The 54327-nt window shown below is 41.3% G+C and overlaps 1 protein-coding gene across 1 annotated transcript; it reads left to right on the top strand.

Annotated features, from left to right (window-relative positions):
• Nucleotides 1-13275: 13275 nt before the first annotated feature.
• c1ql1l2 (complement component 1, q subcomponent-like 1-like 2) lies at nt 13276-31371 on the top strand. Its single transcript, XM_078269745.1, has 2 exons — nt 13276-13884; nt 31192-31371. Exons 1-2 carry the CDS (start codon nt 13276-13278, stop codon nt 31369-31371), a joined length of 789 nt encoding a protein of 262 aa, XP_078125871.1.
• Nucleotides 31372-54327: the final 22956 nt, after the last annotated feature.

Genomic DNA, 54327 nt, shown 5'->3' with positions numbered 1-54327 from the left:
TATGACTCACATGACTCACAAAACTGTGTGAGCTGTGCTTGCACGTTAACCCAGGGTGATTTTTTTGGAATCCATTCCAAGGTTAGTTTTGTGTCACACACTACTGACGTCAGACAGTTGCAGTTATATGGGGGCTAATTATGGACCAACACAGGGGAATTTCTGCCTCCAGTGAAAGCTGCTCACATAGAGGGGTTAGTCGTGCTGCTGACTCTTTCAAAAACTGTCTGTCTGAGTGAGAACTCATATATACAGTATATATACACACTCTATACACACAAGCTAAGTGTAGCCTATATTTTTTGCTGTGCAGAATGTCTCCAGGTAGAGAGGCGAAAGTTTTCCCTCAGTGCAGGAGCCATTAGTCAGAATGGAGGTGATTTATGGGTTGTCTCCTTGCAGAATTTAAATTAACAGCCATGCTGTATGGAGGGAGGAGGGAGGGTACCACTGCTTTTTGGGTTGCTCCCCTTTTGCACGTCACCTCTCTCTCTCTCTCTCTCTCTCTCTCTCTCTCTCTCTCTCTCTCTCTCTCTCTCTTTCTCTCTCTCTCTCTCTCTCTCTCTCTCTCTCTCTCAATCTCACAGGAGAAATTTGGAACATTTTTGGATCCAGGTGTGTTGTCAGGTGGTCAGCTCACTTATGGATCTCGGAAGATTTCACTAGAAAATATGGTCAGCCAGGCTAAATGAAAATATTTGTTTTTTAAGGAAACAATTAAGCAGAAATCTGAATCATAAAAAGATACATACAAGGTCATGGTCAACAGTTGCAGAAGGTGCTGTGTCTTGTGGACGAGCTTGATATTCCTGATAAAGCTGCCCAGAGACTGCAGTAAAAGCTAAAATACATACATATTTTGATGTAAATGTTAACATATACACGTTTTCCACGCGTATTGTTGAATGATTACACTTTGCTACTAATTTCAGAACCTTGACGTCATTTTTCAAAACTCTAGACACAAAACTCACAATCAATGATCAAAATACACATTTTTCAAAACTCTAACACTTTTTTCAATTGATTGGATACAATACACATAAACCAAAGATCATTTGTTCATTAACAAAGATCACCTGTTCAATATGACACAACTTAACATCAAAGTACTACTATTTCAAAAAGCAATTCACACATTACATCTCAGATGATTGTCTATTCATTTCATTACAATGATCTAACTATCAATCGATACAACTACTCAAAATGATAAGTAACTGTTGCATTACTCTTAATGCATAGTTGTATGGAAACAGACAAACAATATTCCATGTTTAGATCATGAAAGTTTCAAGATAACAAGATTCATTGTCACCAATTAGTGTGGAGCATGAACCAATTAGACTACATTATCTATGGATGTAATATTTCATCATCATTCTTTACTGTAATGTACTACTGTTTATCAGACACTGTTTTTATGGTCCCATGTACCACCTTTGAGACTATTTACAGTATTGACAGTACTGCACTGTATGCATGCAGGCCCTTGGAATTACTTGTCCAATTCAGCCAACACGTTACTGATGATTGAGATATATATATATATATATATATTAGGGCTGGCAAAATAATGCGTTAATTTCGATTAATTAATCTGAGAAAAAATAACGCGTTTTACGCAGATTAATCCATTCCATATTAACGTTTGACCCGGAGCTGTTCTAGCCACCATTCGACTTTAAAATGAAGGAGGGAGAAGAGAATGTTCTGCCTGGATCAATAATTGGAACATTTACTTGTAAAAATCTTCTTCCTGCCAACCCTGGCTACCGAAATCTGGTGCCACTGATATGTCTGCGCTTCTCTCTGATGCTCTGAAACAGACGATACAGGCAACACAAACACCGCTGCACGTGACGCTAGTTAACACTATACTCGACAGCAGCTAACGTTAGCCTACCGCTAGCTAGTAGCTGGATTAAACACGGTTAAAATGCTGACAGCTAACGCTAAACGGTGTAAAGTTTGACTGTTTTACTGTAGAGGATTCAACACCGGGATGTAACAATCTGCAGCTGCCGTCGGAGAAACAACACAGACACAGTTCATTGAAACTGGTAAACTACAGCCTCGTGGTGCATTTGAAGTTATTGTAAATGTCCCTTACAATCTGGTGGTTGTTTTTGTCGTTCAACAGCAATTTACTAGTGAAATAAGTTATTGTTATTGTTATACATTATTATTAAACATTTAATTTTGACCATATGGCCTTAGCAATAAACAAGCCGTTCTTTAATGTCACCAACTGTTGTTTAGTACCCTTTTTTTTCTTTTCTTTTTTTACTTTCTTAAATAGTATCAGTTAGGCACCGTTAATTATGTATGCGATTAATTAATCACAGAGTATGTAATTAATTAGATTACATTTTTTAATCGATTGACAGCCCTATTATATATATATATATATATATATATATATATATATATATATATATATATATATACATATACTTATATATACTCATACCACATTGTTCGCCATGCCCAAAGGTTTTTTCCAAGATGTTTGGCTAATTGCAATGTAGATGAAAACCTGCGGCCAAATCCACAAGACAGAGTTGATGAATATGTAGAAGTACAGTAATCACTTCTTTGTTTTGCTTTTTACAGTACAAGCAAGTTGAGGATCACTGCATTTGATGTTTTACAGTACTGTCTTTTCTTTTCTATTTTGTAGCTAATTATTTTGCTTTGATTCAAATAAACCTATGTTGTGATCATACTGTATTGTTTTTCATCAATACATTTCAGGTTTGTCTGTAGTATTCGCTCTACTACTGCAGTACTTTTACAGGGAAGTCTTTACATCTAGTACCATAATGAAACATGTATCACCTATTTTGTACTACAATATTTAATGATTGTACACACAATAACACAGTGAAACTATGGGTAGCTTGTGTGTGGGTGATCTAAAGTAACGTTTCAATGGTATTTCACAATAAATTAGTTTTTTTAACCAATGATTGTGCAAGTGCAAGATTTATTTAAAGATATGAATGCACAATGCAATGTTTTGAACATTGGATAGCCTGTGTTACAAGTGATGATCGTTTTGAGTTTTGTGTCTAGAGTTTTGAAAAATGACGTCAAGGTTCTGAAATTAGTAGCAAAGTGATTGTAAAAAACTGTAATAATAAATGTGTTCCCAAATGTGGAGATACAGCATTACTAATCATGGGTTTCTCATTATTTCAGGATGTGCTCTCCCTGCTCTCAGATCCATTTTAATGTTTTTCGTATTAATGATGTTTTGTACTGTACTCTCTCCTCCCTGATGGCTTAATGATATATAACTGAGCTGGGAGCCAGGCCTGCAGTGTGACATGGGGGCTTAAGGGACAGAAACTTCATCAGAGTTCATCAGAAATGTTCATTGGCATTCATCATACACATAAATACATATTGCATAATATTTAATGCTGTGTGGATAGTACCATGTGCCATAGTGCCATGGGACGTAGTCTGAAGGGTGAGGAGGGTAGCTGGCAGAGGTCAGAGGTTGGAGGTCTGTGGCCCACGGGTGCCTGGCAGTGAGAGGGGGGTGAGGATTACTCCAAATGGCATCGCACTGTAAAGCCCATACCGAGTTTTACATGACATATTAGTGCTGTGAATATAGATTCATACCCATTTTATTTTTAGTTTATTTTCTGGATAGATATTTAGATAGAGTCAACATTTACTTTTGCTGTACTTATCCCTCTTTGCTAATTAGAAGATGCTTTACCAGTAGCTTTATTGCTTTCTATCTCCAATACACACACATACTGCACTAACACACACATCCTGATTTCCTCCTGCAGGCTCAATGGGCTCACAGTGAAATTTGTGATGAGTTCATTTTGCACCTTTTGTGTACTTGTACAATTTTGTTGCTGTGGAGCTAAAAGAGGTATGCAATTATTACCTTATAACTTAGTGATTTTTTGACAAAACCATAAAGTTAAAAATGACAATTCACCAGTAGTTGCAAGGCGACTGGTTCTAACAAGAAATTGTTTAGTACAAAATCCAAGTAAACAGAGAATGGTCATTTTTTACAAGCAATTGTATGGATTAAACAAACAAGATAACAGGTATTGATCTTTTCATGTAGCTCTCAGTAAGAATAGTGTATTTCCCAAAACACTGAACTATTCCTTAAAGCTTACGACGATCATATTATTGTTATTACCTCCACCAAGGCGGTTATGTTTTCGGTTCGGTTTGTCCATTTGTTTATTGGTTTGTTTGTCTGTCAGCAGGATTACAGAAAAAACTACAGGACCGATTTTCATGAAACTTGGTGGAAGGTTGAGCATGGGGCAAGAAAGAAACTATTTCATTTTGGAGCGGATCCGAATCACGAGGCGGATACACAAATTGTTTTTCACTCCTGTTAACATTCCGAGATAGCACATTTGTGCTGCATTCATTCATTGTCGAAATAATTTGAAAAATGAGTTCCTGACTGTTAAAATTCACACGAGGGCTATCAAAATGAACGCGATAATAACGTGTTAACTCAAATTACATTTAACGCCACACATTTTTTTGACGCGCAATTAATGCACCTGCGTTCTGTAATTTGGACCTCGGGCCGCTCTGTATTTTGGGACATCAGGAAACGATGACGCAGTAACGTAGCTAGCAGAAACAAACCTCCTTGAGCAGAAATGGATAAAGAAAAGGGTGTTTTGAATGGCAAGTTTAGTTTCAAAGCCCTTCCAGATGGTTCTCGCGACAAGACTAAAGTTATTTGCATGCACTGTCAATGTGAATTGGGTTACAACCGGAGTACGTTGAGTCTCAAATACCACTTGCTGGCCAAGCATACGGCTGATGCAGAGAACCCTCCTCCCCCTCCCCAAAGGCAGGCCACGCTGGATAGTTTGTAACAGAGATGTAAAAAGTGTAAGAAGTACAAATGTAAAGTGGGACACTACATTGTGTTAGTATCACCAAGAAATGTTACATTGAGGTCAATATGCCCATCTGTTGTTACCTGATGGGTTTGAGTTTGCCATATTAGGCTTTCAGCATATTTTTTGAGCATACAGTACCTTTGAGGTTATTCTGGAGAATATTCTAGATAGTATTAGTCATTGTTTTGGATTGTTGCAATAATAAACATTTGCATAAAGCAAGCATGTTTGTTCACTCCCATGTTGATAAGAGCATTAAAAACTTGAGAAATATCCCGTTTAAAGTACATTTAGAGCAGTTAAAAAATGTGCGATTAATGTAAGCTTAATCTCTAGTTAACTATGGACAATCATGCGATTAATCGCGATAAAATATTTTAATTGATTGACAGCCCACTGCATTAACATTGTGATTTAGGGCATGCCTTGGTGGAGGTCTGCACTCTCTGAGTGCCCTTCTAGTTATGCTATTAACAGTAATAAACCTTTTATTTCACCTTCTTAAAAACAAGTTATACATGTAAGTATGTTTTTCATATGATAACTGCATAGAACATTGGGGAATTAACACTTCATTCATAATACTTTATATTTTCTCCCTTCATCTCACCTCTGGGGGAGTTGTCTATTTCACATAAACTTGATCCCCTTCCCTGAGGATAGAAAATTCCTCTGTGGTTTCTCTGCGGCAGCCCTGCCATGCTGGGAGCAAGAGCAGGCCACAGAGAGCCTTCACTGGACTCCAGCTGAGGTTTTGACAGGCTCTTGTCTTTTAACGCCTAGATGAAGGAAACCACCCTGGGACTTACCCTGGGTCAGACAAGAAGGAGAAGAAACACAGAGAAAGAGTAAGACAAAAAATCCTCACTTATCTCCACCAAATATCGCTCCAAGACAGAAATATTTACATCACTCAGGTTTCAATACAAATTCTACAGTGATGTGTCTGTTCAGTCACAGTCATTTAGCAAGTTGTTTATTCATAGCTTATCAGAGGGATCATAAAATGTTCAATTAACTCTGATGAGTGTGGAGTTCTTAAAACACATAGCTTTCATACTCTCAGTGTTGACATAATAATGTAATGATGAGATTTGTGTGTTCTACATTTTAATGCTTTAAAACAATTTACTTTCACAACTAAAATGAAAGCACTAGTAACACCTGACCTGACAGATGTTCCTACCTGACACATGTGGGTCCACCTGGGTCATCACTCATAAACACAAACTTTGATTTTCATGACCTTGAAGCAATATGGAGGATCTGGTCGGAGAAGGAAGGGAAAGGTTAGAATCAAAATACATTTATTACTACTTTTTTTAAGCCATTGACACATAGCTACCTTTGTTTCACTCTTTATAAAGCAACAAAATCCTTCACTATAAATAAAATAAATAATAGTAATGGGGAACAAACTAACAACAAACAAACTATTTATTTACACTTCATAGTCGCCTGTATTTTTCAAGTTAGAGAATAAGTAGAATCCTGTTAAGTGTAAAGTAAAATTAAATTCCTAATTATCTTACACTGCTACCTGAAAAATAGTAAAGGCTGTGTATGGTGCTATACATTTTGCAAATATGATATATCCCAAGACTATAGAATTCTGACCTTTCTTGTAAAGCAGGACTCAAATGCAAGTGGAGGAGGAAGGTAGAGTGGAGAGTGATAAGAAGTGTTTAGCGAGGAGATGAGTTTTTAGTTCATGCTGTGAGTGACGCTGCAGTCCTGGCCGAGGTGGAAAGGTCATTCCATCATTTGGGAGCCTGGAGGGAGAGGAGTCAAGACCGAGTGAAGCCACAACTAGGCAAGACAAACTGAGGGGCACACACATGAATCACCCACACACACGCAGACACACACACACACCACATCACCACATTCATTATGATACCTGGATATAGTATTAGCCAGCCCTGAAGCAGGTCAGTCATAGAGCAAGTCTGCAGTTTCTCACTTCTCTTCATTCTGCAGGTTGGAGGACAAAGAGTTAAACAACAATTTCCCTGGAGCTCTGCTGCTCAGTCAAGGGAAAAAAAAAGACAACGTGTAAACAGAGACTAAAGATCAAGTCATGTTCACAGGTGACAAAATGCAACTACCCTGAACATCTTCACTAAATAGTGCGTACAATATCCTACTCTTGGCTGATGCTGATAGCATGTCTGTGTAATCAGCTAATATATATTTCATAATCTTGCATATACAGCATGCAACTGTTATTGGCTCATTGCAGCAAAAGTGCATGCAATAAGGCTGATTTGACTGCACGTAACATGACGTGCAAAGTGGTTGCGTGTTGTAATCGCTTTGGTATCAGGATCTACCGTGCAAAAGTGAACCCCTGACCATGAAGGAACACCAGGCTGAATCACCTTTAAGTGGATGAGCTCTGGTCAGCAAAGTCAGAGTTATTATGTCTTGTAAAAATGCAACGCTGTCACATGCTTTAGTAAACAGGGCAGACGTAAGGCTTGATAGAACCATGGCTGCTGTAGTGGGGAGGAACACATGGCCTCAGGGTATACTGTGTGTGTGTGTGTGTGTGTGTGTGTGTATGTGTGTGTGTGTGTGTGTGTGTGTGTGTGTGTGTGTGTGTGTGTGTGTGTGTGTGTGTGTGTGTGTGTTGCTTGTTTCCTCTGGAGTCATGTCCTTCACTGTTTCTGCATTCACCTGGATATTCTGTGCATTATAGAGCACGTCAGCAGGAAATCACTGAGGTAGAGAAGGCTTAAAGCAAATACATATTCATTTTCTCCACACATATAAAACAACTCCTCCCCAGACTCACAGAATGCCCTTTCTCCGTTTTCTCTCTGTCATGAACAAACACACACACACACACACACACACACACACACACACACACACACACACACACACACACACACACACACACACACACACGCTCATTCCACAGACACTTTGCAGAAGCCATGGGCAATTCCACTCCGAACTCTACCTTTTTCTTTTCCCATTTTCCTTTAAATGCACAAATGCACCATCTCCCCTTCACTCACCATCTTCAATTTTTGACTTCCTCTGCCGTGCCTTCTTTGTTTTGAAGCCCCCCTCCCCCTTCTCCACTCCCCATCCCCAAACCACCTCAGTGGGTGCCAAGCAGTCACAGCAGTGGCTTGATCCTGGCACTTATGAAAGGAGCTCTTTGATAAGCCTCGGCCAGGAGTAACACAAGGGAAGCAATCAGAGACACAAACTCAACTAGAGATGAGGCATCTACTGTGTTTGCTTGTGTGTTTGTGATGTTTTGTTTCTTTGACCTGTTAAACTTTTCTCTTGAAAAAAAAAATCTTTTTTTTCCCTCTTCCATGTTTTGTGGTTTTCCCTTGTGCACTTCTGAAACACTTGAAAAACGCATTTGTTCTGCCTCCCCATCTCTTTGTAACCAGGGAGAACAACAAAGTGATTAAAAGCTTTTGAGGTGTGTTTGGATGTGGCTGATGTCTGGACACAGTGCTACTGAGGTTGGGGTTTCCTATTCTTGCCTTGTTCTCGCATCCGCTCACTTATTGTATCTCAAAAGTGTTCTGTTTTATCACAGTCAGCTGTGCTGTACAGAACCTATCTGATCTCTCTTTTAATAAAAATTAACAGTAAGAGTAAATGCCTAATAAAAATCCTTTGCTTCTTATTTTTGTAGGCATTGCCATCATTTCTATCGGTTACAATAACATTTTAAAGTCATATTTCTACATGATTATATATTTTAACCTAACATGTCTTCACCATACTCTGACCAAGACATGTAGAGATGGATTTTAGAGCCTGACATGTATCAAATAAGCTGCTCTGGTTAATGGTTGAGTTTGAGTGAATGATTAGTTAAAATGGGATTGAAACAATCGTAGAAGAAGACTTAACAAAATCTATTCTACTTCCTTGCATGATTTCCTGAACTATAGTTTTTCTATTATTTCAGATTGGGTTAAAGGTGGCAGAAAGAAGTGAAAATCAGTGGTGTAGTCTATTTCGAGACAGTGGGCATGCTGTATTTGAAAATTTAGTAGTATACTGTTAGTTTACTTAAATAAAATGAACCTATTTAATTATTTGTTTCAAATCATGAACATATATGTGAGAAGAATACTGAACTTTTAGGATTCAATTGTTTTGATTTAACTAGACTGTACTCTACCTGTTCAGTACAAAAACAGCAGACGGACAAAGTTAGCGACTAGCTGGTGGACAAAGTGAAGCATTTAGCAGCTAAAGAGCCAAATGTTTCCCTCAGCATTTGGTGGAGACCAAAAACAGAGCTAAAAGGAGTGTGAACATTACGCTTAGGTTAATCAGGTGGCCAGAAATATGACTCAAAATAAAAGCTAATGTTGCTACGTAAGATTGACAGTTGATGTATAAATAAAAACAATAAAAACATTCACTAAACAGAGGAGCATGTTCAGTGGTAGACTTCTGTCACTGCCATGCTCAACAGAAGGATGGCCCTTTGTCATGCTCAACAGAAGGATGGCCCTTCCAACTCTTCAATACCACACAAAGGGGGAGGGGAGAAATAGACTTTTCAGCATGAGCCTGTCTCTCTCAGCCCTTACCATTATATCAATTTGTCTGCTGTACACCTGACCTGACTGTTTTATAGGCTATATTAGCCCTCCTACACAATCTGGACTGTGGTCATAACATCTACATCTTATAACTTATTCCCTGTTATTGTTATATTGTTCTTAAAGTATATTATTTATTTTCTTGTTTGTCAAGCAATTATATTATGTTTACATTCTTGTCTTTTCATAGTCATAGTTAATATTTAATAATAAGCTATTGCACTGTTTAATCCCTGCACTGTTCACTTTTGCACTACCACCATTGCACACACTCTACCATAGCACTTTATCATGGTCATTGCATCATCAGTGCATGTCAGTCCATACCAGACCTTTGTAATCACTTCACAAATTGTTAACTCTTTAAATTTCTGTGAGTGATTTTTATGTATGTGTGATATATGTGTGTATGTGTGTTTGTTGTGTTATGGTTGTCTAAGCTACTGGATGCCTACAATTTCCCTCTGGATGAATAAAGTATCTATCTATCTATCTATCTATCTATCTATCTATCTATCTATCTATCTATCTATCTATCTATCTATCTATCTATCTATCTCTATCTAAATAAGCAACTCTTTGTTCACCATATCACCTTAAAAGGTGATGATATGTCAATGTTGTGTTCTCAGCTTCTGGCCAAAAATCAGTTTAAAGCATTGAAATAGAATCAATTACCAAAGCAATGACCACACTTGCAAAGTTAACACCATAAAAGCCAACTTATTTATGTATTATAAAATGTCCTTCCTTTGTTTCTTCTTCTTTGTAATGACTAATCCCTGAACACACGATTGTGTCAACTATCGTCCCTGTTCCGAAAACAATGCCAAAGTGTTCGCTGGAGTGCATCATGCCCAAGGTGCCACAACTCTGTGGTGGACAGGAACTTTAATTCTGCAACATTTATGTGACCCCCTAACTGTTTTAAAAAATGTGACATAAGACATCACAGAAAATGCAACTCTCAAGTCTCGACCACATGCAGCAATGCAGGGTTTCATACCATGTCACTTCCATTAAAATATGTGTTACCACGACTGTCACTGACACTCATGGATTCTCTCCCTATGTGCTCCAACAAATCAAGCAAAACAAACCAGCTCCACTGATATGCAGCTCAGCTGTCACAGCAGTTAACTCCCTCTCCATGTTGCACTTCTTGCTCCCTCTCTATTGCTTGTCTCTCCATCTTTCTCATCTCTCTTTCATCTCTATCGCTCTCTGTTTGTCCTCTCGGGTGTGCATTGATCTCTGTGGTTCAGAGATTTAAAGATTTGGGGCACAGTGATCTCCCTGGCAGTTACAGCCGACAGGTGTGAAGAACAAACAACGGCCCCCTAAACAAACCCCAAAACCAATTTAGGACTTGTGTGCTTCCTCATATAGGCAAACTCAATGTTGTAAGGAATAAAACAAAATAGGCAAATACGCATTGCAGGCACACCTGGTGTACCAGTTATTTGGGTATGTCTCACAGACTCTGCTCAGTGATACATTAGACAACCAACTGGTGATGCCAGAAGTTTGCAACTGAAGTTTAATGATGATGAAGAGAGAGAAATGCAGCAAAAATAACTGGTGTTATGTCAAGTGTAGTGGTAACAAATAGTCAGGCATCCTGTTCATTGATCCATCTCAATCTGTCACAAGAGCTCGGTCCACCTCAGGCACAAACAGTCCTATTGAAGCCAAGAATGGGCAACCATGTGAGAGCCAAGAATATGCAGAAATGTATTCTAACCAATGATTACACCAGCTGATTTCACTGATTAGCACATGTTTAAATAAAGAAGTGGAACTGATCAGTGAAAACACCGGGTGGACTAAAAACCTGTCGGCACAACGTTCCATTAATCCAAAAATGTTCTGATGTAAAATCTGGAAAGAGAAACAACACTTTCAAAGTATTCACATGTTGACTTATTGAAACAGCCACATCTTAAATATATATGTTCTAATGCATTTCAAATCTACTATGAAAAACAGCACCAGATACTTAAACAGACTATTTATTGAAACTGATAATTTAGATTTTTGTGACCTTGATCTCTTCATCACTGGATTGTGTGTGGTGTTGAGCTACCAGCTGTATTGGCTTCAGTTGTGGGATTCAAAGTCAGAGATATCAAATCTGCCTCTGCTGTTTTTACTGTTGCCTCTGTGAGGCTGACATAAACACTATTTTTCCACTCGCAGTTCATATTGACATGGACGTGCCATATTCTCTCCATCCATTTATTTGTCCAGTTTGTGTTACAGTATTAAAACCAAAAACACTTATGACCGACTTCTCTGCAAACACAACACATATTTCACATGATGACTATGTCTGTTTGCCATCTACAGACTTTGTCATTTGCTTTCTTACTTTACCATTCATCACTCTAAGGGACGAAAATGTCAAACAAATGACATCACTGCTGCATATAGATTTTTTTTCTCCCAACCAGGACCCTTGATTTGATAAAAACCATGAAATCAATACCTAAAAAAAGACAGCAATAAGAAACGGTGTCAGCGCATTCAGGTGGAGAAATAGGGTTATTGACACGGGGGAAAGGCAAAGAGGGGAGCGTCAATGTCGGTGGCCCTTAGCGGAAGGATAGATTGGCTGCTTTTACCCTTAAAAAGTGTTCCTATGTGACACTACTAAGATCATTTTAAAAAAAGTTTTCTGTGTGTTGTTAATGTTTAAATTGTATTATACAGTTCAAGCTCTTGGCTTTTGGATACTTTCTTGGCACTTCTGTAATTAGCACCTTTTTTTGTGAAGCTGCTAGCATTTCCTGGCAGCAGATTTAAGTGTTGTCTTGTGTCTGTGCACATACTGTATATGCATGAATCTCTAGAACCCACCTCCAGGAAAAGAAAAAAAAGAAAAAGATTGTCTTTCCACAGCTCCATCTTTATTTTTAGAGTCTGGATGCTGATGAGAGAGAGGAGAAAGCAAGGGAGTGAGAAACAGCATCAAAAGTGGGGAGACGGAGGGAGAGGACGGGGAGAAGAAAAGAGAGGGATGAAAGAGGGGGAGCAAGATGGTCAGGGGGGTTGTGCCGGTTCCTCAGTGGTTCAGGAGAGTGGTAGAAAGAAATGCAACGTCCTTCCTCTGAGTGAGCCGGAGAGAGAGAAGGGGACGTAACCACACCAACCTCTCACTCGATGGGGGATTGGAGGGGAAGGGGGAAGGCTCGGCTGCTACTGCCGTATAAAAAGCCAAGCCTGAGAATCCGGCACCACAAACTCACCATACCATACACACACACACATACACACACATATCCAGTGGCTGCTCTGTATCTCTCACGCTCACCCACTCTCATCCTTCTCTCTCTCTCTCTCTCTCTCTCTCTCTCTCTCTCTCTCTGTCTCGCTCCCTCTGTCTCTCACTCCATTCCTCTGGGATCTGCATCCTTCTTGCTTCTTCTCACAAGTCAGATTGTGTTTGTAAGTACGGGCTGAATGTCTCCCTGTGTATGCTTGGGTTTCCTTAGGTCTTTTTAAATGTGTGAGTGACTGGTTGCCTACTTTAGTGTGACTGAGCAGAGCAGTGAGGAGTATCAAGTGTATGTGGCTCTCTGTCTCACCCTCACACACTCGCCGGTACTCTTGCAACTCTTCTCGGGATCTCTGGATCCCTTTCGAAGGTGACAGGCTCCCCACACCAAGCAGTCACCATTTCTGCCCCCGGGAGACCCACGCTGGCAGCGCAACCCCTTCCCCGACTCAGCATCGGGAGGAAGACCCTGGTGGCGGCTGCCGTAGGGGTTATGCTGGTCCTGGTGCTGGTGGTCCTCATCCCCGTGCTCGTCAGCTCTGTGGGTACAGATGCCAGCCACTATGAGATGCTGGGCACCTGTCGTATGGTGTGCGACCCCTACCTGAACAAGGGTACTCCAGCCAGCAGCACCAGTTCCACTGGTCTCCAGGCTGAGGCAGAGGCGTTAAGCGACCATAGCAACGTGCTTCCACCCTCCACCTTACAGCACGGCCCACAGGGGAAGCCTGGCAGGCCAGGCAAGCCCGGACCACCTGGACCACCGGGAGAACCAGGGCCACCAGGACCTGCTGGGCCTCCTGGTGACAGAGGGGATCAGGGAAGGACTGGGATTTTGGGTCTGGGGGGGGACGGAGCTATCAGCACGGCAACCTACAGCACGGTGCCTCGGGTGGCCTTCTATGCAGGGCTTAAGAACCCCCACGAAGGCTACGAGATCCTCAAGTTTGACGACGTGGTCACCAACCTAGGCAACAACTATGATGGCATTTCGGGCAAGTTCATCTGCAGCATACCAGGCACATACTTCTTCATCTACCATGTGCTGATGAGAGGAGGGGACGGCACCAGCATGTGGGCAGACCTCTGCAAGAATGGTCAGGTTAGTGCTTTGAAACTTTATCTAAGTCCCCTGATGCTTACTCTCCTCTCCCTCGCTGCCTGCTCTACGGCGCTCTCTCTTCATTGTAGGAAACTTATTTTTCAAAAAGCCAGTGAATACAATGTGACATTGTAAGGCAAGCGTGCGCATCTGCCGTGCGCCTCCAAAGCCCCGAGCGCCCAGCTGTGGCACCCAGCGCGCCTGGAGATAAAGATGTGTCGACTGGTTACAACCCGCGTCCCCTCTTTGCATGATGCTTCATGACATTGCCGCGTCCCGCGATCCAAAGGACGGTCACAGTTTGGGCTGAACGGCAGTGCGCGCCGATCGTTTTGCCTTTACACAGTCAAATTTGGACATTTTAGGCATTCCGCTTTTTGTCAATTAGGATTAATATCTAGAGGAATTCAATTGCAGTTTGTGTCGGAGTGTTGGCATTTACAGTGTTTTAGAGCTGGAGTGATCATGAAAACGAATCTGCTGGAGTTGGAAATGTTTGTGGTAGCCTCAGGGGTGTATTTTATGGGGGATCATTCTGTTTTTCGAGTTATGTTATAGTCACGCTTTTATTATTATTATTATTATTATTATTATTATTATTATTATTATTATTATTATTATTATTATAAAAAGCCGGTCTTTTATTACAAAAGTCTCATATAACTACTATGTGGGCTTTAGTTGCTTGTTTGCGCTGTAAGTGTAAAGAGGGGAGGGGGAATATTAGAAAATTCGCTTACACTACTTGAACCACATACCTGTGCAAGCCTACCGGATTGTGCAGTCTGTCCACCTCTGCACCCATCTGTCTTTGCAGTCGTGTTAAATGCATTAGGACGTCTCCATGATCTATTCTCGGCTTCTTGATGCATCATTTTAATGGGACTCTAATTTTATTTTGCGCCCCGGAAGGTCTTGTGTGTGTGCCAGTGTAGTTTGCAGCTTTCCGATCAGCTGTCAGATCTCTTATCTTCAAAGTGTCTCCGTAATACGTTTTGCCTGTAAAACGATAGATGTTAGGCTGCAGATATTGCAGATATTGTTTGCTTTGTTTGCTCAGGCTGCAACTACGTCTCGTTCATAAAGTGTGTTGCCAGTATTATAACAAACACGAAAAAGGAAAAGTTATTGCTCAGAAAAAAATCTACTAAGAAGCAACCTGTCATGTAAAAAAGATGGTTTTATGCTTTCACATTTGAGCCTGCAAAACCAATTTCAGTGACAAAAACATACACAATTAGGAGAGATCATTAGAAAAAGTAGAAGTTAAGAGGTGGCCTGCATTACATTTCACACATTGTCATGAGTCTCTTTTAACTGCATGCTAAGCTGCACTTTAGTTCCTCCCACCATAACTTTGTACTCAAAGTGAATTGTACACATGGATGCAGATATGCAGCTGACAGACATTTTTCTTATTACACACAATAAATGAGATTACACTTACACAGGGGCATAGAAAATGCATAATGTGTAGTCTTTCATGAACATTTGGGGGTCTGATTTACTGTCAGCAGTCAGAAACACAGAGCCCTGCAATGAGATGAGATAAATAATAAATATAAGTTAAAGTACACCAAATCTGATCCTCCAACTGTCATTGTACATCATTTCCTAGTAGCCTCTGACCTGTTTCATGTCTGCTGACTGTGAAATCATTTTATTTTCTTAAATTTTTAATCATTTCTGCCAAGTGGAATATAAAAAAAAAATCATGTCAAATAATGAAGTAAGATTGAAGCAGAAATCTATTGGGGTCTCACATTATGAGTACAGTACAGTACAGTATACGTTTATAAGTGCAGCATGGAGCTAAAATAACAGCTGGCATCGCTCTAGGGTGAACCTGCAGTCTCACCAAGGCAGCCAGAGGTTAATTCCTTTACCCTCGCCAAGTTCACACCCAGCAAGAAAAAAAAAAGAGTTACAGCAATCGCCTTCTATATATAATGTCTCACTCAACAGTAATGTTTATGGGTGGGTGTAAAAGCATTGATATATAATAGGGGAAGAAGAACATATGTTCCTATAAAACGCCTTCTGTTCTCGCTTCGTTGTGCTCCCAAGAGGAGGGTGTGGAGGTACTTAAGTTAGACGCACAGTGTGCATCTCCAGAGACCCGCGTTATGTTTATAAAGTGGTACGTGCGTCTCTTTCTCTGTCTTCCCCTGTCCTATGCACAGCGTATACATAAAACACGCTGTCCTCTTGCTGTGGTGTTTATTAGGCTGTGTTTTTGGCTGATGGAGAAGACCCCAGAGCCTTACTCTGTGTAAATGACTGTGAATGGTTATAAATGTTGGGCCAAGTTATGCTACATCATTGATGAAGTGCTGAGAGTCAAACTGAAGCTCCTACAGTCACAATGGTGCTTTCCTCAGCTCATTAAGGCTGCAAAACGCTATACTGTGAGTTGGGACAGGGGAGGCCAGGGAATTGCAGACAATACTAGTATTTTATCATCTTTTGGCTTTAGTGAAGCAGCGGGTTTCCAGGCCCTGCAGTGCTGTTTCATTGCAGCATGTGCTCTTCCCACTCCAGGGGTTCTCACAAGTTGTGTCTAACATCAGCATCCATGGGTTACTTTATTTTTCTCCTCTTCTTCCACTTCCAGAGTTCAACACAAGAACCCCAACACTGTCCCCCCAACTTCGACACATTTCAAGCTAGACCAAAAAGTGAGCTTCCTGGTAAACAAACAAATAAGAAATCTATTTTCAGCACAGCACACTTTATCCGCTTTGCAAGTTTCTCTCCGCTCTGCACTCTTTTGGCTTTTTCATCGCTTGTTCTTTTACTCAAGTGCCAAATATTCCAACCAATCCTAAACTCTCTCTAGTAAATCAATGCTTTTCTTACCTGTCTTGGACACATCCTAAGAGACCCAGAAGTGACAATAAAGGCAAATACAATGAATGCAGTTGAAGGGGGAGAAAGACAGGAGGACAGAAAAGACATCGTTATTGTGCTATTGTGCCATTGAGTCTATTTAGTTGTAATTAAAAAGCTTGAACTAGATCCAGGATGTGTTTGCGCTTCCCCTCTCCATTCCCTTCTTAATATTGTTATTAATCCACAAAACCGTTTCAGAGTTAATTAAAAGCAATGACTTCAGCATCAGTCTCTCAAGAGGACCATAGTGAATAATCATTCTGTCTCCTCCTTTAATAAGCTTCAACGTCCTTTCGTGCACATGGCTCTTCCTTAGCAATTATCGCTGCAGTCTCCTCCTCACAGGCCCACACACACACACACACACACACACACACACACACACACACACACACACACACACACACACACACACACACACACACACGCACACACACACACACACACACACACACACACACACACATTTATGCGTATGTTTGCCCCCCTCCTTCTCCACCCCACCCCAACTGTGCACTGCCCTCCATCTCTCCTCTATGTCAGGTCTACAGGAACTTACTTTTCCAAAGAAGCAGAAAGTTTTCATTTTAAAAGGAAAACTTCTTTTAAAAAAAGCAGCAAAACAGAATCCAGATTGCGGCATCACAGAATCGATTTGCTAACACACAATGCCATCAATATTTTTCTTTGCTCTCAAGTGATGCATTGCACTATAGCAGTATAAGCAAGAGCGTACCATCCTTTTCTTAGATTTTGTTTTTGTGCTCGCTTCAAAGGAAAGAGATTCTTCTTTTTTTTTTTTACCTCAAAGTGTTGCTTAAGTTCAGTCGCGTGTCATTTCCCTCTCACACCATTCCCCTCAGTCCATCATTGACACTTCCAAGGGGGGGGGGGGCGCCAGGATGTGTTCATGTGCTCTGCTGCACATGAACACATCCTGGCCTGTTTATTCTGTTGCTGTGTATTCAGGTGAAACCCACGCATTGTGTTTAGCATGTGGTGCCAATCCCGACATTAAACATAGGAGCTGAGCCATCTGGATGAGGGTCTGCTCTATTTGATTAGGTTACATGCTCTAAAGAAAGGTGTGAATAACAAAAACAGATTCCATACAATAGCTTGTCACTCAAGATGGGTAGGGGTCTTTAATAATTTTTTTTACAAGGTTAAAAGTTTTGTTTTTTTCCGTACAAAAATTAAAGAAAACATGTGATTGCAACCACAGACACCTAAGTTATCTACACACACATACCGCAATACTTAGACTTCATTGATTTTAACATTCTGGTAATGTTCAGGCCTGCTATTCTTCATCGTGGTCTGACTTCAGCACTGAGAGGCCTCTGTGTGTCTGCCTGGTGTAACAGAGAGACTCTGTCTGAAATAGACAGACAGGGTTTGAGAGAGCCACCCTCAGTCCCTAAGAGTCTTTGCCTGTGGTATTGATCCCCGTATGTATGTGTGTGTGTGTGTGTGTGTGTGTGTGTGTGTGTGTGTGTGTGTGTGTGTGTGCATGCATGTACGTGTCGCTTTCCTTCTTCTGACAGACCCATTTCTTTCTGTGTGATGTATACCATGGCATATCTTTTATAATCAGCCAGAGAGGTAGTGGAGGCGGACCTTTGGCCTTGGTCTGCTGTGTAATTGGACATTGGATTTGACACTCTGCCGAGTGGAACATTAGAGCAGGTCTAATTACGTGTGAGGGCTATCAAATGAAGATTGGCCCATGTTGTTAGGAAATACCACACAGATTGGAAATGTCAAGATGACATCGGGCTGTCATCTGCAAGCACTGGGAAGAAAATCTTTCATTTATTGGTGAAGTTTCAAAACTTGCTCGAAAACTGCCCACCTCTTGTCTGTAATAATTGTATTACTAAAACATTTTACACTGAGCTCCTTAAATAGAGAGCCATTAGAGCACAGCAGTGCACACATTCACTGGGCTGGCATCTCAGATTAAGTAGCTCATGAAATACTCTCATGTATCCGTAAAAGGCAAAAACATACGGTCTAAAAAAGGCTATGGATTGTCTCCTGTGGCTGGCTGACTCAAAGATGCTACAGTATGGTGTTGACTCACAAGACTTGTTCATTATAATGAGGGCCATATGGGAGATAGACAAGTGCCCCTGGCCCTCTTATGCAAACATCTCTCTCTCCGTCTCTCCCCACGCCCCTGACATTTAGCCGCCCCCCCGAATTCAGTCTTCAGTGATACCCACAATTATCCTTTCCCTCTTCACGGGATTGCAGCAAGTCAATGGCTCAAATGACTCACAGTCTGCTACATAAATCGGTGTGTTTAACACATTCTGCCTCCCCTTAAAATGAATATGGGTAAGACATCAACAATTGCCCAGTAAGAGAGGATAAAACGGCTACTGTATGAAAAATGTATGTCATAGGAAAGCTGTCAGTCTGCCTCTCATCCAACACTTACACAGAAACTCTGCCTCATTTTAGAGGAGTTGTTTTTCATTTAAGAAAAAAGGGAAAATCTCAGTGCCTCAGGGTTACTAGGAAGCACACTGGAAAAATAGGCTTAGTGTGAACAAAGGTTGAAAATGTTGCAGTAAAAGTCTCATTTCAGACAATGCTTGGAGCAGTGATTGTGGTTTTGGTGTTGGGGCTAGAGGCAGACAGTGCGGTCTATCTCAGTAATTAACTGAGTGTGATGAGTCAGACACAGGAGAGAAAAGAGTGGCTGGATTGCAGGTCAAAGTTGATGCCTCTTCTTCCCACCACTGTTTCCTTAGACAAGCCTGTTTCAGTGGCTCTTTCAAGAGAAGCTGTCTTGATGTCATCCTCTTTGTCGCCACAGCTACAATTGTGATACTGTTATTCTGGCCTCTAGAAGGTTTCTACAGCATTTGGATCACATACCAGTGGTGCAACCCCGTCTCTCCTAAAAGTTGCATTCCCATACAACTAAACTGCATTCTCAGTTAGGTTTCGGGTTTTCTCCCGGATTATGTTTGTGTCAAATCCTCGTACCAGACAGGTCACAGTTTTAAACACGTGGTTAACGTTGTGTATTGAAACAAAACTAGTTGGTTAGGTTCAGAAAAAGATCATGCTTTTGGTTAAAACATTTAAGTACATTTGTTACATAACTTAAATTATGTTTGTGATGTAACTTTAAATTAAATTAAGTTAAAATTAATTTACGTATGTAACATAAAATAAGCCAACATTTTCGGTTTGACACAGGGGCACGAACAGCGGCCTCCTGGGTGATAGTCCTGTATTAGTTTGACCCATCCCTCCAGCCCGAACTCCTCCCTTCTTCGACTTCAATTGGAAACGTATAAGTTGTGATAGCCTACATCAAAAACAAACCTAATCCAGGAGAAAATACGATTCCCTCAAAGCGTGATTGATAATGCAATTTAGTAGTAAGGGAAGGTAATTTTTAAGGGACAGGGCTGGATAAACTTATGAACTAATGCCTGACACCAGACTCACCTTGGGCATTAGCTTAAGCAATTTCATAAACAGCGAGAGGTTTGTGCAGCAAAGTCATTCTGTTTCAAAGGAGGCGAGCAGGTACAAAGAGAACAGCTGGTGAAATTAATTCAGGAAGCTTTTTCCTTCTCTCGTCTGACAGATGGCAAATCTCCTGTTACCATTTCATTCCTCTTATCATGTTTTCACTTAGGTTCCTTAGACACATAAACCTGTAACACATGGGAGACCCGGAGTTTTCTGACACCACAATTCTCTTGCAAACCATCGTAATTTCCTATTGTCATTATTTCAGTAAAATTGCATCGTGTGTGTGTGTGTGTGTGTGTGTGTGTGTGTGTGTGTGTGTGTGTGTGGGGGGGGGGGGGGGTTAGTGTCTCTCCTTCGCTCTGTGTGCGTTTGTGTGTGCGGTGCAGTGAAATGTTGGACCTGGCTCAATAGCAGTGGCGAGGTATCTAAGCTGCTATTAAGCATGCAGTTCACGGCTGGAATGTTCAAACACAATTAGACGGCAGTACACTTTGATTTAAGAAGGACCAATAGACTCGTTGATCCAAAATGGGGGCTCAACATCAAGTCAACAAATCCCTGTCAGAGAATCCACGAGACATGTCCTTGTCAAAGTGAGAAAGCCTCTTGTAAGACGTCCCAGTGGGACTTTACTGGCCTCTCCGGCACCAGACACAACAGATAAAACTTCAAGTTGTCATGATTTTTATAAAACAGTATTCTAAGGGTTTAGAATAGAAGCACAATACAGATGCTGAATGAAAATAATGTAAAATGCCTTTTCAATAGAGGCTGACTGTAAAAGACATACCACTTCATTGTGGAGCAATGACAGTATTTCAAAATGTGCCACAAATTCATCTCCGATTCCTCACATAAACACTAGGGATGGGGGAAAAAAAATCGCCAAGTATCGATCTTTTATTATATATGCGTTGGTCAGATTTTCTGCTTGACAATCCCATTCTTCAGCAATAAAATTGAAGTGAGATGAACAAACAGAGAAATGTATCTTTTTAGATAAAATGGATGTTTCCTTTTGGGGAAATAATTTGAAATTGGGAAAAATTTGAAGTTGGAAAAAAGGTAATAAATTGCAATATATCGCAGAATAATGCAATATGTTTAAAATCGCAATAATATCATATTGTGACGTAAGTATCGTGATGATATTGTATCGGGAGGCCTCTGGTGATTCCCACCCCTAATAAACACCTGTATTATTGATAAAAGTAATGTTCATATTTACAGTTACATACAATAGCACACAAGTTAAGAGAATCCACGCTTCACTCTTCCCTGCACGCATTATCTATCTATTAAGGCTCTCTCAGCCTGACCATTAGATTGGGGGTGAAATCCAGACGTGAGACTGACTGTAGCTCCAATGGCCAAACAGAAGGATTTCCAGACAGCTGAGGTAAACTGAGGACCACGGTCGGAAACAATGTCACTGGGCAGACCATGGACCCTGAAAACTTCCCTAACAAGGATTTCGGACGTCTCAGCAGCAGAGGGAAGTTTGGAGATGGGCACAAAGTGGGCGAACTTGCTGAATCTGTCCACAATAGTCAGAATGACAGTGTTCCCATCAGAAGAGGGCAACCCAGTGACAAAGTCCAAGGCCAGATGCGACCATGGTCGCCGGGGAATAGGTAGGGGGTGAAGAAGTCCAGAGCTGGGCCGACTGGTACTCTTATTTGGCGCACAAACTGGACAGGCAGCAACAAACCTCCAGGTATCTTCTCCCATGGCAGGCCACCAAAATTGTCTGCGTAGTAACGCCATAGTCCGAGCCACGCCAGGATGACAAGCCATCTAGTTGGCGTGGGACCACTGGAGAACAGCAGAACGGACAGACTCTGGCACAAACAACCGACCGGGTGGACCGTTACTGATGAAGTCCCGGGGAAGAATCATCTCAGTCTTGGCCCCACTCTCCTCCGTCTTGGAGAACATCCGGGACAAGGCGTCCGCCTTGCTGTTCTTTAAACCAGGTCGGAAAGTCAGAGAAAAATTAAAACTTCCAAAAAACAAAGCCCACCTGGCCTGAGGGGAGTTGAGACGTCTAGCAGATTGCACGTAAGCAAGATTTGTGTGGTCAGTCCAGACAATAAACGGTTGCTCCACCCCCTCCACCCAGTAGCGCCACTCCTCCAAAGCAAGTTTAACAGCGAGAAGCTCCCGGTTTCCCACATCGTAATTTCTCTCCGCAGGCGAGAGACGACGAGAGTAGAAGGTAGAGGAATGGAGTTTACTGTCAGTGGAGCTTCACTGGGACAAGATGGCGCCGACCCCCACATCAGATGCGTCCACTTCCATGACAAACTGACGGGAAGTGTCAGGTTGAGAGAGAATAGGGGCGTTGGTGAATCAGCTCTTCAATTCCAGGAATGCTCGGTCCGCCTCAGGATTCCAACAGAAGGTTCTAGTGCTAGAAGTCAGGGCAGTTAATGGAGCGGCCACACGGCTGTAATCACGGATGAATCTACGATAGAAATTTGCAAACCCCAGGAACCTCTGGAGCTGCAATCTCGCACCGGGCTGGGGCCAACCAAGAACCGCCCTAACCTTCTCTTGGTCCATCTTAATCTCTCCCTAGGAGATGATGTATCTGAGGAAGGATGTGGTGTGGGTGTGAAAGTCACACTTCTCTGCTTTCACAAACAGGCGGTTCTTCAATAATCGCTGCAGGACCTGCTTGACATGCTGGATGTGGCTGGAAAGCTCCTTGGAGAAAATGAGAATGTCATCCAGGTAAACAAACACAAAAAAAACGATCATATCTCTCAGAACGTCATTCACCATACTCTGGAACACTGCTGGAGCATTGGTCAGTCCAAACGGCATCACTTGGTATTCGAAATGTCCCATAGGTGTATTGAACCCCGTCAACCACTCGCCCCCCTCTCTGATACGGACCAGATGATACGCACTGTGTAAAACAAGCTTAGTGAACACAGTAGCGCCCTGCAAGGAGCTGAAAGCAGAGTTCATCAAGGGCAGGGGATACTTGTTCTTGACAGTGATGATATTCAAGCCATCCTTGTAACTCACGAAAAAGAATCCAGCTCCCAGGGGTGATGACGAGGGACGAATGAGACCGGCAGCTAGAGACTCCGTTATGTAGGTCTCCATGGCTTCGCGTTCAGGTCGAGAGATACTGTATAAACGTCCCTTGGGATAGGCAGCTCCAGGGATCAGATTTATAGCACAGTCATATGGTCGGTGGGGAGGAAGTGACAGAGCCCTCTGCTTGCTGAACACTTCACCCAATTCGTGATAGGTTTCAGGAACTAGGGACAAATCTGGGGAAGCAGAATCAATGACCTGACTGGGAACAGAATGAGAACAGGCAGTTTTAAGGCAGTTAGCATGACATTCAATACTCCAACTGGTTACCTTGCCAGTCACCCAATCGAACGTGGGATTGTGTTCCCTCAGCCAGGGGTAACCAAGAACCAGGGGGGCACGGGGAGATGGCAGAATGAAGAAGGAGATGAGCTCTGAATGATTACCTGACAGTAGCATGTTAATAGGTTCAGTCCTCATAGTGATACGTGCCAGAAGTCTGCCATTAAGAGTGGTAGCTTCAATGGCTTCCGGTAATTGCTCCTTGGAAAGCCCCAGCTGTTCCACCAAGTCGGCATCCATAAAACTGTCATCAGCACCTGAATCGATTAAAGCGTTAATCTCCAAAATCTGATTATTGTTCATGAGGGATCCAGGAAAACTGACTGACAGGGTTATTGGGAGACTGAAACTAGCTCGCTAAAAGTCCTCCCAAACTTAGCGAGCCAGGCAGTTTAACGGGCGCAGGGGACAAGCGGAGATGTAATGCCCCGGGTTACCACAGTAGAGGCAGCTGTTGGTCTCACGTCTACGTTGGCGCTCCTCCTTGGTTAACCCGTGCCGCCCCACTTGCATGGGTTCAGGATCAGAAGGCAGAAACTCTCCTTTAATCTTGTGTGGTGAAGAATGATCAGCTCGTTCTGGTCTATTCCCCGACTTGGATGGTAACAGAGTAGATGATAGGTTGGAAGAACCCCATCGCTTTTCCCTCCTTCTCTCTCGGATTCTGTTATCCATCCAAATAGATAATGCTATCAAACTGTCCAGGTCACTAGGCTCAGGATAAGAAATCAGTTCATCTTTAAGTTGCTCCGACAACCCCTGATAAAAATCTGCTTGTAGTGATGCCTCATTCCACCCACTCTCAACAGCCAATGTTCTGAATTCAATTACAAACTCTGCTACACTGCGAGCTCCTTGGCGAAAGAGAAAACAGACGATTAGCTGCGTCCTTACCTCGGACTGGATGGTCAAACAGCTTCCTCATCTCTGTCGTGAACTCCTGGTAAGACGCCATACAGGTGTCCTGTCGTTCCCATAAAGCTGAAGCCCAATCCAGAGCTCTTCCACGCAGCAGTTCAATTACAAAGGCTATCCTGGCCTTGTCTGTGGCGTAAGAGTTGGGCTGCAGGTCAAAAACTAATCCACACTGCATGAGACATGAACGACATCTTCCCAAATCCCCCTCGTACTTATCTGGTGTCGGAACCTTGGGCTCACGGAAGGAAACGGCGCCAGAAGCGACAGGCGATAGGGGTGAAACAGGTGGTGGATTATCAGCCGGCAAACTGAGCTGAGCCTGGATACTCGTCAGACTGGCAGAAAGGTTCCGAACTGAAGACGCTATCTCTTGTAGCGCCGTGCTGTGTTGTCCCAACATATTCCCTTGTTGGGAAATGGCATGGCGAATGGAGTCCAGGTCCGCTTCATCTTTGGCCGGATCGTTCTGTCACGTTTCACTAGAGCGGAACCCAGAAGCAGACCAGGACAAGGTGAGTTGAATAAAGGTGAGTATTTATGTGACTTAAATGTGGAAGCAGGATAATCCAGGTGACAGAGCAGGCAGTGGAAGTGAGTAGGTGGGAGGGAATGAGCAGATACAATGTTGTTGTCTGAAGCAACAGATGACCAGGCAGAGGTGGAGTGAATATCCTGGGAGAGTAACTGCAGACAGAGGAAACAAAGGTAAGTTCACAACAAGCAAAAATAACAGAACAACAAAACTAACTACTAGTAAACTGAGGCCGATACGCAGGCACAACATACCGTTCATGGCTAACGATCCGGCAGGGAATGGATGTCAGGTCAGAGCTTAAGAAGTGGAGAGGTGACGATCAGGACCAGGTCTGCAGGTAGCTGATGAGATGGAGGTGTGGGTAGCTGAGAGATCTCCCGCCTTGCTTCGTCGCCAGGCAACCAAACAGGTTGCGTTCAGGAAACTCAGGAAAACAGACTCCAGGACAGAATACAGGCAACTCAGGCAGAAAACAGACTCAGACAGTGGGATTCATGACATAAGCCTTGAATTTTCTGTGTCTCCACTCAGAATATTATTCAATCAAAGCCATCACGTTGAAGATATGACGGATGTAAACACGCATGAGCAGCCACAAGAAAGACAACATTGCCTGACACATCATTTACCATCGCTGAAGCCGGCGCTTACAGCCTCATGCTTTGTTTGTCTTGTCAAAGTTCCTCTACATAAGGTCGCGCACTGCCAGTTTGTCCTGCTCATCTCTCGCTATATATCTGACATACCCTGCATTTAAACCTCATATCCCTAACAAGTCCATGTGTGCACTGAAGACAGAAAGAAAAATAGCTGCAATAGGAGCTCCTTGATCATTATTTCAAAAATAGTGAGAGGCTTTATTAACGCGTGCTTATCATTGAAAGAATGCAGCAGTTGGTCTCAGAAGGGGATAAAAACCATTAGAAAAATGAACTAAAAAAAAACTAAAATATAATCGTGGAAGAACTAGAGAGATTTCAGGGAAGTTTGCTTTCACCAGGGCTTTGCTCATTCCGTCTCTGCGGAAGATAAAATTAAAATTTAACTCCTTAAAGAGCAAATGAAGAGAATAATTTAAAGGTATTACGCATCTGTGACAATGCCAGCTGTCGCCAGGTTCTGTGTGAACACCTGGAAAGCAAATATTTTGATAAAGTTTCATTAAAATCCCAACTGACAAATCTTCCTGAGCCATCATCACCCGCTCCCTCACCCTTTCAAGGCGGTAACCCTCTAATAGGATGCTGTTGACTTTGCACACTCAGGGCACATCATATCATATTAATATGCTCTGGACGTCGGCATCTCAGAATCAGAACAGGAGGCTTTGTTTGCACATCGATATGAGCTGTGCCAGATTTAATCAGGAGGATAAACAATAAAAAAAGTACAATATTCCATATATTACTCATGCATCTTAAAACCTCTCCTCAGAATTTAATTATCCAGATTAGCCTTTACAGTACCTGCACATTTTATACAACGTGACTTTCACTGTCCATGGCATGCTGTTAAAAGGTTTAAGGCACCTTCCTAACCTTCTTTAAACATAAAGAGGTGATTTGGAAGTTAAGTCTTTGTCTTATGTAGCCTGAGGAAGGTCATTAGGACTGAAATGTAGCTGTAAATAAATGATTCTCTGATTACTGTAAGTGCTGTGCCAACGCTTGATGCTCTTTTAAATTAATCTGGCTCACTTTAAAAGTTTTGTGCATCCCTTTTCTTGGTCACCTTCCATTATACATTGAGGGTTTCAACCTTGCTCCCCTCTGCTTCACAACTCAATGCAGTGAACTGAAGGCGACGCAAAGAACAGTTCTCTCTTTGAAAATCATTCAGAGAATGTCTGAAGGGGTGCAAGAGGACTTCACAAGAAATCCAGCAGAATGTTCAGCCAATATCCAGCCTATGACTAAAAAAAAATTAAAGTAATTAAAATGGTACATTTTTATTCCGGTGAAACTTTTGAGAAATATTTTGCAGTTCATGCTCTTGAATTTAATGTTGAATCATAGAAAATCAGTGTTAATAATGGTCATAAATAGTTGTTCTTCTCACCCAGCGACATAGAGAAACACTGTGGCAGCACTAATAATGTTGATTTATGTGGGGATATTAGCAGAGATGTTGTCCCTTTCAGTCCTACTGTACCTAAGATGGTGTTGTGAAGAGATGTTTTGTACACATTACCAACACACTGGAGCAGGCAGCCTGGTTTGGCCAGGTTCAATATAAGGTGTCACAGATATGGCACTTTACCACTTAAATGCTTTAGTGGTACAGGATAGACTCACTCTAACCTCCTCTGTTTGTCATTGTGTTTCTCAGGAGAAAAGCACTCGTCTTACATTCTTCTCTTAAGAAATGCTGTAGTTTCTATAACAAGCTTTTAATTCTTGTATCATTTACAGCTTGAAAATATACAAATGAAAGGAATAATGTTCTGTTTAGTCTACCATGTACTGCAACAGTGATTCAACTACTAAATATCCAGTTCAAGCTTAACATTTTCTATTTTAATAAGACTTAGCACACCTTTGCACACTTATGTTTCCAATGGCAGGTTGTTAAAAATGCTTGAGTATGAGCTGAGGGTTTAACATTAACAGCGATAGCTACAGTATTATGACAGAAAAGACAATGGGAAGAACATCCTTAATGAAACTAAGCTTCATGAACAGAATCCATAGAAAAAAGACTAAACACAGTGATTGACTGAAGAGTTACATCTGGGAAGTGTAAAAACCCCAAAATAATAAAAAAAAAAAAAAAAATTGAAAAAAACCCTTTGGATTTTTTTAAATAAATCTTTAAATTACTCATTTGAATTGGACAAAAAATATATGTAATTTAGGATTTTACTATATCTAAATGTCAGTGGAACCTGTTGCAAGTTCCCTGTTAGGTTTGGCAATGGTGATGCTTTCTGTGCAGGAGCTCTTGGTCAGTAGCTGGCTTCTTCTAACATTTGTCAATACTCCTGTTGTGTGTACTCCTTAAATAGGGCCACTAATTATTGGGCATCCTTTATGCTGCCTGTTGGGCCAGCTTGTCGAAACCCGCTCGGAAAACCATGATTTAAAGCTGTGTGGACAAACACTGAGCCAAAGTAGGGGCCAGAGTGATCTCTGGAGCCATGATAATGAGCCACAAGAAAATACTTCAAATGCACGTAAACTATTGATTTTGATTCAACTCTACTGACCAATCTAAGTGACTAATTGGCTTATTTAACCAATGGATACTTTAAAAGATGTGCTTTTTTTTTCATCTAAAGAGAAAATAATGATATTTTTGTTCAATTCTAAACTATTTAAGTTACAATTGATGCAGTTCTCCTTGTTAGTAACTTGTTAAGTTTTAATTAGCATCTACGTATATTGGGTGGACAGTTTAGAAATTATGACCCTTTTTATAGTCAGTTTAGTTGGCCAAAGTTACATGACAAATTAACATTAATGTAAATAAAGTCAATGAAGTCCATTACTATGAGCAGTTTATGGCCCATATAGACCCCCAGACCCTGAGAAACACTGCCAGGCTTGAACTGCAGCCAGATTTACTTCTTGTTTGTTTTGGGGTCTTTTTGCCCTGGCCTGGCCATTGATGCACATGATAAGTTGGATTGATATCAAGTTGATAAAGAACACTGGCCATAAAACGTGTTGGTTGTCTAATGTTTAGGGTCATCCCCTGCAGGGGGTCTATTTTCAGGTCTACTACTACATATGATAAATAAAGTTGTATAAATCCATTATAGCAAAATCTGATAAATTGCCTATAGCCTCTAATGTAGGCACAAGGTTTTGATAAGGAAGGAGAATGCATGGAATAAAAAAGGTTGAATAGTCAAAAAAAAGTCCTTTTCCTAACCGCATTTCCTTGACCACTTGACTTGAAGGAGAAATCATAAGAACTTAAGAAAAGAGAACTGCAGGGCTAAGAGTATCTGACCGCACTTATACTCGCCTCCATAATTATGCGACAGCGGATGTTATTGACGTGGGTCTGGCGTGGTGAAAGGAAAAAGGAATATAGGCTACCAGTTATGACAAAAGATGGAAAATGCTTAATAAGCAACGTTAACTTACAAGATGATCTGCGTCCCTTGTCGGTCATGTTGATCATTTGTTTTGTTATCGGCCAAATGGTGCATCATTTTAAATGTTGCTGCTGCAAGGAATTGTGGGACGGCATGATCTCCTTTCCTTTTGTGAAGGATGGTCCAGTGTACCCTATGCTAAAGGAAAGAAGTAAGGAAGCATTGAAGCACCTTTCCTTATCATTTAGAGAATTTGACCAGCTCTTATCATGGCTGCCACTTACAGTAGATCCTTCCGGGTCATTTCACTCAGTTAGGGACCTTCCTAACAATTTGACTACAGACGATATCTTTCTATAAATGGCTAATTTTCAGTATTATTTGTGCCTGCTTAAATACTAAACACTGCACTTTACAGAATAAGGTTTACATGTTGTGGAGGATTAATTAATTAGACCTCAGCAGACAAAGGCACACACCACACAAAACACAAAATGTCCAGTCTTTGACCTTCATTGTATGTCACTGCTAGTTTCTCCTAACTACCTACTCACCCTCCTTAAATTGTAATCACATTGTATTTGGCAAAGAGAAGGCTACAGTCACATGTCTTACAAATTGTAACTTGAGATATGCATGTTATAGTAGTCATTCATTCCTAATGATAACATTACAATTTTAGTCTCTCTGTCACACTAACACACTCAGGCTTGAAAACACAGCTATTGTTTGGCACTGCAGCTACACTTTCCTCCCCAGAGAGAGAGCATGTTTGTGGTGGAGGTATTAATTAGCCAGGAAAGGTTATTTAGAAACCTCTCCAAATGTCCTATAGCCAGACTGGCGCGTGCACACACACACACACACACACACACACACACACACACATACATACACACACACACACACACAGGCAAATATAGCGATAAAAATTCCTGTGTGATATATGAACTCATTCCAAAGTTTCTTGTCATCACTCTCTATGCGTAATGAAATATTTCTGCTATTTCTGTCTCTTTTATTATATTTCTCAGTAATTTCCACCACAATGACAAGCCCATAGAGCCAGCCTTGTGGTTGAGTTTCTGAAACTTTCTCTTTCTGTGAACCTTTTGTTCCAAGGTTCAATGTTAGGTCTTCTGTGGAAAAACGCTGGCTTGATTGAAGCCATAAATCTGCTTGACAGAAAGGCCTGAGGTCTGCCTGACCCTCTGTTGGGTCCTGTAGGTTTAATATCAATATGAAGAACTGTTTTTTGCCATTGTTGTGTCCAGTAATAATTTAACTTCAAAATGATAAACCTTTGTTAGTATTTCAAAAAAAATAACTTTAATAACATTTTTTTATTTTGTTTGTTTGTTTTATTTGGGTAAGTGGTACATTCTTTGTGCAACACATGTTACTCTCAGCACAGTGGTTTTTCAGACTAGTGAGTTTTTTAGGTCTTTTCTTTGTTTCCTCTTTATTACTTCTGCCAGAAGAAATTACGGTTTTAAATTTTGTTTTAACCATTTTGGTCTTGTTTGGATGTTTACTAGTTAATTTGCAGAATATCTCAAAACCTTATCAATAGATATACAAATGTGGTGATATTTAGGCCACAAAAGACATTTTCGAAACAATTTTTTTTTTTTATCATTGTAAAATAGGGCATTATTGAATACTTTTACAGTTTTACCATAAACCCCTGCACTTTCTAGAACAGACAAAATCAATCAATAAAAACTCTGGCACTTATATGCAATGATTTCCAACCATTATATTTTTCTGCAGATCGTGATGTTAGAAAAATCTGATAATTTATTGTCATTAAAATAACAAATGTTGTGAGTGCTTTAACTTCTGATTTACAATAATGGAGACTGGCAACGGTGAATACAATATCAGTCTACTTGTGTAAGTAGTATGAGAAAATGACAATCTATTTGGGGAATTTTCTAAATGAGTAAAGGCAATATCTTAATGTGTACTGTAGCTAACAAACCTACCCGATCTCCTACATGTTCGTCTGTCTTTGTCCTTCTAGGTTCGAGCTAGCGCCATTGCCCAAGATGCTGACCAGAACTATGACTACGCTTCCAACAGCGTCATCCTCCATCTGGACGCGGGTGACGAGGTTTACATCAAACTGGACGGAGGCAAAGCCCATGGAGGAAACAACAACAAGTACAGCACCTTCTCTGGCTTTATCCTCTACGCAGACTGAGAACAGACAGACACAGAGACAGTCAGACAGGAAGAGATTGAGAGAAAGAGATGGGGGTGGTGTGTGTGTGTGTGTGTGCGTGTGTGTTAAAAGCTGGAATGCTTTCTAGTTTTCCTAATTCTCTCCATCATCACGGACACCTCTGCTTCGTATCCATCAGCCAAGACATCCAGGCTCTGTAGCCGCGCCTGGATGCAAAGCTCCTGAGGACACACTGATAGGGGCCGGGCGGGAGGAGTGGGACGTGGGGTGGAGGTGGGCTGGTTTCTCTACACTCCTCGCCACAATGCCGACGTGTCAGAAGCTCCTTGCTTTCAGTGTCTCTCCTCTTCAGCCCTGCTCCATTGCACAGAAATGATCAACAACCAAAATGAAAACCCTGTAAAAGTGGATGATCTCACCTCTTCTCTCCACCGTGGCAACAGTCGGCTGTGCTGTCAGTGGACTCGATTGACTGAAACCCCGTAGTGTTGTTCCGTGCAATCTTTTCTTAGTGTGTTTTTATTTTGTAGACATGCATAATATTCTACACAAATGAGATTTAAGGAAAAAAAAGAATATATTTGTCCCTTGTGAAGATACTCTGTTTGACTGAGAGAACGGGTTTGTAAGATGTTATTTGTGATGCAGTTCAGACATCTAACAGCTGGAAAAGAAATCTTTAAATCAGTATTTCATGGCAGTGGGTGTTTTTCTTCATCATTGGGTACAGCAAGGTAACTAAATATTGTTCATGTGGAGAATAGCAATGCATTCTGCACTGTACCTTCCAATGTATCTGAAAAAGGAAACATCTCATAGAGACAATATCCTTACCATGAACCACCTCACACTGTTCGCACACACACAATGTCCTGCTGCTGTTTGGATTAAAAGTAGAGTTAAAATCGTCTCCTCAATGTTTTATGTAGATGCTTTACTCGAATCTTCAGATTCACAGGTAACCTAGTTGAAGAGTTCTTCCTTCTTCTTTGCTGTGCTGACCTCCAAACTTTCTTGCACTGTAAGAAGAAAAAAAAGTGGCTTATGAAGAGGTTGGGCGAGGGGGGGAGAAAGTCACAAAGACAGAGAGAGAGAGTCTGAAGTGAGTGAGATGGTGGGGAGGTGGAGGGGGCGTTTAGGCACAGTAACAGTGAGTGGGCAATTGTTCTGTTTCAGTGTGTCTGAGATTCACTGGATGTCATCCATTCATTAGCTGCATACTCACTGTCACACAGGCATTATGGTAATATTTACTCAACATGGCAGCCTGACAGCTTGCTTGAGAATGAAATTGATTGGGTGAGTGACTTGGTCAATCATGACTGCATGTTTGTTTGTGTGTATGTGTGTGTGGTGTGTGTGTTTGACATGTGAGTATGTATGTGTCTGTGCATACTAGTGAGCGTCTGCATTTTAGCATGTGCCGTGCCATATCTACATCGTTCTTTTTCAGAGTTATTATGTGCCACAGCCAATGACAAACATTTTCCTCAGCAGCCAATGAGATTGTGCTCTGTAGGGTGGGGAACCTCTATAGATATGAGGAGGAGTACAAACAGCTTGTAAATTAAATCAATGACATGTTTGTCTATCTTATCTTTTGGAATTGTTGAATACATTTAAATAATAAATGGGATTTTTTGAGTGACTTGTCTCACGAGAATTCTTGAATCCCAAATACGCTAATTATGGAAAAAGATCTGTTAAAGATCTCATTTGTTCTGTGAGAATAACTAACTACCATGCAAACAACATGACTGGAAATGTGTGTTTCTTGTTCTGTTCTAAATTTTAACAATGGCCTGTTAGTGCAAACATTAAACAATATTTTTTTATCAGCAAGTCCCCCATCTCTCTTTTCTCTCCAAAAACTAAAGTATATTTAGGGAGATGGGTGTAGAGGGAAAGATGTCTGTGTTTAAGCATCTTCCGTCCCATCCTAAAGTGATCCTGTGGAGCTTCTCTCCATCTGTAAAGGTGCGCTCGGGGATAAAGGCCCTCCAACTTTATCAACATCCACTAGTGGAGTAAAACGCCGTTCTTGAATGCTGATGAGTCCTTAAGGAAATACAGGCTATTTCTCAATCGGCAATCACAGCATCTTTTCACAGATTCTCATCAACAGAGGCATGATATACCCAGCAAGCAAGTGTGGATGGAGAAGAAAGGCAGGGGGAGGGGGGATTGAGCGAGATAGAAGAGGAGTATATGGTTAGACAAAGACAGATGGAGACACGAGAGAAAGAGTAGGCCCATGAAGAGAAGTAATGGGGAAGGGATATATAGGGAGGGAGCGGTTAAAGAGAAATATAAGGAAGACAGACAGAAGAATAGGGGGGCTGGTGCCGATTTGGGGTGGAGAGGGAGGAGGGATGGATTGTTTTCAGGGTAGAGTGATTCCCTGTCGGGGTTGTGTGAGGTGTCAGGATAGATTAGCCGGCCTGAAGCTGCAGGAGAAAGCTTGAGATAGCTCGGATTGGACAAGTGTCAAGGATTGGACATTCCTCAGACCTGGCAGGAATGGGATGTGACACTAGCTGCTATGTTGGTCTGCACTACTTTGATCTTAAGAGATCTCCCCACTCTGTATCATTTCATCCATTTCCCTCTAGCATATAACAAGCTAACGCGCGCTGGTGAGAATGAGAACGTCTGGTTTAATGGCACTAACACCTGTAAATCGTTTCCACATGTTTATTTTGAAGACATTATTAAAAAAAAAAAAAAGGCCGTCGCTGAAAAGAAGCATCTACCAGCTCTGTTTTAGTGTTTGACATAAGGTCAGAATCGGTTTGAAATGTTCTGCTTTACACAAACCGGCACAACGTGGGAAGTGGCTGCTCCTCAACACAAACAGACCTGTCAGAGCTTGCGAACACAGATGGTAAAAGAAGGGGCAAAAGGAAAATTTATTTCCTGTTAATCTTAGTCTTTTGGCAAAAAAAACATCAGCTGTGGGTCTTGCATTGCCGCAACCTCGGCTCTTTGAATAAAGAGTGTGTGTGTATATGTAAAAATGTGCTGTGGTCTTAGCAGTGCCAAAAATAACCAGACACAAGTACTCATGAGTGCGTGTCGAGAGGAGATCTCTATTGACCTGAATGCTGACCCAGTCTTACACAAAGTTTATAAGTTGACATTACATGTTCATGCAGTACAACCCCCCTTGACACCACTGTGTGGCAAAGCAAACTGAAAATGGACGTAATTAGGAAAAGTAAAACACATGTGATACCACCACAATTGATTATGATCAGAATGGCAGTTGGTGGTCTGTAGAAGTTGAAATGTTGCCAGAAACAACTTTCCTAACACAAAAAAAGCCAAGGAAGAGTTTAAAGGCATCCAATACAGAGGCTGGCGTATTCCAAAAAGAGTATTCATCCCTGACAAGTTTATGTAACGGAAGGACAGAATTGTCTCACTAATGGGGTGATCCATTTGCTTTTCTTGTCTTTAACCCTTTGGAAGTCAATCAAACGTCATGCCTAAATTCTTTCTAATGCTGTTTGTGCAGCCAATTGCACAACAGCTCCTGAACATTTTGGCAGTGTTTTTCCTGTGAATGCACCTGGCAGATGTTGAACGTTTGCCTGTTTGCCACTCAAGAAAGGAACTGTGGTGACTTCTGGGTATTTATGTCACCTGCATATCCTCATGAGAGAAAACCTGGCCCTGGTGTGTGACCTCTAGATCTGCTACTGATGAAACCAAATCATGATGATTCTGAGTGCCTAAAATCTCAATTTAATGCTCAATATAATGTACTTATTTTTTATAATTATTTTAACATACTGCATGTCTTATCATTCTGTTCTGTATTCTTAGTTAAATCAAGTAAGGTGTGACAAAAAAAACCTCTACATTCTGGTATCTCATTTGTTATGCTAATTAAATTAAGGTGTTGATTAATGTGATCCTGATGGTTATATTTTATTTTATTACGCATCTTTAACAGCAAGGTTTCACCTATTGTTAAAAATGTCCGTGTGGGCAGAAAATGTTGGAGTGGCTTTGCTTAAGAGTACTTTGGCAGCCAATTTCCATCAACAGTGATAACTTTATAATTAAAGCATGCACTCTAGCACTATTATTTTCTTTCTATGTCCAAGCCTGACCTTTTTTCCCCTCACTTTTTTATTCACCTATTTTCTTTTCTCCTTACCGTGCCCTGCCTTTAACCTGGTATGACAAACACAAAGGTTAGAAAAGCAGACAGCTGTTAGTAGACCGACCTCCTCCTGCCGCCCCAGAGCCTCTCCTATACGCACAAACACAAGCATAAGAGTATAGAGCGTATATACACACAGAAAACCTCTGCATGATAGCACAGTCACACATTAACACTGTCAACCTTGCTCTGTTTGCTTCTACGGTCGCACACAATTCCCTCTGTCAGTTTGGGTTGTGGCTGAGGAGGAAGCCTTTCCCAGTTGTCCCTGGATGGTCTGAAGCTGCCAGGCCAGGTGTACTCTGCAGTCACTCCTTGCGCCGGGGGAGCCGGCCGAGCTGAGCGCCCAGGCTCTAATCTGCAGGCTCTTCCTCGAACTGTGTGACACAGTGACCCCGCCTCGCCGCTCCACTGCGTTGTATACACTTGTTTAACACTGCAACAACATATTCCTGGCCACAACAAAATGAAAGTTAACTCACAGAACTTCAGACACCTCTGACACGCATTCTTTTGTTCTGACTTTAACTCGCCACAACTGCTGTTTCGCGCTCTACACCACTTGTGCTTTGTTATTTGTAAATGTCTGACCGCGGCCTGCACTGGCCCTTACACGCTGCAGGCAGTAACAGACAGGATGCAATGCGGTAAATGTTTCTCACATTCTCCATCTCCTCCCTCACAGTAAAAACACCAATGGTATCCTCATGTTGTAGTGCTGCATCTCCAGAGAACTCACTGTAAAGATAGATAAAAAAGCACAAACAAACATCCAACATGGCTTTTTTCCCTTCAGCAGGCGAAGTGCATTAGTGACCTTTAAAAGTGCTGCCTCCCTGGTGCTTTGCACACACCCCAAAGAAGAACAAACAACTAATAGGGCTAAAAAACTGACACACTTTAAAAAAAAAGATCAAACCATTTCTTGGCTGTGAGGCAGTGCCTGCTACATTAATGGTATTCAAAAATGTGGCCAAGACAAACAAACATCTTTGTAGGCAAAAGGCAAATGGATAAAAGTTTGTGCAGAATGAGGAGCACAAATATGTAAAAATGCTGTTTTGCTTTTTATATACAGTATTAAGTGCTGCTGTCTCATTGCCCAACATGTTGATAATGCTGTAGATCTATTCCATCATCTCTAACAACATCCATGTCTTTGCATTCACCTGCTTCACATTTCATTTCTCATACAAATGGGAAATAAAAGGCTAGGATTCTGAAGAAACAAGAGTGATACAGTTAGAGATGAGGACAGTGACAGTGGAGTTCACTTGAAATAGGCAACTCGCAGAAATTAAAGTATTTGTTTTCTTCATCTACAGAATGACCTTATTGGTTAGAATCGTGGGAGGCAGTAAGCTCACACCATATGACTCTATTTGCAGTGAATCTGTATCTGTATCTGTGCGTGTTTCTGCTTGTGTGTGCAAAGTGCAGTGGTGTTTGTGTGAGCGGACATCAGACAGAGCTACAAGGCCTACGGCACCGCTGGGAAGTGGATGAGGTCAGAATTGCAGAGGGCAGATGTCAAAGAGGAGATATTACCCTCCACATACCCACTCAACCAGGATAGGCCATTACGTGGTGTATTTCAAACATTAGATGGAAAATTAGGCGATATTGTGAATAATACACAAAAACCTCTCCAAGATGTCTGAGGGAGAGCAACCAGGAAATAAGTAATCATGCCAAACTTCTTATGAAATATAGAAAGCCACCAGATTCCTGCATAACTTTGTGCAGTCTGCTTGTACGGAGTAATAACTCCCCAAATTTAGCTCAGTTTGCTCTCTCCTGCTGCTTCTCGCAGCCTGATGGATGAGTGGCATGCTAGTCATGCCGCCTTGTGTCACCTGTGCAGCGCTCGCTCTGGGCAGGGAGACAGGGAGAGAGCCATGGGAGGTCTGGAGGAGGCCAGAGAGGGGGAGAAACAGACATCTGTGATTAACACATACAGAAACGTGTCAGTGTGGAGCATTCGCTGGGAGGCGCGCTGGGAGACGCTCACACACAACCTGCTCCACACAGCAGAAGTTTGCCTAAATAAAGACACAGATAAGAGGAGAAAATGTGGGGAGGCTGCGATGAGCCCACATCACATAGAAACGTGAGCTCTTAAAAAACACGAGGATAAACGAATTAATAGATTTGAGTGAAAAATACAGTTCAGGCTGAAGTGAAAGGCAGCTGTCTGCACAGGTGCATGTGCATAAATATTCACTCGTACACACACACACACACACACACACACACACACACACACACACACACACACACACACACACACACACACACACACACACACAACCACATGCATGCATCTCACACCTCCATTTGGCATGTGCTATTACAATGAACTGTTTGTAGTGTTGTTTAGAGACATGAAAGGACCTCTGGAGATGTGCCAACTTAAGACGGTTTGGGGGTTTGGAATGACAATTCCATTATTCTTTTCTAATACCATATGTTCAGATTACACACTTTTCTCTCTCTCTCTCTCTCTCTCTCTCTCTCTCTCTCTCGCTCTCTCTCAACAAGTTAATTACTGAGATCTGGAAAAGCGACGGCAAGAAGAAAAACAAGCAGTCAGATGAGCACAAATGAGACAAACCCCATTTCGAAGTGAAAAAGTAGGGTGAATGGTACAGTTAGTTAATTAGTTATATTTTATTTCTGTGTCATGCCAAACATTTTGGCCCATCCCCCATGGGATTACAAGACACCACAAACGTACTTATTTAACGTCTTCCTGTCGCATATACAAATCATTCGGAGAAATACATGAATACAAATATATACATATATACATATATATACACACACACACACACACACACACACACACATTACATACAAATACGTACAATTATTGCCCTCAAACATTTCATTGACTTTCCATTTGACCTCCAAATAAAGTGTTTTAGATAATCTGGCCAAGTTGTTGGCTCGTTTATAACTCTGATCATCTGATGGCTCATGTTTCCTTCCCTGTAGGACTATGTTGTCAGGATGTTCCAGGTCTCAGCACGTGCATTAATAACCAATAGAAATGATGACCAAGACTACAAAACTAAGAACCAAGTTGTAATATACCAAAAATATTCCAGTTACATGCCTAACCCAAACCTACAGTAATTCTGACCTCACAAGGTCTAAAACTCTGATTCACAATACAATAAATACCAAAGCACACTAGTACAAGTGGACAAGGTTGAACTACTTGCTAACTGGGGATAATCTGACTCGATGGCTGCTGGATGCACAGACACTAAACACATGTACAATTGCAGAGGCAACAACATGTGTTAAAGATGGCATCTCCTTAACTGAATACATTAACCTGGTGATTGTCTGGGAGTAAGATAACATTTCAGATAAACAGACGAGGTAATGAGCTCCTGCAAGGTGAAGGAGACCACAAGGGAGGACAGAGGAACAAGAAACTAAACCAACAACAACCTGTATCTCGCTTCCAACTTCCAGTGCCGGTCCTGATGTAAACTTGAATTGTTAAGAGGACGCTTTGAGGAGTCTTTGTCTCTGAGGAGTTACACAAGCAGAAACACACACACGCACACACACACACACACACACACACACACACACACACACACACACACACACACACACACACACACACACACACACACGCACACACAGGAATGGTTCCACAGAGAGATTCAGTGAGCCATCTGCCAAATTAGGCCATGAGCCATGAGCCCACAACTTTACTGTTCTATTCAATTTTCAATTACTGGGCTAGAGGCTTAAGTACAAGGTCTGTATACACGCATTTGAACACATAGACATATTAATAGAAAATATATTTCTTTCACACATGCATCCAATATGAGATTAGATGAATCATGCAAACACGGCTGAGTTATTCATAATGACTCCATAATGGATAACTTACACGGTACAACTACTTGTTTGGATTTTTTTTAATTTTAATTCAACACTTGGCATGGAGATGCACAGTGTTGAGATGCAACAGCTTATGTGAGAAATCAGCTCCTGAAGGGAAAACACACATTGATATACATACTTGCATATACATGAGCATACAAACATATATTAAGTTATGTTAATTAACAAACACATAAAGACACCAACAGAGACTTCTAAGCCAGCAGCAGAGCTGCTTCGGTAACCAGTGCCAGCTACATCCCTTCTAAAATGTCAGAGACGTACATAACAGAAAGGGTGTGAGGTGATAAACGCACCCGACTGAAAATGTCAGTGTCACCCGTTGCCATGACAGCCAGCAAAGTTTGGCAAGGACTAGAGTGCTTCAGCCAAAGGCCAGATTATTTGCTACAGCTAATTATACAACAAGTAGATTCAACCAGGCAACCTGATTGGCCAACGAGCTCAAATCCGCATGATAGCACACCATGCTCATCACTAAAAATATTACGCCGCCATTTTAATGTCGACATCCCAGAAATAAATCACAAACTGTTTTTGAAACATTTTTATCCATGAAAATACATCACAAAACACAGTGGAACACACAGGAGCGTTCCAACATATTTATATAAAGTGATTCATTGGATTAAATAAATTAGTCTTATCATACAATGCTTTGGAGTTATTAAAAATGTTTGGATCAAATCAGCTGTGCCGGTGAGTAGGTGACACGGTGCTATGTTAAAAATAGCCTACACAGTTTGCAAACGATCCATCCATGGAAAATTATTTTTTTCAGCAGATATCTAGTTACAACACAAAGCAATGCGAAGCAGTTTTGTGTTTTTATGTGCAGTATTTATTCAGCTTAGGAAATCCTACGATCTCTAAAAAGATAACATTAGCTTAAGTAAGCTGGCTAAGGTTGACTAAGCAAGGACTACAAATCCTCTCTGTTCTTTTTTTTATTTTTTGTGAGCAAATTGCCCCACAATATGAATGCAGTTTGATTATTTCTTTTGTTTTGTTGGTAACCATTGTATGTATAACTGTAATATTACACAAGAGCTAATACTGCTTACTTGAGCCTGTGATTTCTAGTATGAAAATATACAGGTGTGTGCTGTACAAAAAGCATGTCTTTTATCCCTCAAATCCCTCTCATTATTTCATATAAGTTGACTGAGCCCAAATAGAATCAATTAGGAGGATTTGTTTGCTTTGTTTACTTTGTTCTTGGAGAACAGACAAATGCCTGAAGCTCCTCCACTCCCCTTGCTAATGCGGGTCAGTGTTAGTGTAGTGTCCAGAGGTTATGAAAACCTTCACACAGAAAAAAGCAAACACATGCCCTTTTCTGTATTGATACAAATAAAAACTAAGAAAAGAACACTTAATCAGACTCTGCCAGTGACAGTAATCATTCAGAAAATATGAGTCAGAGACACCAAACTAAGCAAACAGTCTGAAACCTACTTCAGAACCAGGGTGCTGCTGGTGAGGATTCAAGAGTTGTTTAGAAAGTAACTTGAGGGAAGTGGGCAGATGGAAGGAGGTAAGAGCTATAAAGGAACATGTGGGGTCTCTGTGGTCCTTACTGTTGATCAGTCATCAGTAAGCCCACCCTAAAGCTGGCGTTACATGTTAAACATTTTAATGCAGTTTGGTTAGGTCAAACAAAGAAGCACTATTGAAACTGTAGCAAAGTTGAAACTAATTAAACCTGGTGCAGTTAGGTTCATGACATTGTCAGTATAACACCCCATATGCTGAGTGACCAGAATTATAGAAACACGTGTATGATATTATGCAATACAAGAGCCAAGAACTACTAGCTTGAGTTGTTGTTAAACATACTGTTTTAAGTTGTGTTTGTTTAGTTAGTTGTTTAGTTTTTAGGCAGTACTCTGTGTTGTCCGTTATATTCCTGAGTTGAATCTTCAAGTTTCACAAAGGTAATATTTATTACTTAACTTTTGTATTTGATTTCATTATTGTAAAATGTAAGGGGGTTTCTAGTTTTCAGGATATCTCAAAAACTGATTTTAGTTACATTTGGTGAAAAGTTATAGGGAAGAAGCCAAGAAATAATTGATTAGTTGACAAAACGATCTTAACTAAGTGTCCACTTACTTGCTTGTTCTGAAGCTTATGACAACATCCCATGCTCTCCACCAACAGATGTCAATCAATCAAGAATTAATTACAAATTAAATTACATGTAGGTTTTTATTTATTTTTCTGGATAAATTGTCCAAACATGTTGTCCTCCATGTAGGCCTTTGACACTTCTGCCAACAACATAGATTCAAATGCATATATTTATATATTGATACATTCTTTGCAAAACAAGACACTCACAAGACACATTCCATTTTCACCCTATCTGAATACGGTTTTCAGATAACTTGTTGCCAAATCATTCATAAACGCAGTGTGCAATTGCAGCCAAAAGTACACATTTTATGAACATATCAACTCTAAGCGATCATGCAAAATTTGAACTGCAGGAAAGGACACGTGTATTTTTCTTTCCTGAGTATTACAAAAAAAAAGAATCTGTTGTAAATAAAAATAGAAATGATGATTTTGTATAACTCTTATAATCTTTCTTTTTCCAAACGATAAGTTGTACTTTGAAGTCACAATTGCCATTGTTTTTCTGGTGCTCTCTGGCGGTGTGAAGCAGCTGCTGTCTGTGTTCCTGGAGGCAGGTACAGTATGAACCGTTCACTAATTATTATGGAAATTGTGCATTGTTGTTGTGCAAAGCAGTACAATGACAAAGTTTCTTATTTTATAAATGACTATACTTGGCTAAGACCTTGCAGTTGCCACAGTTACAAATGTTAAAGTCAGTGTACTTAAAAGTGATCTCACTTCCATAATTTGAAAGCATAAAGACAAGTTTTTAAAAGGCTGAAGCTTCGTTTTGGGAATTCATTTGCTGTTGTGTTTTAGGTTAAGGTCAACATACACAATACGTGATAGTTAAGATTTTTTTAAGGGACCTATACCATTTACAGTAGTGAGTGTATTAATGCGATATCAAAGATATCGCATTAATTAAGATATCAATAGTCAAACTGCAGGGAGGTCATAGCAATAGCAATCAGGTAAAACGGTCATAATAGATGGATGAACATCAGAGGTGCTTTGTACTCCGATTTGCTTATTGCAGCTTTGATTAAAACTGAGCCCTTAACTGTGACACACATTTACACATCTACACCATCTGGTTGCTTAAGGAATGCTTCATAAACATTTTTATTCTTTACAGTTTTTCTTGATTGCTTTGACCTGCTTAAAATAACTGGGATCCACTCAGTTTTCATCATCACTGTCTCAGCAGAGTAGAAGACACCTCTTGCAAATGTGTTAACCCTTTCTCATTGGATTGACACATTTTCCCCACACTTTTGCCGAACAGTTAACACGGATGTCATTCAAGCAGTCCAAACTCCATTGTTTTAGCTATGGTAACCAAACAGAAAGCATCTGTTCCTAACTATTAGAAACTACTTACATAAGTATGAAATCACTGAAGCACCTGTTTGACACTCCTTCACACAAATCTTCAATTAGCAATCAGTCTGCAGGTCTTAAAGGTGCAGCATCTCTGTTGTTCTTTGCCAACACGGATGGAAGAGGTCTAAGACAGAAGAGACTGAGTTTCAATAGTGGCTATTTCTTATACTTTACAGTAATAGATGTTTATATTTTACTGTAATAGATTTTATTTTCTTAATTTCTTATACTCTAATAGATTTTATTTTGGTTTACATGTATTTTGTGTAATATTTACAGTATTTCAGTTTTCAGCCACAGTTTGAAATAAGGATCAATGGAATCAATAAAATTTGCATCAAAGCATTTCTGATTCTGGATCCAAATCTTTGCAAGAAGGCAAATTTGTCAACAAATGTCACTGGCATGAAAGCTGCGTACAGTAATAGGCTACAATAGCAATGGTGCACTGATTCACACTGAGTGCTGTATTTTGTATTTTGTAGTCCACTGTGTAATGGTTGATTGGAAGAGCTCATACACTTGTTTGCAAGTTGTGTTGTTTGAAGGCAAAATTTGCTTTTGTTGCATATTTTAAATGTTTTGGCACGGTTACAGCCTTTTGCAAACAAAATGTGTCATTTTGACCATGAGTGCCACTGTTTCGGCCTGTGTGTTAACTGTTTTGAAAAATGTGAGCTGTAACTGTAATGCGAGCTGACACTGAGGTGGCTCAGTGGAAAGCTGTGGGATTTTTCTATATGTGTCTGTTGTCTTTCTATATGTGTTAGTACTGTAATAGACCTGTCCAGAGTGTACCCCACCTCTCACCCAATGTATGCTCTTCAACACTGATGTGTGAACTTTTACTTTTTACCTCCACCAATTTAATAATAAAGAGAGCTTGGTTCAATTACGTCCAAATTCTTGTTATTATTATGTATCATCATTACAGAGAGAACAGCCATGTTTCTCAGAAGTGGGGCCCTAAAGCTGCAGGTAATGAATCTTCATTAATTGGCCAAACGTCTTTTACAGTAGTATACTGTATGTCACAAAATTATCTGCATATGTAGAAAAGGTTATTGCTTTTGCACTGTCCTCTTCGTTTGCGTAAAGATCAAGTGATAACACTATCAAAGCCCCAATCTGCAACTTATTTTGTTTGTTATTGTTCAGATACAAGTAAGTCCTGAGAGAGTGTGGACAAACCTTGTTCTGCAGCTTTCACAAGCTTTTGCAAAAATACATAATGTAAACAGCTTAAAAATGTAAGGCTTTTAATGAAAGACGTAATGGAGCAGTTATTTCTTTAATACTTTTTAAAAACACTCCACACTGCAATCAAGGGACATTTATATTCAGGTGGCAGTAGCTCAGGCCGTAGGGAGTTGGGAGTTGGGTTAAGAACCGGAGGGTCACTGGTTCAAGTTCCCGTACGGACTGAAGTACGGAGTGTGGACTGGTAGCTGGAGAGGTGCCAGTTCACCTCCTGGGCACTACCAAGGTGCTCTTGAGCAAGGCACCCAACTGCTCGGGGCGCTCATCCAAGGAGCAGCCCCCTCACTCTGGCATCTTTCCATTAGTGTGTTTAGCATGTATAGGTCCTGAGCATGTTTTTAATTCAGGCCTGTGTTCAATGTGTGTGCAACTGTACTAACAGAGTTAAATTGTGAATTTCCCCTCGAGGGATAAATAAAGGCATTCTTAAAACGCATGGTAAAGTGTTTGTGGTCCAAAACAGATTAAAAAAATGTAGATGTAGCCCAGTTGCTGCTCTGTGATTCAGTCAACATTTACCTTTAAGGGGCTTTATATGAAAAGTCGTTCTCCAAACGTTTAGTAATAAGCATCCTCACGAGGTGATGAGTTTGCACAGTCAGCACATTAACACTTCCTTACAGCTGAAGTATAGCACTGAACAAAGAAGAGGCTCCTGTCTGTTATAAAAACATCAACAGTGATAGGTACGCTACATAGGAGCAATAGAAAACCATAGTGAGTTTTCCTTTTTAAATAGCACCCTCTCACTAGTCCAAACAGAGAGAGTGGGCTATATATTTTTCTTTCTGCTCAGGGGAGAGAAGTCTGAATGTTTGACAGGACAGGGGAGGGTATTTTTCTTCTGTTTTGATTTCGGTCATACCTTGCAAAGTTGTGAGCAACGAACCAGCACATTAACTCTTAAACCTTTTCCCTTAAGCAAACATGTATTTTTTACCCTCGCTTCCTTGGGTCTTAAGTCCCACAAACCTACTTGGTGTGGTCCATTTCCACCAGTTCATTTGGCCACAATTTTGCTTGTATTGTTGGATGTTTTGTCTCCTATCACAATGACAGAAAGTCATTCTGACAAAATGTACAAAAAGCATGTCTTTTATCCCTCAAATCCCTCTTGTTGTTTACTCATTATTTCATATAAGTTGACTCAGCCCAAATAGAATCAATTATGAGGATTTGCTTTGTTTACTTTGTTCTTGGAGAACAGACAAATGTTTGAAGCTCCTCCACTCCCCTTGCTAATGCGGGTCAGTGTTAGTGTAAAGACTGAGCCTGTATAAAACCCTCACACACAGAAACAAGCAAACAGATGACTGATAGTCTGACGTCTAGCAGTAGTTCTGACACAGCGTCTCACACACTCTGACAACACATTAGCTTGTGCAACACAGTCAACGCAATCACCTCCTGATCCGCAAAAGGCCAAGTGTTGACTTTGACAAAGGCCAAATCGCTTCTCACTCTCTTCTAATCCCCCTCTTTCCTGTCTTCCTCTTTTAACCTTGTTCCCTGTATTACCTATTGGTTTTTACTTTTTCATTTGTGTAAATGTGTGTGCAAATGTGCTAATTCCCGATGGTGTAATGTAAGGCTGAAACTAACAATTGTCGATTCATTTTAGATTATTTACTCATTAAGTCGATTAATCAGTCACTTTATAAAATGTCAAAAAATTGTGAAAAATGTCTATCTCTGTTCCCAATAGACCAAAGTCATGTCCCAAATACCTTCTTTCATAATGACATAACAGATATATAACAGAAAAAAGCATAGGGCTATAATAGTCAAATAATCTGTCGTTTTGGTCTTAGTTGACTAAGATTTCTTTAATCAGTTAGTAATTTGTTATGATTTTTCATGCTGAATGACTTATTTCCAAAAAACTTATGAGCACATCTCTGGTAAACACAAGATTTAAAGTAATGCTTTTGCATGATTCTTTGTGGAGAAACTCAGTTTTACACATCTATTGATGAACTGTCAATTAGTCGACAAAATCAAGAGCGCTAGTCGGCTAAGAATGTTTTTCGTCAAGGGCAGCCTTGTAAAGCAGGACATTTTCATATTTTAAAAGCTGAAAAAAGCTATGCTTTTGCCTTTTTGGTTGAAAAATTACCTAAATCATTAATCAATTATCAAAATGGTGGTGTTGGTAAATGTTACAGCTCTAGTGTATTGTCGGGCGACATATATTAGGTGCTATATTTTCTTATTAGAGCCTTATATCTTTGCACCTTACTGTGGTCAATGCACAGCTTTGTATGAGCTTATCCAGTATAAGGAATCTGGTAGAGAGACGAGATGAAAACATGTGTTGGCATCAAAGTCTCTAGGGGATAAATGTCCAGTGTACCTGAAGCTCTCACTCTGCCTGGCTTTTACCAGCTTGTGTTTCTGTCCAGGCCACTGGATTTTTCCAGGATAAAATCTTTTCTCTCTGTCTGTCTCTCCTGGGCTGTTTCTCTGTGGCGCCACAGGGGAACAGTGAGACCAAGAGTGAGCCTCCGAGAGCAAATTATGTACATTTAAATGAACCGTTTCCTTGAGTCTGCTCAGCTCAGCGCTGAGAAAGAGTTCAGACGGAACGGAGCTGGAACAGGAGGTTGAGAGGATGTGTATGTGTGTGTGTGTGTGTGTGTGTGTGTGTGTGGGGGGGGGGGGGGAGAGTGTGTATCAGTGATACATTTTGTGCAGCCCTGAGTAGGAGTGTTAAACTTGAGTGGACCCCAGGCCCTCGCTTAGCCTTAATAGCTTTCCTGTCCACCTCCTGCTGCATTAGAGTTACATTTCCACTCTAGGGGGACGTTCCTTCTTTTATATATTTATTTATTCTATTTTCTATCCCTGTCCAAATGCAATGGCTCCTTCCACGCAGTCACTTCACAGAGGTGGTGCTGCAAGGCTCATTTCAAAAGCCACCTAAACACTCCTGCAATGGGTTTGGCAGCGATGGAGAGACAAGGAAAGTTTCAGCAACCATCAGCCCTTCTCACACACACAAGCACGCATGACGCACGCACGCACGCACGCACGCACGCACACACACACACACACACACACACACACACACACACACCTGTGGCTTTGTTTTAGATTCAGACAATGCATCATGGAGCCTCTTTTGTTTGTCAGGCTGTTCCATTATTTACCTCCTCCTCTTCCCCCTCCACCTGGGCCATCGGATGCCATTTATCATCCCTGAGAAACCCTGCGTCCGCTAGGACTTGAAAACCTGATGAATAAGTAAACTAGTTCCTCCACGCTGCCACACACTTCCTGTCCTTTTCACAGGAACAAAGACAAAGCGCTGGGATGCAGTGCTACAGTCACAGCCCTGAGTGGACTCCACACAAACCAGACTGAACAGGCTTTCACTTCTCTCGCCCCATAAAAAAAAATTCCCTGACCTCGAAAAGCTTTTCTTTGATTCTCAAAGCCGTTTAACTGCTTTCGAATTTTTTCTACAAGTCATTAAAGTCATTAAGCTACACGATAAGAGGAACTCAGAAATGGTGGTAAATCGGCCCCTCTGCGAGATTATACCGCCTCTTGCCTTATCTGCTGCTCTTATACTGTCTGTACTGTAGCTTAGTCTACAAGTACGACGCACAGTCTGCTCCAGTCTTCAGCTCCGGCTTTCTCCAGCGAGCTTCCATACAGTCCACCGTTTGCCAGCCTGCCAGGCAGCGCTGTCTAAGCATTTCTGTCTATCCAATGAGCTGGAGTCAGCCAAATAGTGATCTGCTGTTAGTTATTCAATTATTTCACCCGGCCGGCCTCCACGCCCAGGGGCTGCTGGTCGGGGGTACTGGGTGTGCTGTCCTGTGTGCAGCTGCCTGCTCCCTGCGGGGGAGCGGGAGGACACCCTACAGAATCATGCTCATTCACCACACCAATAGAACAGAGTTAGCTCAGATTTAGCCAAGTAGATAAACAAGACACTCAGGTGTCATCTCTTTTGCCTAATTTCATGCCGCCAACCTGTTTCTTTATATTTTTATAATATATATTTTTTATTTTTATACTTCTTTATTTGTCTTTTGGTGTCTTGCGGTGAATGTGTGTAAATCCCTGTGAGTGCCTGTGAGTGTTTGAAGTAATTGATATTGTGAAAGTATTCCCATGTGGACTGTAAGTTCCCAATAACTTTTAAGTGCACTAATACCAACAAGGCTCCAAGCCGCAGGCATACCCTGGATGAAATATCTGCTGTGTCTGCCAGGAGACAAATCTATTCTCTGCTTTCAGTAAAATACTGTCTATGCAGCGATATCTTATTTGTAGAGTCTCACAGGGACCAATTGAAGTTAGCGCTTTCCATCCCTGTGCTTTGTGTGCTAATTACAAGGGTCAGCAAGACTGATGGCTTAACAGAGAAGGTTAGAAGATGAGGTTATCACTGTCCGACTCTCTCTCTTTCTCCATTATTCCCCCACCTTTTCCCTTTTTGTCTTTATTTCAGGCTTTTTCTGCTGCTCCACAGGGTGCTCATGGATGAGTAGACCAACTCAGCTGCCACGAAATATCGATTCAATGAGCTGCCATAAATGATAATGGCTGACATGAGTGAATTTCCATATCCTCTGAATGCCATGCCAATGTTTGTGCTCCAGGTAGCACCATTGGATGTACATGGAGGTCATGTGAAGGATCTGCCTCCTCTCCCGCTACCCTTCTTCCTCTTCAGGGGTTTCTTTCTTTCTCTCTATCTTTTTGATTCATGCTCTCTCTATCTTTCTCTATGTGTTGACATAATTCAAGCCCCCTCTAGTGCTGCTCCTCTAGAGATGAGAAAATGTGCGGTAAAGGGGCATGCTGAGGGATAATGGCATGGTCCCTCATGTGGCTGCCATTTTAACACCCCACACATCGACTGGAAAAGACTTCACCAGCATGTCACAAATTCATGTCAGCCATCACATTATAGTACAGCTTTTTTAAATTTAAAACCTTCTCTTAACCTTGTAATGTGTATATGAGAGAGGGGTTGGAAAGGAGAGTCATCTCATCTTCACACTCCTGACTTCAGGTGTTTCTGCCTCTGCTGTCTTAACAGTTTTTTGTTTTGTCTTTGAGAAATCAACTGTGTGTCAGCAAACACGGTGCTGTGTAATATACTGTCTAACCCACCAATTATACTGTGAGAATTTTAGAGCTGAGATATGCAGATTGCTTCCACCAGGACCTGAATGGAACATTTGTATTTTCACTCACCCATGCAGCATAAATGTGACTCAATATTCATCGTCTCAATAAGCACATATTAAACCATTAATGCAATGCACGCCCTCGCCCTCCAAATAACCTAATTAGTCTTCAAATGAGATGTCGGCTGGTCTCTCATATTGTCTCATTTCACAGAAATCAGGGGGGGGGAATCCACCGAGACAAGACAGATAGCGCAGCTGTCTTAAAAAGTGCTTAACTAGACCCCAGCACCGTGACGATCCACGAGGGATCATTCCCAATCACATACACACAGAAAACACAAAAGAAACTGATGAACATGTATTCCTAATGAACAAATGTAATGTAAGCAAACACATACATGCGCCCGGAAAAAAATGCCAACTCACACGTCACTCGCCCCAGGCCCTACAGTACATGCACAGGCTGGGAGGCTGGTTGGCTGGGTGGGTGGTGGGTGGGGGGTTTCCTACTCTCCGGAGAAGAGTCAGCTCCCTCAGGTGATAATTAGCACTGCAGTTCAGTGACCTTGCTGAGGCTTGAACACGGGAAGGAAACGCCTTGAAAGTTTCAGTCCCACATATTGTTCCCCACCTACAATCTAAAGAAAGATAGAGTTACAAAATGTGGAGTTTTTGCTTTGTTGATTATAGCAGACAAACCAGACAAAGAGATATAAAACAAAGAGAATGAGCCTCAGAAGTGAAACAGCATTTGATATCTATGAAACGTCAAACCTAACAACAGACTACTTGGCTGTAGGGGACTAGTTCTCCCAGGCTTCTAGTTGAACTATTGGACTCTGTGGTTCAACGTTTTTTATTTTTATTTTTTTTATTTACAATTGATCTTTATAATTGTTTTCAATAATAAATTAATCGTTCAATCTATAAACTGGGGAAAAGTGCCCATCACAGACTTCCCAGAGCCCAAAGTGATGTTACTAATAATTAGATTTTTCCAAACCAAAACCCCAAAATATTCAATCATTTTTTTATTTATTTTTTGTGGCATTTTAGGCCTTTATTCGATAAAACAGTTTAGACATGAAGGGGGAGAGAGGGGGAATGACACGCAGCAAAGGGCCACAGGTCGGAATTGAACCTGCAGCCGCTGCAGCGAGGACTGAGCCTCTGTCCATGGGGCCCACGCTCTACCAGGTGAGCTATTTTGGCGCCCCGAAAATATTCAATCTAGAATGGTCCCAGCTTCATCACATTTGAGAAGCTGGGACCAGTTTGTCATTTTTTTTACATTTACATATACATTTACATAATCCACCCATTAAATGACATATGCAGTTCATTTTGTCTTGTTGTCTACAGTGAATCAACTACTTAACTTTGTGTTGTTTAATTTAAAAAAGCAGCGTTCATTTGGCTCCATCAGTGAACCAGTGGGTATAAGTCCAGAGCCGCTGGATGATCCAGCATCAGAAACCATCACTATCACTTCCGATCGCCAGCAGCCATCGCTGCAACTGAGCACATGTGACGCGAACACCCGAAGTTCCACAGGGTCACCTCCACCCACCTCTCCTCTCTACCACAGAGCTTTGGCTGTTGTGACAGCTCTGCTGCATGGGAGCATCTATTTCCACACAGACCTTGATCTTGAGTGACTTCACACTCAACCCTCAGTCTCTGATCAGATGTGCCACACATAAACCCTGGACTGATCACCTGCAGGATCTCAAGTAAGTGCAGACCTCGGCTGAGGAGTGAGAGCGGGCCTCTAATGGGCAGAGCTTTGAGTTGAGGAGAGCTTCAGATAAACCACACAGGTCCTCTGACTAAACGCTGTGACGAAATGCAATAGTCCAACTGCTGCCAACCTTCTGACTCAATAATAAACAGGATAGAGCTGCTAGCTTGCACAGAACAACAGGATGTCTAATTCAACCCTAAATTACTCTCTCCAACACCGTTCTCCTTTTCTCCTTTTCTCCTTTTCTCAGTGAGTCACCCTTGTCTTCAACACACACACAAATGATCAAACTCTAGTGTTATTGCAGACGTCTCACCCTCCACAGGCGGATAATTACAGTGTTAGTGATGGGGTGAGGCGGAGGGTGGGGATGGTACAGACTGGGGAGGAGGAGGGGTAAAGGAGAGAGTGGAACAGCACAATAATACATCACCACAGTGCTCAACACTCACCCCTCCTCGGCAACATGCCCGCTCCAACCCCCCGCCAGCAGTTTGGCAGCGTGCCCGAGAGTGACAAGGTGACACCGGCTCTTTTTTCATGCGCTGCAGCTCCATGCCACTCCAATCAAACTGCGAGCAGCACCTCTGCTTCACAACAACACGCCAGCAGCTGACTGGCAGGAGGAGAGGCAAACCAGAGCCGCGATCGGACATAAATCATTCGCTGGTTGACAACTGCCGCCAAATGTTGATTGCTTTCTGGTTATCTTCAAACCCCTTGTTTCATTGTGATAGCGGCAACATATGTCGAGCGTAAAAACAGGAATGTGTAAATAAAAGTCTCTGTGTTTACAGGCTTGGTGGCTCAAATGAATAAATCTGTATCTGTACAGCAATGCAACGTATCTAATTGAAGTGCACAATAAGCACATATTGTAGTGTGCTGTAGTGAAATATAATTTTCATACTACTTTTAAAAGAAAGGCAACTATACATAAGGAATAAAAACACAATCCAGCAAATAAAAAAGTGGGTTGCTTGAAATAATGCCCATTGTGTCTGAAATGTGATATGTAATCAAAAGCAGAATGTTACCATTCATTACATCAACGCTCTCATACTGTAGCTGTTCTAATAGTTAGTAACAATGACCATCATAGACCGTTTACAAATGAATTACAAATTATGTTTGCCAATTCAACAATCAAAACCAAAGCTGCACTGAAATGAGAGCTGGCCCCATTTCCTATACTTCAAACTGCAAACACGTGGGTCGGCTGAGTATTCCTTAACACTCAATATGTTGATGCGTTAGTTTCTGGGCTCCACAGTATGTGATTTAAAAAGGAGTAACATTTTTGCGGAGAAAAATCATTCACGAGAGTCTAGACTTATTGTCTTATTTCATAAATTTGAACTAATATATGATTTAACTGGTCTAATCAATGCATTTTATTGTCTTCCAAAAATCGTTACAACACCCACAGTGACACTGTGGATCTACAAGAACAATAATAACAACATCAACACTGCAATGTGTTTTAAATACAAGGGTTCCTAATATGACATTCACCATCATCCCTAATGATTCTCTCTAATGTGTCTCTGAATTGCAGCTATTGACACCACTGTCACTTTACCATGAATTGTTTCAGGGTTGACCTAGTACTGAACTTAGCGACTCTATTTGGCCTCTTGACAGCTGTATCTCTCTTACTACGTGCATCACGATAATGGTCAAACAACTGAGACAACATCTCATATAAAGAATGATTGCTTATGCTCGAAAGATCATTTTCATAGCCAGACATGGCAGAATTATTCGCTTGAATTAATAGCACTGCTGTTGAGTCGTGCATGTTCCAGGCTCCAAACACGGCAGTGCTACCACAGCACTAAATATGCAACTAACCTCGATGAAGGCAGGGGTTGTACTGTAAAATCTTTAAAAACCAAACCAGTGTTTAAAATGCACTTCACAGTTTTTCATTTCTTAGCAAATGAGGAGACGCATTTCACAATATACTGTAACTTAGATTATCCTCCTGAAGTGTCACTGACATGAGAACCTCATTTTGAACTTATACAACCAATGCTGAAACAGTATTAACATGTACCAAGCTCAGTTAATTTGACAAAAAGCATGTGGATATCGGTACATTAATATGAAATACAAAAATAAGGTGGAACTAATTTAGATGGCAGCAAAGGAAGAAATAAGTATAGTGCGACAAAGTCCGCTACAATTACCTTAACCTTAACAAAGATAACTCAAACCAATCTTTCCCTTAACTAAACCAAGTCATTTTTGTGCCTAAACTTAACCAAACCAAACCCTAACCACAGCCTGGACACATCATGGAAATGGATTTATTTTTTAACAGCAATTTGTGACAAATGGTATTGTTCTGCCGATATGGCCATCAGATCAGAAAACTTTGTGTTGCTCTAGGACATTTTACATATTTTGTCATTTAATTTGGAGCCCTCGTGCTGGAGAGATGCCGTAAAGACAGGTTGCACATTTTCACAGAAAGAGCTGAAGTGGGCTTCAGTGGGGGGAAAGAAGCACGTTTTTATAATATGTTTTTAATGCATCATTACTAACTCTACCACTTCATATGTATTGTGAACCACACAGTACATGGCTTGTTCAGGAACTGGCAAAAGCAAATGAAGTTTAAAGGAGAATTCTTGATTCTTGATCGCTATATATCTCCTATGTAAGGAGTACTGTCGATAGGAAAAAAACGAACAAAATCAGTGCTAGCAAACTGGAGTAGCTGCAGCTACGTCCAGAGCTCCCAGTTAGCTAAAATGCCAGTGGTCGGAGCATCTTATAAAGAGTGCCTTTGTGCCTCTCAACAGACACAAATGCAATTAAAATGTCTGTGCAACATGAACAGGGCCCTTATGTGACAACAAGATGCGTTTTCAACTCAGACATTGTGAAGTAACCGTTTAAATTCAAAGTTTGTACTGTCACCTACCTGCGTTGGTCAGTTAGCCGGGCTAAGAGGCCCAACCGGCATCCTCGCTTCTGCTCTCTCCCGCCGCCGCCGCCTGCCGCTGCCGACAACAATCCATGGCGCGCCAGTGGTCTGGCTATGTCCTCCACGAAAACTTGAAGTTTATTTCCCCCTCAGAATAGGTAATTGAGCACTGTAGTGGCTATGACTGTATCAGTGACTATGTAACTACATGGTAACGGCCCAAATGATGCCTATGGCTTGCACAGCGTTGAGATATTTTTATTATTCAGAT

Source organism: Sander vitreus, chromosome 15 (genome assembly GCF_031162955.1).
Source record: "Sander vitreus isolate 19-12246 chromosome 15, sanVit1, whole genome shotgun sequence".
Lineage (NCBI taxonomy): Eukaryota > Metazoa > Chordata > Actinopteri > Perciformes > Percidae > Sander > Sander vitreus.
The sequence above is the reverse complement of the archived record's forward strand: the minus strand, read 5'-3'. Positions and strand labels throughout refer to the sequence as shown.

Bases quoted from the DNA above. Each gene is read 5' to 3' on its own strand.
- c1ql1l2 (XM_078269745.1), top strand. From the start codon at position 13,276: ATGCTGGTCCTGGTGCTGGTGGTCCTCATCCCCGTGCTCGTCAGCTCT. The intron at 13,885-31,191 runs GTTAGTGCTTTG...TTGTCCTTCTAG, and splicing joins ACCTCTGCAAGAATGGTCAG to GTTCGAGCTAGCGCCATTGC.